This window comes from Rattus norvegicus, assembly GCF_036323735.1.
Source record: "Rattus norvegicus strain BN/NHsdMcwi chromosome Y unlocalized genomic scaffold, GRCr8 chrY_unlocalized_5, whole genome shotgun sequence".
Taxonomy (NCBI): Eukaryota; Metazoa; Chordata; class Mammalia; order Rodentia; family Muridae; genus Rattus; species Rattus norvegicus.
Window position 1 is genome coordinate 1,341,120 of NW_026947408.1, and position 72,089 is coordinate 1,413,208.

Sequence of the window (72,089 nt, forward strand, 5' to 3'; positions counted from 1 at the left end):
ACGTATTGTTTTGCTCTTTTGTTGTTGATGTTTGGGGAGCTATCTTTTTCATTATCCCCAATAGAAAATTAATCTAGTGATGAATTATTGAATAGAAACGAAAATTATGTATGATGATGAGAAGTTCCCCAAAACAGAGTGTACACAAAGTTAAATCTGAAATGTGTGTTGGTAGACATGCACACATGCTCTTGACTCATGTAGCTGACAAGAATTCAACTCCAGATCAACTTAAGTGATTTGGGAAATTAACTTATTTCACATAGAAGCAATCCAATGGGGAATATATTTTTTCTTAGTCGCTTCTTTAAGTGATCTAATGGTGAAATGGGATGTAAACAAATACTGTTACCCTGCATTTTTGTTTATACTAACATTTTAATTCATGTTCAATCTCCATGTGCTCTTTCTCTATTTTGTTTCTCTGTGTCTGTGTTTTGCATGAATATATAGGCACACATGTGTATATGGCATACATGTGAGTGCATGTGCATGTGTATGTGTGTGTGTGTGTGTGTCTTATATGGTATTTGTAAACATAGGTAACATGTGTATATATAATTTGGATATACTGAAACTCACGTTTGATTTGTGGATCAACCATGTGACTGATCTACTCACAAATCTCTGAAATCCCATTATATCAAGTGAATAGAGAGAGAAGCTAATAGGCAGGTGGTATCTCCTATTCTACCCTTGTAAGGAGAAAGTATTTTTTGGCAAGAAAAGCCAAACTTCAGCAAAGACATACACACCCCAAAAAAACAGGTAAGGTTATGTCATTTGAAGAGAAAAGATATCAACTGGGAGAAAAATGAGTTTGACACATCTTCAATGCTTGAGAGACATGAGATTGAACTTCAGAAGATATAATGGGATGGGACCGACAGAATCTCTAAGGAGCCAAAATAAGCTAAACACTGGAAATTCTCATTACATGAGAGCTCACGGATTGGTAAGTATGGTAAAAATAATGATAAGAACTTTGCAGACCATATTCAATATCCATATAAGGCTACAATTTGAACAAGGTGAAATGTAGTCACCACCACAGTGCTAACAACTACTTTATCAGTTACAGTATGAAATACAGAGTTTAACTGTAGACAGAAGAGAAGGATGTTATCTGAAAACAGACAAGGCTGTGCTGGAACTGAACAGTTTTCCATGTAAGTAACCAAGCAAGAATACAGCAGCTGCCTGATGCAAAAGTGAGCAAAGAGGAATGAACTGCATAGATACTATGTGTACAGAAATACAGGCAATTTGGTAGAATTTTAAGATGTTGAGATGAAAGAATAGGAAGAAATTTCTATCAAGCAAGGCTCCATGTCTTGCTCTTACAATACCCACATTTAAGAGACTGAGGGAGAGGAACTAGGAATTTCAGGTTAGCCTGGAATACATATCAAGACACCACCTCTTTTTTCTCTTTTTTTAAATATAAATCAATAGTCTGATTGATAGAATATCATGAACAATATTAAGAAAACAGTAATTTAAAGCCTACGCAATCATACTCTCTCTAAGAAAACATGTTCTATAAAGAGACTGGAGGGGTTGGGCATTTAGCTCAGTGGTAGAGCGCTTGCCTAGGAAGCACAAGGCCCTGGGTTCGGTCCCCAGCTCCAAAAAAAAGAACCAAAAAAAAAAAGAGACTGGAACTATTAAGTTACAGATAACAGCTGCCATATTGAACGATGCATCATGAAGAATTATGGTGTTGTTTGGTTGATCCTTCTTCTCTTTCATGGCTCATTTTACACTTCTTAAGATTTGTTTCTGTCCACATCATTATTGTGCAGACATCTAGATGTTCACTGCCTTTAAATTTATGTATGTAAACCAGTAATTATTTATTTATCCAATGATTATTTGATTTTAATTCATCTTCAAAAATGATGAGTCTTGAGGAAATGATAACTTTATTGTGTGGGTTTGAATATTCATAATGGCAAACAGAGAAAAATCTGGGCCCAACACACACACACACACACACACAAACACACACACACACACACACAAACACACACACACACACAGGGTGGTTGGAGAGACTATACCTGTGGCATCAGGAAAGCATAGAGATGAGTGGGTGGATCAGTTTTTCTGTATAACATTGATAACTAGTTAATGATAAGAATGTGTAAAAATCGAGATACACTCAAGGTTTTCTTTTCCTTCGTTTGAATGATTGCTTATACAGCCTGTGAAACTGAACTTAAACCGAAGGTAAATCTTCCGCCTGAGCATAATTAGTCCAGGACTACATGTTTCCAAATTCTTTTGTAAATATTTGGACACTTGGCTCAATGCTTAGCACACTTTGAAAAATTCCCTGGTGTTAAGAGAGAAAGTATAAGATATGAAATTATATGAGAAAAAAATCTTTTCTAAGCTTTGATTTTTGTAACTGCAGACTGACTTTGACTCTGAAGTAACTGAGGCTTTAAAATACTAAAAAATTAATATCTCTCATCTACAATAATCCTAAAAATTGCTTACTGTTCTGTGTTTCTGGAGATGAGTGTCAATTATGTCAATTGCTCTTTGTGGCAGGAGAAGGGCTTGACTGTCAAATGCTTTGCAAATGCCAAGTTCTCTGAGGTCCCTGGAGAATGCTTCCTTCTGTTCACCCACATTCTTCTCTCATTGCCTTAGCTATCTTCACCAGTCCATCTCTACACACCCACATGTACTTCTTTCTGGTGAACTTATGTATCCTGGAAATTGGTTACATGGGCTTTGTCACACCTAAGGTGTGGAGAGCCTTGTACTTAGGACTCTCTCAGGAGGGATGTACCACACAGATGTTTTTCTTCACACTTTTTGGTATAACTGAGTGATGCATATTGGCACCCATGCCTTTGCCCAGCGTATGGCCCAGCTTCACTATGCAACCCAAATGAGTCGCGGTCTGTGTGTCCATTTGGCAATTATTTCATGGAGAATGGGATGCCCTGTAGGTTTGGGACAAAACTACTTGAGGCCCAAATCTAATCACCCATCAGGAGTTGATAATCTCTTGGTCTATACAGCAGTGACATTCATGATGAACACCATCATCTAAAGCCTAAATAAACAAGAAGTCAAGGCTGCATTGAGAAAAACTCTGGGTCTGAAGAAAGTTGTGATAACAAATAGGTAATTGAGGATCACAAAGTGCTTTTTCAAAAAGGTGCATAGTCTGTGAAAGAAAGAAAACAAAACCACTGTGCTCTTTCTGGCTGTCTTGAAACAAACTTTTAGAAACATAACTTTGTTTTAGAGTGTTCTCTACATTCACCACCATTCTTAATTGCAAACAGTGGTAAAGTACGATTACTATTAAATAAGTTTAGTAGATTAGTCCAGTACTTAAATATTTTGATCTGGGCAGAGTTTAAACCACATGCTAATGTCTCAGGGTCCTTGAAAGTTCTCTGTAACCTTTCTTAGCTATTTGGAGATCTTCCAAGAAATACTTCCAAGTGATCTCAGCTCATTTTGCTACAATTCCATATTCCTCAGTACATGGAAATTCATTTCACTGGACTGGAACTCCTAAGTAGTTCTCAGGGGAGTGAATTGTTAGACTCTGCTTTGTGTACCATTTGGTCAGTCCACATGTCAGATTTGGGCACCCAGCGCCTATGATTTTGGAACAGGAGTAATCATTCTTCCCTTTTATGATTTCTAACAGGGTGTTGGAAAAGAATTTCAGCCAGGTGATTCTCAAAATCAACATCATAGTTTCAGATAAACACAAACACACACACACACACACACACACACACACAAACACATCTGCATGCATGCACACATTATAAAGGAAAATAAGTGAGTTTACAAGTGACAGAAGACTAATATAAAAGGTCAGCTAGTGTTAGAAAATTAGATACTGGTTGTTATTCCCCAATAAAATAAAATTAGAATCTTGGGTCTTTATGTGTGTAATGAAAGAAAAATAGAATTCCATTTTGGTGTGCAGACAATACGGAAGATTTTAAAATATAAATTACAGTGATACTAAAACTAGAGTATTGTTTGAGTCATGAGTCACCCAAACATTAAGACATTGATTATATTTTCCTCAGAAGTCTTGTTTTGAGTCTACTTAGAGGTAGGAAGGGCCATTAAGGCCCAAGTTTTGGAAAAAAAATGACCGAGAAACTGAAAACAAAGCCTAAAATTTTGAAGAGACACACAGTCTTTTCATAGTATTTAAGTAATTCTTCTAAAACTTCTATTACTTTAAAAGGAAATCCAATAGAAAAATACATTAAAATATTTTTTAACTATCAAAGGAAAATAATTTAAAATAATTTCATTGCTCCCTAATGGGGCGATATTAAGATGCCAGGTGTCCACCTAGTGCTGAACTGAGACAAAAAAAGCAGGAAACAATTTTTGGTATCTGCATCAAGTACATACAATCTCAACCTAAAAAAGAAAAAAAAACGCTAGGCAAATCCAAAATCAGAGACATTCTACCAAAGTAATTATTTCTCTTCAAAGGTCTGGTCATAGAAGATAAAAATAGTAATGAATTATCACAGAATAGAATAACGTACAGTATGTAATAATTGAATGTCAATGGATTTCTGGATTGGATATGGGCATAGAATATAGAAAGTGTACAGTAGTACAAACATTGCTTTTATGATTTGGTCAACCTACTGTGGTACTTGTAATATGTTTTTTTTCAATTATCTAATTTTTGAGAATTAGTTATTAGATGGATTATGTAATATAAAATTCAGGAGTGGGGTACGATACAAAAGAGTATTGTTTCCTATCAATTAAATCTGATATTTTTCTGTATATTTTGACTTCTGCTTATTTTTTGTATTTATTCATTTTATTAATTTCTTTATGTCTCAAATGCTGCCCTCCTTCCTATTTTCCCCATCAGAGTCCCTTACCTCAACCCCCATCCCTTTCACATTTCTTCTTTTAAAAAGACAAAACAACAGTAACTAAGGCATGTTTACTCCCTGAATAGCCATTCATTTGAACATGTATTAGAAAGTCTACAACATTGATAGTGCAGATATCAGAAATAGTTCCTAAAATGATCTTCAAAAATTATATATTCTCCAGTTATCAGCTATCAGCTATCAGGTATCAGCTTGACAAAACTGGAAGAAATCCAGAACATGAATATCCTTGTTCATATATACATAGAGAAAAATGATCAGACAACAAGAAAAACAGATAGCAGCATTCCTGGATTCAACAGAAGAGGACCTCAGTTCCTGTAATATATTCTGCATGAGTTTAGAGACTCTATGAGCTAATACTTGAAAATAAACACCTACAATATCCAACAAAAACTAACCACAAACTGAAACCTTTATAAAAGTTAAACAAATATGTGGAAAGTATAATTTTTCAGCTATGTATGAGTATACTAAGGTATATTATATGTATATTAATAAAATTTAAATTTTATTACTGCAAATTTTTATTACAATTTTTTAAATAAATAGATTTAAAGTGACTCAGGTGATTGCTAACTTTTTCTGGCTTTGATTATTATGGATCAATACAATTTTTATTTGACTGTGATTATCACTTTGAATATTCACGTAAATCAAATGATTTCAACAAGGAACAGCTTAGTACTTTTTGTTGTACTTATGTAAGTGTATTACCTGCTTGTCTACATGTGAGACATATGCATGCCTTCTGCCCAGGAGGTTGAAGAGCATGTGAGATTCCGTGATGCTGAAATTACAGCCACCTGTAAGCTGTAACATGGGAGCTGGGGATTGGCCCTGGGTCCTCTGCAAGTACAGATAGTGCTATTAATCACCGAATCATTTCTTCATATTCAGCAAACGCCATTTTTTTTGTAAATATAGTGCCTAAGCTGCCTGTCTTCTGCATAGACCACTGTTGTCTCAAATGTGATAATTTAATATTAAATTCACAGAATTGCTTCTTACCTTCATATATATATATATATATATATATATATATATATATATATATATATATATATATTCTCACACAGACAACACATTCACACACACACACACACAACTGCATCCTTCCTTCAAGTAGACCTAGTTATTTATATAGTTATTTGTTTATTTATGCACTTTACATACTGCACTCTGTCCCCCTCTAGTTCACACTTCTCACAATCTATCTCCCAGCCCTTTCTCCTCTAAGGAGTTTCAGACCCCACAGGGTTATTCTTTCATGATGCATGTCCAGTCTCTGTGATGCTAGTCACATCCTCTGCCACTGAGTCCAGACACATCAGTCTAGATGGATAGGGGTGGGGAGGTTGAGGTCATATACAGAAAGAGGCCTAGACCTGGGGTAAGAATGTTGCCCATGAATCAATGGGTTTTTCCTTACTTGAGACTCACAGCCTCAGTGATATCCACCTGAAGAGCCCTCCTCCTGTAGCCAGAGAGCAACCAAAATGGAGTGATAGAGACACTAACTTTTGACCCAAAATGTATTCTGACCACAGGAAATGCTGGGTCCGTGCATAGAGCAGAGAGTGAGGAATGGTCATCCAATGGTTAGTACAGATTGAGAAGTCCCCCATGGATCAGCACCGATCCTTGACACTATTAATGACACTCTGCTATGCTTGCAGACAGGAGTCTAGTCTCAGAGACTCCACAAATCTGCTCACTCAGTCAGATGCAAAAACCCATTAGTCAAACCACAGTTGGAGCTTGGGGATTCTGATGGAAGAATAGAATGAAAAAGTTTATGGCCTCTAAGGACATAGGCACTCCACAGTCTTTGTCTTCATGTGGATACCTAACAACTAGAATTGGAATTTCCCAAAACATATTGTCTGTTGATGGGATATCTGTTACTTTAAAATTCATTTATTTACTTACTCACTTTACATCCAAAAATCGGTGCTCCGTCTTCATGGGATGGCAACACTCATTTTCGATGGCACCTGTAAAAAGACAAAGCTACACATTTGCTACCTATGTCCTGGGGGCTCAGGTTCTGTCAACTTTCACTCTCTGATTGGTAGTTCAGTCTTTGGCAGATCACAAGAATCACTGTGAGTTGACTCTATTGTTCTTCCTATGGAGTCCCTCATATCATCTGGGCCTCAATTCTTCACCTGTTTTTCTTTGTTTTTTTTTTTTAAGATTTCCCAAGCTCCAGCTAGTGTTTGGTCATGAATCTTTACACTTGTTTCTCTCAGCTGTTGGGTGGAGTCACTCAAAGGACAGTTATGCTAGGAATCTGTCTACAATCACGATAGAGTATCTTTAATAGTGTCAGGGATCGGTGCTTGACCACGAGGTAGTTCTCAATCTATGCTAACCATTGGTTGGACGTTCCTTCCATGTCTGTTGTATCTATATTTGTCTCAGAAGATCTTGTAGGCTGTGTTCATTTTGGTTTGAACGTTTTGTGGGTGTGTTTTCTTCCGTGTCACATCATTGGGAGTCATGCCTGGCTACAGAAATGGCAAATTAAGGTTCTGTATCTCTATTGCTAGACTCACCCCAATAGACACCCTGGGGATTCGCCTTTTACCATTCTCTGGCAATTTCTAGAGATGTGCACCCCACACTTGTGATTTCCATTCCCTTTTCCCTGCAATCACTATACCTAATTCTTCCAAACTCACTATACTTAATTCCTCCAACATACTCCCTTCTCTACCTCCCCTTCTATTCAGTTTCCTCCCTCCCTCCATCCGCCTCAATATCTATTCTGCTGAATGCATTTTAAAGTCAATATTTAGGAAAAAACACTAAGCAAGTATAGGAAGTATTCCATAAGTACTTGTGGTGGAAGTTTAGGCAAGACATGAACATATTTAATTTTATAGAGGCCAAAATTACAACATATATTGTTAGAAGAGACACTGTCTACATTATATTCAACATGAAGGAAAACCATTTATATATTCTTTTAAGTTATACAAGAGAATCTATTAAAAGTGTTACACACATCACACAACTTTATTACTTTGAAAACTCTCTTTATTGCAAATATTTACACAATGAAAAGTACAAAGGTTTAAACTCATGTGAGTATACTTTGTTGTAAAGTTAAAGTTTATATATACGGGTTGATGACAACAGCCATCTCAGATTCACAGGGGATAAATACATCAGGGAGTTCTCTATTACCTTACCTGTATTCTTTCCTTTATTCCTGATGAAGACTCAACTCATCGGCAGCCCCTGCTGTGAGAGATAGATCATAAAATGCCTAACGGTCTACAACCCAGAGTACATCGATAGAAAAGATAAAAGACAACATCTCCAAATAGTATATGCAATCGAAACTTTCTTGTAGTTTTAAAAAAAAAATTCAAAGAACAAACCACATCCGAGGTTATAACCACATATTGGAAACGGTAGCTGTAGGAAGCATTCAGGGGATTTTAAACATCTGCACCTAAGATCGAAACTGCCTCCGTCAACATGAAGGTTTATTCCTTTGGCAAGAAAGTCAGTCTTTCTCTTGACAGTCGTGCAGTCTGTCCTTCACTAGAGTGACGGCCATGCTATATGAATGTGTACAGATAAACACATACCGGTTTTCACATCTTCAAATAATTTCAAGAAGAACCTGAAAGAGAATATATAATGTTCCAGAGAAAAAAATACAGGAATTTAAATTAGCCAGCATTAATATGTTGTTAAAATTTTCTGCCTACAATATTTTAATAATTTTGACTCTTCCTGCTATAAATGAAAAGATGGTTATGTAATGTCTACCAACCCCCAAAACCTGTAATATTGTGAAAACTGTCTTATTTCTGCATAACTTGGGTCTTTGGTCACCAACCTTCTCATTGCCTATCTAAATTCTGTTCCTCAAATAGATCAGAAGACTATGTGAGGGTGTCACTCTCATGTAGAAGACCAAGGAACTTTCTGTACTTGCATGTATTTGCTCTTGGGAACATGTAAATGAAACTTTCAGTTTCAAGAACTAAAACATGGCCGTCGAATGGGACACACATGGAAAATAATCTTCCTGCCATCAGTGAACATTAGCACACTGGTAACAGCACAGACAATAAAATAATGTAATAATCCTGGAATAGTAATAATAATAATAATAATAATAATAATAATAATAATAATAATAATAGAATAATCCCCTCAAGGGATCACAGACTAAGTAAAGTAAATATTGAGACATGTTTTTCAAGGGTTATTTTACCCATGAAAGCTATTTTCACTAGGACAGACTCCTCATACATGAAAATCACTCAACCTTTCATGACTTCACAGAGAGATTTGAGAACAAGGGTGGTCTTTTCTTAGGACAGGAGAAAGATTTGCCAACTTTCCAAAAAGAAAAGCAAACCAGACAGTCTGTGTGAGGATGGTTAGCTTGTGCATGACTAACACACACACACACACACATACACACACACACACACACACACACACACACATAAACACACATATCCACACACACACAGACACACACACATACACACAGACACACCAAGAGAGACACAGACAGACAAACAGACAGATACACACACACAGATACACACACATACACACACATAAACACACATACACACACATACACACAGAGAGACATACACACATACAAACACTCACACGCATAAAAATACACACAGAGAGACACAACACAGGAACACACATACACACACATAAACACACATACACACACATACACAGAGATAGACACACACAGATGCAAACACACACAAACACTCACACACATAAAAATACACACACAGACACACAGACAGACACTTAGATACACAGACAGACACACAGATACACAGACACACACACAGACAAATAGACACACACACACACACACACACACACACACACACACACACAGACATCTCTGATGTATGCTTCTTAGAGTGTCCAGGTGCAAAAGGATGAAGTGGCCTCTGGAACTAGTCGGTCAACAGAATCTTGGTCTGCCTGCAAGTGAGTTGGGGGTTGCTCCAAGGTATTCAGTGTCACAGCTCTGTTAGAAGGTATTCAGGGACGCGCTGTGTGCATATATTTTACTCAGGTTGAACAAGGGCTACACAAACCTTGAAGAGCGGGAAGGGGTTTTCGGGTGGATTTACATCGAAGGAGGCTTAAGGTACCAGAAGGGCTCATTTGCTTGAGCTTTTATAATCTTTTTATAATCTCTGTCCCAGCATCGGTCTGTTATTCAGGGATCTCCATTTGACCTCCTCAGAAACCGACTCCACTGAATGTGCCCCATCCCAAAACCTGAGGTTCCACTTGCTTGATTTCAAAAGATTGAAGGTTCGGACTCTGCGTTCTCTATCAGATTAAATACTCGGGAGGTTGTTCTCTAGACGCCATGAACTAACAAGTGCATCCATTGAGTTTCTGCATTAACCTATATGTCCCCCAGTTCTGGCCGGTTCTCTCTGCACAGCTCTATCCCTCCTTCTTCCCCACCAACCTTCAGCTCCTGTCTCAGTCGTCCGCACTTCAATCACAGAATCTGTTACAGTTTTCCTTTCAGAGAGGTTGATGCTTTCCCTCTCACCGGCCTTCTCCTTTCCTTTGTCCTCTCTCCATTTGTGGATTGTAGATAGAATATGATTTGCCTCACACCTGATACCATCCATAGGTAAACACGCGCCATGTTTGTGTCTCTAGGTCTCAGCTCGCTCTCGGGCTGTTTTTTTTTTTTTTTTTTTTTTTCTAGTTTCAACTATTTTCCATGAAGCTTCATGATAGCATGACCCCATCCCCATGAGGATATGCCCCACTCCCATGATGTCATGCCCCACCTACACGATGTCATGAGCCACACCCATGATGTCACGCCACCATCCCCGTGATGTCATGCCTGTGCCCCTTGCAAGAATGGTTGTATATATTCACCAGGTAACATTCTGAATGCTGCACTGTCACCACACTCCTCCAGGCTCCCACCATTTACAGTCCCTCTTTCTATCCTCTCCCCACCTTCTCTGAGCGAGTGGAGTGCCCTAATGAGTGCACCCTCTCCCCTGGCACATCAAGTCTTTGCAGGGTTAGATTCATCATCTCCCACCAGGTCCTGAAAACGAAGCTCGAGTAGGAGAACAGGATCCAAAGACAGGCGACGGGTTTAGTGAACCCTCGTGAAGACCACTGTGCTCCTCTGCCTCTTTCAGTCCTTTCCTCAGCTCTTTGGTTAGACTCTCTGAGCTCTATCCGATCTTTGGCCGTGCACCTCTGCTTCTGTGTCAGTCGGCTGCTCGGTGGAGCCTTGCAGAGAAAAATAATGCTATTCTCCCGTCTGCAAACATGTCAGTGTTTGAGGTTTGCCCGTAGGATAAGTCTCACATCCGGCTACTTATCCTTTGTCCATTCCCTCATTTCTCTTCCATCTCTGTACCTGTGTCTTTTATAGAGAGGGCAATTTCTGTGTCAAAATTTTGGGGGTGGCTTTGTGTCCTTATCCTTCCACTTTTGGTCCTCTGTGGCTATGGAAAGTGACCATTTCAGTATTTGTATCCCCACTGCTCCGAGTCTCAACTAAAGTCACCCTCATACACGCTAGGGTAGCCTCACCAATCCCAGATTGCAGGCAAATCTTAGAGATAGCACCCACCCTGGACAGTCACTGATTTCTCTTTATTCTCTTGGCCCTCTGTCCCTCTTGCTCGTCTCTCTCAAGAAATGATTCTCAAACCCCATTTCCCGTCCCATCCCCTCAGCCACCCATTCCTTTCCTTCCATCTGCCACCTCTCATTATTTTATTCCTCCTTCTGAGTGAAATTCAATAATTTTTCTTGGGTCTTTCTTCTTGTTTAGCCTCTTTGGTTCCTTAGATCTTAGTGTTTGAATTCTGTACTTTATGGCTAATACCCTCTTTTAAGTGAGTATGTACATGTTATTTTGGGACTCAGTTACCTCATTCAGAACAATACTTTCTCATTCCATCTACTCCACTGCATCTTCACAATGTCCTTATTTTTCATAACTGTGTAGTATTCCATAGTGTAAATGAACCACATTTTCTGTAGCCATTCTTTGGTTGAGGGGCTTCTGGGTTATTTCTATTTTCTGCTCATTATGAAGAAAGCAGTTAGAACATTATGGAGCACATGTCCTTGCGGTATGGCAGAGGTTTTTTCAGATATAAGGCCAGGAGTAGTATAGCTGGGTCTTTAGGAAGAATATTCCCCATTTTCTCAGAATACACTGGATAGATATGCAAAGTCATTATTCGAATTTGATCTTCCCCCAGCAAATGTTATTTGTATCCTGATATTTATCTGCTTCCTCAAAGGAGGTTGCCCCTGACTAGTCCTCTTTCATGGATTAAGGAGATCGCATATGAACCTTCTGTCCCTTTTAACTGTTCTTTAAATGTTAAAGCCTATGACAGTGAGCCAGAGGGGAAAGTTGATACTGGAGTACTGAGGGTGTGGTTAGGTAGAGAGTCAGAAGAGGGTAAGAGAGGTATAGTTTATTACTATATAATAATTTAATATACTAACATAATATATTAGTATCAATTATATTTTATTATGATATAAATATATAATAATATAATGTATTAATAAAATATGACTATATTATTTATTTTAATAATAATATTCTTTAACATGTTAATATAGTATATTATTAATTATATTATTATAATGATTGTACATATCACTTTAATATATTAATTTATTATAATAATATTTTATATATGTGTATATATATATGTATTTATATACAATATAAATATATATGTGTTTATATATATACTGCATGGTATGCAACATCCACAAAGTTAACTCCAGGTGGAGCTCGCACGTTAATGTGAAATGCTGAGGGCAGAATATTTTTTTTTCAGTTCAGTTTGCTTATATAGTGGATCACTTTGATGGGTTTTCATAGATTGATCCACTCCTGCAGCCTCAGGAGGTAGCCTACATGATGGCACTGAATGGCGGTTTTGATATGCCCTTGGATTTTATTTTCGAGCATTTTACCTAGTATTTTTTCCACCAATGTTGGTAAGGGAAATTCTTCTGAAATTCTTTCTTTGTTGTGTCGTTTGTGATTTATGTGTCAGGGCGACACTGGTGTCATGGAATCATTTTGGCGTTTTCCTCCTGTTTCTGTTTTTTTTGGTGTAGGTTGAGAATTCTTTGAAAACCTGGTAGGAGTCTGCACTCAAACAATCTGGCCCTTGGGCTCTTTCAGTAGGGAAACTTAATTACTGTTTGTGTCTCATTAGGTGTTGTAGAGCTATTTACAGAGTTTATCTTACCTAAATTTACCTGTGGTCAGTGCAATCAGTCTACACAATCATCCACTTTAAAGTGAGAACTAATGATTATGTGACTTTCATCATTGTACATTGATACGGCTCCCTGTTCATTTCTGAATTTGTTATTTGGATGCTCTCTCCTCCTATTACATTATCTGTCTGAGGATTTGTCTGTCGGATTGATGTTCCCAAGGAACCAGCTCTTGTTTTTTTGTTTTTTGTTTTTTGTTTTTTTTTTGTTTTTTTGATCTTTGTATTCTCTTTGTTTCTGATGGATCACCCTGAGTCTGATCATTTCTTGCTGTCTCCTCCTTTAATATGTATTTGTTTCTTTTTATTTTAGAGATCTAGGGTGTGCTGGGAAGTTGCTAGTGTGGGGTCTCTCCGGTTTCTTTATAAAAGCACCCTGTGCTGCATATGCAGGTAAGTTTGGAGAAGTTGTGCCTTCATTTTCATTAAATTCTAGGAGCACTTTTTGTTTTTCATCTCTTCCGTGAACTGGTGGATCTTAAGTTGCCAGCTATTGAATTTCAATGAGTTTATACACTTTTTCTTATTGTTGAAGTCCAGTTTTAATCCATGGTGATCTGAGAAGATCCAATGGTTAGTGCAGTATTTCTGTATCCATTGTGGCTTCTTTAGAGTGGGAGAACATGTTCATTTTAGGATAAGGTTCCATGAGGTACTGAAAAGAGAGTGTGTACTTTTGTGTTTGTGTGAACTATTCTGTAGATATCAGTGAGGTCAATTTTATTGAACCCCGTGTTTGTTAAATCATTTATTTATTTATTTTTTTAATTTCTGTCTCAATGGCCTGCCTTTGGTGAGATGGGACATTGATGTCACCCACTATTAATGTGTGAGGTTCGATGTGATATTTACGCTTTAGCAATATTTCTCTCACCAATATTTCTGCTTTTTGTCTTTGGCCTATATACATCCAGAATTGAGATGTCATTTTGGTGGATTTTTCCTCTGATGCATATGAAGTATCCTTCCCCGTCTCTTTTGATTACTTTTGGTAGAAAGTCTGATTTGCTGGATGTTAGAATGGCTACACCATCTTGTTTCTTGTGTCCATTAGGTTGGAAATCTTTTCCAACCCCTTGGTCTGAGGTTGTGTCTATCTTGGTTGCTGGATTGTGTTTCTTGAGTGCAACAGAAGGATAGATCCTGATTTTAAATCCGTTGTGTTAGCCTGTGTCCTTTTACTGTTGAGTAGAGGACATTAATGCTTAAAGGTATTAATGAGATGTTGCGGGAGCAGGGTTTTTTTTTTTTTTTTTTTTTTTTTTTTTTTTTTTTGCTTGCATGTTTTTTTGGTTTTTGTGTTTTCGATTAGGATGTTTCAGTATGTATGTGAGTATTACATCTGTTCAGTAGGGTGCATGATTTTTTTTTGTTTGTATTTTTTTGTGTTTTTGGGGAGCTATTGGAGTATGCATGTGAATGTGAGATCCTTTCTGTAGGTTATGCTGTGTAATTATTAATTTCTAGGGGGAGGCAGAGATGTTTCAATTTCTGAAAATCCATCAATATAATTCACTATATAATGAAACTGAAAGAGAAAAATCACATGATAATCTCATTAGATATTTAAAAAGCTTGCAAAAATATTCCAACCCACCTTCATTTTAAAAGGGTGAGAGCAATCAGGGATACGAGTCCTATGCAGAAACATAATAGAGGCAATGGACAGCAGGCCGGTACCCAGCATCAACCTAAATGGAAAGAAATGTAAAGCAATTCCATTAAAGTCAAGGACAATGTAAGGCTGCACACTCTCCCTAATTAGTATAGTATTTGAAATTATATCTAGGGTAAAAGCATAGTTCAAATTTGGTTCTGAAATGGAGTATTGCCAAGGCCTGTGAAGGAGGAATGGCACAGAGCTTTAGAAATCCTGGGGTATGGCCCACTCTTCAGCACAGTCTCGTTGGACCTTGGTGAGTCATGAACCCCACGAGGATTTCAGGCAGAGTGGTGCTCAGTTATTGCACTCATCCTCTCTTAATCTAAGAAGTGCATGAAAATCCTCATGGAGCTTTCTACCACTCAGAGGGCAGTGCCATTGGCATTTGCAATAAGAGTGATACAGGTCTTTTAGCAATTGCCTCTGGGGTAGATCATTGCTTCTATCATTGCCCGAGGAAATGTAGAATGATTAGCGAGGACCACAACCCATTAAAAGCTTTTGGAAAAATAAAATTGTTTGTGAAGCTGGCTAAGATCTTTTCCCTACTGACTCTGATATAAAAAACAATGTATGGAACAATTTGTAGTTCGGAAAGGCTGGGATCTTTTAAGGTCAGGGATCAAGAACTATGGCGGCACAGGCTAATGGTGTGACTGTCACAAATGCTGGACTGTTGATGACTGCTTTCTGAACCAGTTTTACCCTCAGCTTCCTGATAGGATTTAATAAGGTTTGCCAATCACAGATGTGCATTCTGATCATTTAAAGCAGATATAACATTTTTATACAGATGTTTAGATTTCTGTTTCTAAAAGATTCTTACAAGTATCCTTTTAAGGATAAATAATACAATACTTTACCATTTCTCTGTGAATTCAAATTGCTTACTTATGAAGTTACGTTGACCTTGGGAGCAATTTGTTTTCTTTAGGTGTACTATATAATGTTTGTTCTAATACAGTACTGGGTATCACTTTTTTCATCACTAAGCAAGAGAAGAAAACTAGAATATGATCACATTTGTAATACAATATTCAATAAATTAAAGGTCTATAGGGAAAATACTGCCCGTTGCGAAACAGAGAAAACCTAGAAAATTGAACTGTATGTCACAGGAATAATCCTGGGAGTATAAATATTATCTAGAAGAATCACCTCCACTCCATCTTCCTAAATCTTTTCTACCCGTGACATGCCCCTGACTAACTTTCACCATTCAGAGCATGTAACCACTAATGAAGAAAAGAGAAGTATCTAACTTTATAGAGAGATGGAGTACGTAAATGTTTCCACTGTGACACAAGAGACTCTCCTGGAAAAGGCACTCTTGAAACTGGTCAATGTAAGGAAAGCTGTTCAGCATGTAGGCCATGGGCGTTCTAAGAGACATTATCATTAGGCCCTCTCTGAAAAATCTCTTGTAACCTAGAGAGCCCTAGCTACTTTTGTGAGGTCACAAGTGTTGTCCTGATAGCATCTGCCTCTCAGATATTTCTTCAGTACCCCTAGAGCTTACTAATTGGCCTTTAATTCAGAATAAACAGACATTTTTGAAGGGAGAACAAAGAGGATGAAGAAATCAGAGATGTTCAAAGAAAGCTTCCCTTCTGTTTTGGTATCAAAAAGGAAGAATTACCTGGTCCATTTGAGAGCTCAGTGAGTCCGGGGTAGGTGTTTAGTGGGTTCCCTGAAGAGACAGCCTTCAACTCAGCTTTCCACATATGGGAAAGAGGACATGGGTGCCTCTCAAAATCATCTGGACTTACCTGTTCTTATGGTTCCTGGAAGTCAGAGAGTTTATATCATTCATTTCTTTATTCCAAAAGCCAAGGGATGGAAAGGGCACAGTTGTTTTCCTGAGAGTGCATGGCCTTTATTCTTTTTGACAAGAAGAAAAGGGACTTAAAGAACACAGGAAGGACAAGTTTTATAACCCTAGCTCTGTGTAAACTCCTCCATGCTTTAGATTCCTATAGTGCAGTTTGTGCCTGACCCTGATATCTGGGATAGAGAAGAGCTTCTATTTTAAACATCATCATCTCAGTCCTTCAACTATTATTTCTATGACTGTCATTACCTGATAGTGACTCATTAGATTTCTGAGTCAATAGCTGTAACTAGCTGGTAGTTTTCTTTTCTTTTATTTCTTATATCTTTTATTTTTTACAAATTTTATTTCTTTTTTTAAAATGTATATTTATATATTTATATTTAAAATACTGTTTCCTTTTAGAATTTCCTCCCGTACGATCCCTAACAGGTCCCTCTCCACTTCTTCTATAAACCATCCCATTACTGTCCCTTCACATTCCCTTTAAATGCAAGTCAAACCAAGGGAGGACCAAGGGCTTAACCTTCCTTTGGTGCCCAACAAGGCCATCCTCTACTACAAATGCAGTTGGAGCCTTAGGTCTTTCCATTTTCCACCTTTGAATATTGGTCTCGTACCAGAAAGATCTGGTTCATTGGCATTTTTGTTCTTAAGGGTTGAAAGCCTTTTCACCTCTTATTATCCTTTCTCAGAATCTACCAACTGGAACTCCATTTCCAGTTTACTGGTTTGCCATTGACATTCACATTTGTATTTGACATGCTCTAGCTTTGTATCTCAGGAAATATCTATATCTGTTTCCTGGCAGAATGCATTTCTTAGCTTCATCAATGTTATCCAGTTTTGGTGGTTGAATATATATATATATATATATATATATATATATATATATATATATATATATATATACTTTAGGTGCTTCCTACACCTATTAGGTTAGGTGGAATGATTACATGGATTCTGCACAACTAGGTCAAGAATGTAGAGTTTGCAAATGAGTATATCAAAGAGACTCCCTCCTGTACTTATGAAGGTATTGAGTTGAGGTTTCACTATTCCTCAAGTCTTTCTTCCCCCTGCCCATGCTCCTGTTTCTTATATATGACATTAAGGAAGAATCATGGCAACACATCTAAAACCTTCAAGTCTGGCCATGGGAACACAGGAAGTAGATAGTGTAGTACAGATATCAAATGTGAATAGAGAAAAGAATTGTATACTCCATGTGGTCCTTTGCTTTATTGATGTTGGTAATTTTTGAATAACATAAGGATTTGGGAATTTATAATTGAAGTAGGTACACCATATTTACACTGTTATTCTCAGTCTATAGATGGGCCCACTTTGTTTCCAAAATCATAGCAGAGAATGGAATTTGAAAACAGAATTTTTGAGTACATATTCAGGAATATTTATAATGTCCCCTATGAAGGAATGTACAATAGGAAAGTGAAATACAATATTCATTCAACGAAAGGTGTGTAGGTAAAGTACTGGCCTTTATAAAATTAAGAAAACCTAGAAAATTGAACTGTATGTCACAGGAATTGACCTGGGAATAAAAATATTATCCAGAAGAATCTCCTCCACTCCAAGTTCCTAAATAATTTCTATCCATGCCATGCCCCTGACTCATTTTCTCCATTCAGAAGTCACTAGCTTTAGAGAGATGGAGAACGAAAGTTTCCACTGTGTCACAGGAGACATACCTAAATTGGCACCCTCAAAACTGGTTAATGTAAGGAAAGCTGTTTAGAGTCAGGCCATGGCAGTTCTCAGTGACAATATCATTAGGCTCTCCCTGAAAAATCTCTTGTATCCTTGAGAGCACTAGCTTCTTCTGTGATGTAATAAGTGTTGTCCTGACTGCAAATGCCTCTCAGATATTACTTCAGTACCTATAGGTTTTACTAATTGGCCTCAAATTCAGGGGAAACAGTCATTAGGGAGGGAGAACAAAGACGATGAAGAAATCAGAGATGGGGAGAACGAAGCTGGTCTTCTGTCTTGGTATAAAAGAAGGAAGAAATACATCATCCCTGAGAAATCTCACTGAAGCCTTGGTAGGAGTGGAATATGTAAGTTGAAGAGATAGAATTGATCTGATCCTTCCACACATGGGATCAGGAGCTGGGAGCCTCTCAGAAGAATCTGGACTTCCCTGCTTCTAATGGTTCCTGGAAGTCAGAGAGTTTATATCATTAATTTCTTTCTCCCAAAAGCCAGGTGTTTGGAAGGACACTGTTCTTTTCCTTAGAGCTCATGGATTTTTGTTCTTATTGCCCAGAAGAAAATGGTCCTAAGGAAGAAGTGAAAAATAAGTATACTTTCCTCAGCTCAGAGTAAACTCCTCAATTATTTGGATACTTATAGAGCAGTAAGTGTCTGATACTGGTATTTGGGAGAGAGAAGTGCTCCAAATTTGATCTTCATCATCTCAATCTTTCCACTAGTATTATTCTGACTATAAATCCCTGACAGGAACCCTTTGGATTACTGACTCAATAGGTCTGATTAGCTGCTAATTATCTTTTGTTTTTTTTTCCTTTTTTTTTAGCAAATTTTATACCTTTTTTTTTTTTGGTTCTTTTTTTCGGAGCTGGGGACCGAACCCAGGGCCATGCGCTTCCTAGGTAAGCGCTCTACCACTGATCTAAATCCCCAGCCCCGTATATACCTTTTTTAATTGGATATTTCTATATTTACATTTCAAATGTTATTTCCTTTCCCAGTTTCCTGTCCTTAATATTCCTAGCTGGTCCCCTTATCCTTATCTATAACCTTTACTGTGCTTTGACATTCCCTTTAACTAGGGAGAACCAAGGGCTTCTCCTTCCATTGATTATCAACATCGCCATACTATGCCACATATGCAGTTGGAGCCACAGGTCTGTACATAAACAGTCATGGAATATTGGTTTAATAGCAGAAAGTCCTGGTTAATTGAACTTGTTGTTCTTATGGTGGTTGAAAGCCCATTCAGCTCTTGTAATCCTTTCTCAACATCTACAAACAAGGGGTCTGTATTCAGTTCTCTGGTTTGCCACTAGCAATCACTTCTGTATTTGACATGCTCTAGCTGTGTCTCTCATGAAAGATCTAAAACCATTTATTGGCAGAATGCAATTTTATCTTCATCAATCTTATCTAGTTTTTGTGCCTGATATATATATATATATATATATATATATATATATATATATACATATATATATATATGTATATGTATATATACACACACATATATATATATATATATACATACATACATATATATATGAATACATACATACATATATATATATAAGTGAATACATACACACACATATATACATATATATACATATATATACATATATATACATATATACATTTATATACATACATATACATACATATACATACATATATATATATATATATATATATATATATATATATATATATATATATATACAATTTTGGTGGATCCTACAACTAGGAATTTTGGTTTAATATTTGGATGGATTCTGCATAACAAGGTGAAGACTATAGGATCCACAAGTGACAATTGCAAATAGACTCCCTCCTGTTTTTTATAACCTATTGAATTTGAGGTTTCATTGGACCACAAGCCATTCCTATCACTGCCCATCACTCAGAAACTGATGTGTGGCCTGAAGAAAGAATCATGGTAAAACATCCAAAACCCTCAAGCCTATCCCTGGGAACACAAGAAGGTAGATATTAGAGGACTGATATTTAATAGAACTTCAGAACCACATTCTATACTCCATGTTGTCCTTTGCTTTACTGATGTCTTGTAATTAATGGATAAAATATGGATTTGGGAGTTGATCATTAGAAGTAGGTACACAATATTTCCACTCTTATATTCACTCTATAGCTGAGCCACGTTTGATACCAAATTCATTGCAAAAAATGGAATTTGAAAAATGAAATTTTGAATACACATGCAGGAACATATATAATGTCCCCTGTAAATGAATTTACAATCAGAAAATATAAAACAATATTCACTCAATTAAAGTTCTGTAGGGAAAATACTGGCACCAGCGAAACAGGGAAAACCTAGGGAATTGAACTTTATGTCACAGGATTTGACCGGAGAATAAAATTAATCTCGAGAAGAATATCTTTCCTTCTGTGTTCCTAGATCTTTTCTACCCATGACAAGCCCCTGACTAACTTTCTTCATTCAGAGCATGTAATCACTAATAAAGCAGAGAGAAGGCTCTAGCTGTACAGAGATGTAGCATGTAAATGTTTCTACTGTGTCACAGGAGACACTACTGGAAAGTGCACAACCAAATCTGGTCAATGCAAGGAAGCTCTTGAGCAGGTAGGCTATGGCAGTTCCATCATCATTAGGCCCTCCTTGAAAATTCAATTGTGTCCTGGAGAGCCGTAGCTTCTTCTGTGATATCACAAGTTTTGTTTTGACAGCAACTACCTCCTTCCATATGTCTATGGTTTAGTAATTGGCATCTAATTCAGAGTACAGAGCGATTTGGGAGAGAGAACAAATAGGAAGAAGGGATCAGAGATGGGGATGAGGAAGCTGGCCTCTTGTCTTGGTATAAAAGTAAAGAAGAAATAAGTGGTTTTTGGAAAACACCCTGAGCAGATGGCTTTAGTTCTTTTGTTCTTCTATGGGTTAACCGAGCTCTTGGAGAAGTTGGTGAACATCCTAAAGACCTTTTGGCAGATGGTAAAGTTTCTAGATACCCCTTTTTGTATTTCAATGATCCTAGGGATTGTATGACTAAAGGTAATTGTTTTCTAGGACGAGTGCTAGAGCAAGATAGATTTTTAGGTGCTTTAAAAGACATGGAATTTTTCTGATATACTTGGACTAATGGCACAAGGTCTAAATGATTTTTTTTCGATGTGGACTTTCCCTCAGACCTTTGGTAATATAAAAAAAAAGGTTTTATATGTTTGAAGTCTAATTTGCACAATGACAAACCACTTTGAGCATGGAGAACACTTTCTGGAGCCCTAGAGAGGGGTGAAGAAATTCTCTTAAACCCTAGGGTAGACGGTGAACATGCCTTTTTTGTAGAAGGAGGAGTTACTTGAGCATCTTGGGACAATATGGAATGTCCAGCAAGTCCTTTCAAGGAATGACATCTTTGCAAAATTCCTTAATATTTTTTGGAAATTCCATGGCCCTTTGGACAGATGGAGAAGGTTAGGACTCACCTGAGGAGAAGATGTAGCTTTTGCTGTCTCTTTGGCTGCAGAAGATGGCACAAGATCCCTTTTGGCAGAAGGGGGATGTTTGAAACTATCTTCTTTAGAGGAAATTTCTCAAGACTACATCAGAAGGATCAAATCTTAACCTTTTTTTTATAGAAACTGGATGCCTGTGGTCCCCTTTGGTAGAGGGAGAATGTCGCCTCTTTATCCCCAGAGTGGACATGTTAAATAAATCTACTTAGGTATATGGGGATAGTTCTAAAACATGCTGTTCAGATGCAGTAGATCCTAAGACATCCTTCTCAGATGAGGAAGGTCTTAATGTACCGTGTATACGTGTAGAATCCTTACTGTGATATCAGAATGGAGGGTATGTATTAGAGCTACCTCTGAAAATGTGACCTCTCCCTGAGCATCATAGACATATTCTAGATATTGTTTTGTAACTGTGGACGTTCCAAGAGAATTTTTCTTCTGCTGGAGAAGTGGAAACCGACTTTCCTATAGAAGTGTCAGGTTCCCTAGCCTGCTTGAGAGGCAAAACAGGCTCTAAAGCCCCTTCAGAAGATGAGGTAAAATCCAGAGCTTTTGAGGTATTTGGCAGATGTTCTGGGTCTGCTTGTGGGTATAAAGAAGGAATGGCAATCTTTTTTGAATATTTGGAAGAGTGTGTAGCATCTTCTGTAGTTGGGGAAGATGGCTGATTTTGAGGAGATAAGGAAGTTCCTATAGCCTACTGTGGAATTTGTGGAGGTCGTATTCATTCTTTTACACTAATGGAATACAAGGAATCCCTTTCCTCAGTTGTTGAGGATGCTACAGACTCTGGTGTTCGCATTTCATGGTTCACATATGGTTGGGTCCATAACCTTCTCTACAGATGGAATCTGTCCTAGAATATCTTTTGTATATGTGTCACATCCACAAGACATTTCTAAAGATGTGGCTATGGGTAGACCTCCTTTTGTAGAAGTTTCTTGTCCCACAGTCTCTTTTTGAGATAGAGTAATACTCAGAGAATACTGCTCAGTTTTGGGAAGTTCTAGCATCTCTGATGTATATGTGGAAAATTTTGGAGCCTCTGATTTCAGTAAAGAACGACTTAAAGTCCCCTGAGGAGGTAGGGGATATTTTATCTTCTCTGCACATTGTATAAATATGGAGTCTGCATGGCTCATTGACAGTGTGTTTTGATAAACTTGGCTTTTGTGGGCCTAATGGGATGTCAGGAGGGTCCCTTCAGTGGTAGAGGATATTTGAATAATTCTCTATTATATAGGGACATTTGAAGTACTGGGGGATATGGTGAGGCTGCTAGAACATATTTTTTATGTGCAGAAGGCACAGGAGTTCCATCGGTGGATTCAGAAATTTCTACCACATCTTGCGTGGGTGTGGAACTCTCAAGAGCCCCTTCTGAAACTGTCAATGGTCCTTGATCTAATGGTGTACATGCAGAAAATTTTGTCTCTTCTTGGGCTGGTATGTGTGTTATGAGGTTCACTTGGGTATTTGTAACTGTATTTTGTACGCCTTGGATCATAAGTGATGATTTAAGCGCATTTTTAATAGTGGAGGACTTTGAATGTCCTCTTGGCTTAATAGGGTAGTTCTGCAATCCGCTTTGTCAGCAGAATCAGGTTTCAAACTCATTTTACCCGAAGCAGATTTCATAAGCACGTTGGTGGAGATAGGGCACATCTTTGACTGTCTTTGTGAATGGACAGAGCTCTCTGCCCTGCTTTGGCAGCTGGCAAAGGTATTAAAGTCTCTTCTGGAGAAGGGGCAGGACTTATTCCACTTGTGGAATATGAGAAATCACTGAGATTACCTTTAAGAGAAGAAGATTTCCAGCCCCCCTTTTTTTTTCTGATTGGGCCTGTTGTACCTCCCCTTAACCAGAGGCGTCTTCTCCAACAAAATTTGGAGGAGAACTGGAAAGACTGAGGACCTGTAAGATAGGGAGTGAACATTTGAAATCCTTTGGAAAGTCTGTGGGACAAGAGCTGAACACCCAGAAGAGTGTGCAATACTGAGACCTCAGCGAGGAGACCCTGCTACTTCTTCCCACATGTGCTCAGATCCCTAGCCCAAGAGGAAACTGCATAGTGCCACTGGACACATGAATATAGGAGCAGTCAATCTGCAGGAGCCCTGCAGTCCAAACTGCAGCTGAATCTGAACTTGTCCAAACAGTATTCTACACCCAAATGTCATGAGGGGTGGGGAAGTATTACACTGTCAGAGGGGCAGAAACCCATGAGAACTCTGCTCAAATTCCTGACTCAAGAAAAAAACACCTAGCTCCATCTGGGCCTCCTGTGCATAGGAACCTAGGAGCAGTAGGGTCAAGACACTTCTGGTTGCAGCCCTTATGGAAAGCTGAAAGTCAGCCCAACAAGTGAGTTCAGGCCTAAGAGAAGAGGTGATTCCAACTTTTCTGCTTGAAGCGAGCTCACTGGTTGACTCAGGACATGCAAAGGCAGAACTCCTCTGGGATCAGGCATTTCCAGTTTCTAGCTGGCTCCTGAACCTTGCTGATTCCAGCACAAAGCTCCCTTCTCCTAGAAACTGTTGGAGAGAGAGCTGATCACCCAGGAGTGTGGGCAATACTGAGCATACAATGCACACAGACTACCACTTCTGCCCACAATTGCCCACATCTCTGGCCCAAGACAAAATTGCATAGTGACTCTGGAATAGAGGAGGAGTAATCTACTGAAGCACCATGTTCCAGACTGTGCCTGGATCGGAACTGACCTTGTCAAACAGCTCCCTGTACCCAAATCATGATGGTGGGGTAACTAGAGCCTCAGAGAAGCAGACACTCCTGGGAAATCAGAGGAGACTACTCTCTGCCCAGATTACTGACTCAAAAGGAAAACACCTTGTACCATCTGTGCCCCCTCCCCCCACAGAGGGACCTAGGAGAAGTATGGGAAGTTCCTTCTGGTTCCCGCCCACAGGGACAGCTGAAAGTAAGTGGACAGGAGCAACTACGTGCCTGAGAGCAGAATACTCTGTTCCCTTAACTGGGTAAAAGAAAACAGGAAAACAGGTCTACAGCAGCCCTGACACACGAGCCTACAGGACGGTCAAGCCACTGTCAGAAAGAGCAAGACAAGCTAATTCCAGAGACCACCTGATGGCCACAAGAAAGCACAGGAACACAAACAACAGAAACCAAGACTACTTGGGCTCAACAGAACCCAATTCTCCCATCAAAACAAACACTGGATATCTAAACACACCAGAAAAGGAAGATCTAAATTTAATTTCACATTTATCATGACGATGGAGGATGTTAAGAATAATAAATCCCTTAAGAAAATGCAGGACAATAGAAAAAACTGAAGTAAACAAATATAATGCAAGAAAGAGGGAACACAAAACTACCTTAAAGAACTACTTGAAAAACAGCATAACAGGAGAAGGAAATAAACAAAACCACCCAGGAGTTAAAAATGGAAATAGAAACAATAAAGTAAGCACAAGGAAGATAACCCTGGAAATGGAAAACCTAGGACAGAGACCAGGAGTCATAGAAGTGAGAATCACCAACAGGATAAAAGACATAGAAGACATAATCTAAGGAGCAGAAGAATCACACAACTGTCAAACATAATGTAAAACAGAAAAGACCTAGCTCAAAACATAAAGGATATCCAGGACACAATGAGAAGATCAAACCTAGTCTTAACAGGTATAGAAGAAAGTGAAGACTGTCAACATCAAGGGACAGTAATATCTTCAACAAAATTATAGAGTAAAACTTCCCTAATCTAAAGAAAGAGATGCCCATAAACATACACAAAGCCTACAGAACTCCAAATAGATTGGACCAGAAAAGGATATCCTCCCATCACATAATAGTCAAAACACCAAATGCACAAAACAAATAAAAATGTTAAAAACTGTAAGGAAAAATGTCAAGTAATATATAAAGACAAAGCTATCATAATTAAATCAGAATTCTTTCCAGATACTATGAAAGTCAGAAGATCATAGACAGATGTCATACAGACACTAAGAGAATAAAAACACCATCCCAGGGTACTGTATCCATCAAAACTCTCAATTAACAAAGACGGAGAATCCAAGATATCCCATGACAAAACGAAATTTACACAATACCTTTCTACATATCTAGTCTTACAAAGGACACTAACTGGCAAGACCGAACACAAGGATTAAAGTAAAACCATAGATAAAGCAAGAAATTAATCTTTTCACAACAACAAATAGAGAAGAGAAGCACACAAACATAAACTAACCTCCAATTATGAAAATAACAGAATGTGACCATCACTATTCCTTAATATCTCCAACATCAATAGACTCATTCCTCACTAAAAATACACAGATTGACACACAATATGTAATGAGGACCCAGCATTTTGCACTACAGGAAACACACTTCAGAGACAAAGACAGACACTACCTCAGAGTAAAAGGCTGGAAAACAATTTTCCAAGCAAATGGTCTGAAGAATATATAAAATCGACTTTCAACCAAAAGTCATCAAAAAGCATAAGGAAGGACACTTCATATTCGTCAAGGGAAAAATCCACCAAGATGAACTCAAAATCATAAATGTCTATGCTCCAATTACAAGGGCTCCTACATACACATAAGAAACCTTACTAAAGATCAAAGCACATATTGCACCGCAAAAAAAATAATAGTATAAGATTACAACACCCCATTCTCATCACTGGACAGATCACAGAATCAGAAATTAAACAGAGATATAGACAGACTAGCAGAAGGTATAAACCAAATGGACTTAACAGATATTTACAGAACATTCTATCCTAAAACAGAAAGATAAACCTTCTTCTCACAGCCTCCTGGCACTTTCTCCAACATTAATCATATAATCAGTCAAAAAGCAGGCCTCAAAGCATACAGAAAGATAGAAATAATCCAACGCATCCTATCATACCACCATGGGCTAAGGCTGTTCTTCAATACAAATTAGGAAAGAACGCCCACATATACATGGAAGTTGAACAATTTTTTTACTCAATGATAACTTGGTCAAGGAAGAAATAAAGGAAGAAATTAAAGACTTCTTAGAATTCACTGAAAATGAAGGTACAACACACCCAAACTCTTGGAACACAATGAAAGCTGTGCTAAGAGGAAAACTCATAGCTCTGAGTGCCTGCAGAAAGAAACAGGAGAGAGCATACATCAGCAGCTTGACAGCACACCTAAAAGCTCTAGAACAAAAAGAAGCAAATACATGCAGGAGTAGTAGAAGGCAGAAAATAATCAAATTCAGGGCTGTAATCAACCAAGTAGAAAAAAAGGGACCATACAAAGAATCAACAGAACCAATACCTGATTCTCTGAAAAAATCAACAGGATATATTAACCCAAAGCTAGACTAAGCAGAGGATACAGAGAGTGTGTCCAAATTAACAAAATCAAATATTAAAAAGGGAGACAGAACAGCAGAATCAGAGGAAATTAAAAAAAATTGCTGTACTACAAAAGTCTAGGTTCAAAAAACTTGAAAATCTGGAAAAAAAAAGACAATTTTCCAGACAAATACAAGATACCAAACCTAAATCAGGAAAAGATAAACCATTTAAACAACCCATAACTCCCAAAGGAATACAAGCAATCATCAAAACTCTCCCACCCAAAAAGAGTCCAGGATTAGATGGGTTTAGTGCAGAAATCCATCCAAAATTCATTGAAAAATTCATAACTATACTGTCCAAACTATTCCATAAAATTGAAACAGATGGAGTACTACCAAATTGCTTTCATGAAGTCACAATTACTCTTATAACTAAAACAAAGAAAGACTCAACAAAGAAAGATAACTCAGACCAATTTCTCTTATCAATATCAACACAAAAATACTCAATGAAATTCTTGCAAACCTATTCATACAACACATTAAACAATCATCTACTATGTTTAAGTAGGATTCATCCCAGGCTTGCAGGGATACTTTAATATACAGAAAACAAACACCATAATTCACTATATAAACTCCAAGATAAAAACCACATGATCCTTTCATTAGATGCTGAGAAAGATTTTGACAAAATTCAACATCACTTCATGAAAAAAGTCCTGGAAAGCACAGGAATTTAAGGCCCACACCTAAACATATACAGCAAATCCGTAACTAACATTAAACTAAGTGGAGAGAAACTTAAAGCAATCACACTGAAATCAGGGACTGAACAAGGGTGCCCACTCTCTCACAACTTATTCAATATAGTTCTAGACATCTTAGTCAGAGCAAGCAGACACTGAAGGAGGTCAAAGGGATATAGATTGGAAAAGAAGAAGTTAAAATAGCACTGTTTGTAGTTGATATGATTGTATACTTAGTGACCTCAAACATTCCACAAGAGAATTACTAAGCCTGATAAACATTTCAGCAAAGTGGCTGAGTATAAAAATAACTCTGCACAAAGCTAAACAAGCAGAGAAAGAAAGTAGGGATATGACACCGTTCACAATAGCCCCAAATAATATAAAATGTCTTGGGGTGACATTATCCAAGTAAGTAAAAAATATGAGCATATGAGCAGAACCTCAAGTCTCTGAAGAAAGTGAAGGAGATTTCAGAAGATGGAAAGATCTCCCATGTTCATGGACTGGCAGGATTAATACAGTAAAAATGGCCATTATATTAAACGCAACCTACATATTCATTCCAATCCCCATCAAAATTCCAATCCAATTCGTCAAAGATTTAGACAGAACATTCATTAATTCATCTGTAATAAAAAAAAACACAGAATAGCTAAAACTGTCCTCAACAATAAAAGGACTTCCATGGGAATCACTATCCCTAAACTCAAGCAGTATTACAGGGCAACAGTGATAAAAAAAAAAAACAAAAAAAAACAAAACTGTATGGCGTTGTGACAGAGGCAGGCAAATAAACCAGTCGAATAGAATTGAAGACCCAGAAATGAACCCCTACAACCATGGTCACTTAATTTTTGAGAAAGAAGTCAAAACCATCCAATGGAAAAAAAGACAGCATTTTCAGCATGTGGTGCTGGTTCAACTGTGGGTCAGTATGTAAAAGATTGCAGATCAATCCATTCTTACTGCCCTGTAGAAAGCATAAGTACAACTGGATCAAGGACCTCCACTTCAAACCAGATACACTCCAACAAATAGAAGACAAAGTGTGGAAACATGTCAAACACATGGGCACTGGAGAAAATTTTCTGAACAAAACACCAAAGGCTCATGTTCTAAGATGAAGAATCAACAAATGTGATCTTAAAAAAACTGAAAAACTTCTGTAAGGTCCAGGACACTGTTGTTAGGATAAAATGGAAACCAATAGATTGGAAAAAGATCTTTACCAATCCTACAACTGATAGACAGCTTATATCCAAAATATACAAAGAACACATGAAGTGAGACTACAGGGAGACAAATAACCATTTGAAAAATGGGGTTCAAAGCAAAACAGAGAATTCACAGCTGAAGAATATCAATTGGCAGAGAAATACCTAAAGAAATATTCAACAACTATAGTATAAGGGAAATGCAAATCAAAACAACCCTGATATTCCACCTCACACCAGTGAGAATGTCTAAGATCAAAAACTCAGGTGAGAGCAAATGCTGGAGAGGATGTGGAGAAAGAGGAACACTCCTCCATTGTTGGTGGGATTGCAGACTGATATAACCATTCTGGAAATCAGTGTAGAGGTTCCTCAGAAAATTGGACATTGAGTTATCTGAAGACACAGCTACACCTATCTTGCGCATATACCCAAAAGATGCCCCAATATATAACAAAGACATGAGCACCACTATGTTCATAGTAGCCTTATTTATAATAGCCAGAAGCTGAAAGAACCCAGATGATCTTCCACAGAGGAATGAATACAGGAAATATGGCACATCTAACCAATGGAATGTCATTAAGAGATACATTGAAATGCTAGCACTCTATACAACAGGGTTTTAGAGTCCCTTAGTGAGAGAATGGTCTTTTACAGCAAGGTCTTCATTATCAGACTTTGATTTAACCCATCTACCAATGAAGTGAAATTATCCCAGACATAAAATAGTGCCTCTCCAGAAACAGCTTTTATCCACAAATACGCATCTACTTCTATTTCATAATTGTCATGTTTATATGGGTTTAGGATACAAAATGTTCTGATTTATTAATGATATTTAAGTATTATTTGGGGTAATTTTGAAATTTTCAAAGGAACAAACCTATTTTATGATTGTATTCCATACTACTTGTAATTTGATCTTGAAGAATTTCATGAAAACTGAAGTATCGAAAATGTATATCTTCCCATTGAAAATTTGTAACATCAATCATGTGAAACTCCCGCTGAACCTCAGTGTATTGATTTCTCTGAAAGCATTTATAGACTCTCCTACTGCATTATTGCAACTCTACAGAAGCTTCACTCCCATAGTGGCAGTTCCAGATCAGATGTAAACAAACAATTTTCTTTGCCTTGGAAAAGATTTAAAATATTTTCATTAACTTTTTATATGAAACTAGTAAGGATTTTGAGAAAAGGGGGCAGACAGGCCCCAGAAAGTATGTTTTTAAAATTCTTTTCTTAAAATTAGACTTTTTCATGCAATATATTTGAATTATGATTACTCTACCCTCTATTCCCCCCTTCTATTCCTCTCCTATCATCTGTATCTACATCCTTCTGACTCTCAAAACAAACCATCATCTAAGGGATAAAAATAAAATGAAAGTTAATGAATTGGAGTAGAACAAAACAAGCATATAGAAAAGAGCCAAAACAAGGGTCAAGAATCAGATACAGACACGGAGACCCAGACTTCCATTCACACACTCTGGAATTCCATGGAAACATAAAACCAGGAAAAATATATACACAAAACATACAGAGAAAAAATTAATAGATAAATAAACATAAAACAAAATGAAAAAGACATTCTGAAGAAAAAGTCCTGACCCATTATGAGACAAGGATCCTCCAAAGATGATGTTCAGTTCCCTTAGTGCTTTATACGCAGTCTACCCTTAAAATTAGTTTGTGTACCCAGTGATATTCCCTTGGAGAAAACTAAGTTTTCATTTTCACATGATTATCCAATGGAGATAACTTCCAAATTAGAGATAAGGTCATATGCAGGCCTTGGGTTCTTTCAAGGGCGTATTAATAGGTAAGGAGATCTGTGAGGTGCTGTCCACTGAGCATGATACAATTGTGGCCCTCCAGAACTCAAAATACTTACATCTATCTGAACAGACCCTATATAATATTGACACTGCCTATTCAAAAGAACTAAGTGAAGTGCTGGAGAAGAGAGAATGATGTAGCCATGGGTGTCTTACTTCATGAAAAAAGATTTTAAGAGACTAAAATTTACTATGAGTTGGTGTCTCAAAGTAACACCAGAAATTACATTGTTAACGTCTCACTAACACAACTGCCTAAACAACAGCTGAGGAAGAGAGGGAATGGGGAAGAATGGAAGTTTAGTTCTCTTTCTGTTTAAATTCCTTCTTCCTCTTCTTCTTCTTCTTCTTCTTCTTCTTCTTCTTCTTCTTCTTCTTCTTCTTCTTCTTCTTCTTCTTCTTCTTCTTCTTCTTCTTCTCCTCCTCCTTCTTCTTCATCTTCATCTCCTTTTCCTCCGTCTCCTCCTCCTTGTCTTCCTCCTGTTCCTCCTTCTTCTTCTTCCTCTTCTGCTTCTTCCTGCTCTTCTTCCTCCTCCTCAATCTCTTCTTCTTCCTGTTCTCCTTCCTCCTCCTCCTCCTCCTCCTCCTCCTCCTCCTCCTCCTCCTCCTCCTCCTCCTCCTCCTCCTCCTCCTCCTCCTCCTCCTCCTTCTTCTTCTTCTTCTTCTTCTTCTTCTTCTTCTTCTTCTTCTTCTTCTTCTTCTTCTTCTCCTTCTCCTCTCCCTCTGGTTTGATGTGTAGGTCCTTGATTCACTTTGACTTAGGCTTTGTACATGGTCATAAATGAGATAATTTGCATTCTTCTTCATGCTGATTTCCAGTTGAACCAGAAATATTTTTGGAAAATGCTATGTTTCTGCCTTTGAATGGTTTTTATCTACTTTTCCAAATATCAAATGATAGGTGTGTGGGTTCATTTCTGTGTCTTCACTTCTATTCCACTGGTCTATCCATCTGTGTCTTTACCAATACCATGCAGTATTTATCACTATTGCTCTGTAATACTGCTTGAGTTCAAGGGTGATGATTCCCCAAGAAGTTCTTTTCTTGTGGAGGATAGTTTAAGCTCTTCTAGTTTTTTCTTATTCTAAATAAATTTGGAAATTTCTCTTTTTATCTCTATTAAAGAAGTGAGTAGGAATTTTGATGGAGATTGCATTGAATGTGTAAAATTAAATTGATTGGCAAAATGGTCATCTTTACTATATTAATCCTGTCTATCCATGAGCATGTAAGCTCTTTCTATCTTCTGAGATAGTATTCAATTTCTTTCTTCAGATACTTGATCTTTTGTCATACAGATCATTCACTTGCTTGAATAAACTTAAACCAAGATATTTTATATTATTTGGGACTATTGTGAAGTGTGTGATTTCAATATTTTCTTTCTCAGCCTGTTTATCCATTGAGGAGAGGAAGGCTACTGGTATGTTTGAGTTAATTTTATACCCTGACACTTTGATGAAGTTATTTATCAGGTTAAGAAGTTCTCTGGTGGTACTTTTGGGTCACTTAAGTATATACTATCATATCATCTGCAAATGGTGATATTTTGATATCTTCCCTTCCAATTTGTGTCAGTTTGACCCCCTTGTGGTCTGGTTTCTCTGACTATAACATGGAGTCCTGTTTTGAATGAGTAGGGAGAGAGTGGGCAGCCTTGTCTAGTCCCTGATTTTAGTGGGATTGCTTCAAGTTTCTTTCCATTTAGTTTGATGTTAGCTACAGGTTTCCTGTATATTTCTTACACTATATTTTGATATGAGCCTTCAGTTCGTGATTTTGCCAGGACTTTTATTCACATGGGTTGTTGAATTTTGTCAAATGCTTTCTCACCATCTAATGAAATGACCTTGCGCTCCTTATCTTTGAGTTTGTTTACATGATGGATTACATTTATGAATTTTCCTATATTAAACCATCCTTCCATCCCTTGGTTCAAGTCTACTTGATCATGATGGATGATTTTTTTTGATGTGTTGTAATATTCGGATTGCAAGAATTTTATTGAGAATTTTTTCATCAATATCCCTAAGGGAAATTGGTCTGAAGTCCTCTTTCTGTGCTGAGTCTTTGTGTGGGCTAGGTATAAGAGTAATTGTGGATTCATATAAGGAATGTGGTTGTGCTCCATCTGTTTCAATTTTGTGGAAGAGTTTGGACAGTATTAGTATGAGGTTATCTTCCATTCTCATTTCCCTGCTTTCCCTATACCTAATTCCTGCAAAGGCCACTCCCTTCCCAATCTCCCCTCTCATTCAGTTTCCTCTCTCCTGCCATTCTCCTCAATATCAATTCTGCTAACTGCATTTTAAAGTCAATATTTAGGAAAAAACACTGAGAAAGTATAGGAAGTATCCCATAAGCAATTGTGGTTGATGTTTTGTCAAGATATGAACATATTTAATTTAATAGTTGTCAAAATTACTACATATACTGTTAGAAGAGACACTGTCTTCATTACCTTCAACATGAAGGAAAACCATTTATATATTCTTTTAAGTTATACAAGGGCATCTGTTAAATGAGTAACACACATCACACAACTTTATTACTTTGAAAGCTCTCTTTATTGCATATATTTACACAATGAAAAGTACAAAGGCTTAAACTCATGTGAGTGTACTTTGTTTCAAATTAACGTTTAGATATACAGGTTGATGACAACAGCCATCTCAGACTCAGAGGGGTTAAATACATAAGGGCATCATCTATTACCTTACCTTTCTTCTTTCCTTTATTCCTGATTAAGACTCATCTCATTTGCAGCCCCTGCTGTGAGAGATGGATCAGAAAATGCCTGAGAGTCCACAAACCAGAATCCATCTATAGGAAAGAAAAAAGACTACATCTACAAATAGTACACGCACTCAAAACTTGTTTGTAGATCTTAACACTTGAAATAAAATGCAAAAAGAAACCCATTTTCTAGGATATTACAATATACAGGAAATGGTACCTGTAGGAAGCATTCTCAGGGGATTTTAAACTTCTGCACCTAAGAATGAAACTGCCTCCATGAAGGTGAAGATTTTTTTCTTTGGCAAGAAAGTCAGTCTGTCTCTTGACAGTTGTGCAGTCTGTTCATCACTAGAGCAACGGTGATGCTTTATGAATGTGAATAGATAAACACATACCAGTTTTCACTTCTTCAAATAATTTCAAGAAGAACCTGAAAGAGAATATATAATGTTCCACAGATGAAATATGGGAATTTAAATTAGCCAGCATAAATATGTTGTTAAAATTTCTGCCTTTATTAATTTTGACTATTTCTGCTATGAATAATAAGATGGTTATGTAATGTCTACCAATCCCCAAAGCCTGAAACATTGTGGAAAACTGTCTTATTTCTCCCCAACTTGGTTTTTGATCACCCTACTTTTCATTGCCCATCTAAATTCTCTGTTTCTCATGTAGATCTGAGGACTATGTGAGGATGTCACTCTCATGTAGAAGACCAAGGAACTTTCTGTACTTGCATGTATTTACTCATGGGAGCATGCAAATAAATCTTTCAGTTTCAAGAACAAAATCGTGGCTGTCCAAGACCCACATGAAACAATATCTTTCTTTGTGCCATCAATGAACTTTAGCACACTGGTAACAACACAGATAACAATATAATGGAATAGTCCTGTAATAATAATAATAGTGATGATGATGATGATGATGATGATGATGGAAAAATCCCCTCGAGGGATCACGTTATAAGGAAAATAAATGTTGAGATGTGTTTTTTTAAGTGATATTGTATCCAGGAAAGCAATTTTCAATAGGACAGACTCCTCTCACATGAAAATCACTCAAACTGTCATGGCTTCACAGAGAGAGTTGAGAACCAGAGTGGTCTTTTAGGACAAGAGAAAGATTCGCCAACATTCTATAAAGAAAAGCAATCCAGATATTCTGTGTGAGGATGGTTAGCTTATGCATGGCTAACACACACAACATATACACAAACACACAAACACACACACCGACACATATGTATGTACACACACACAGATACACAGAGACACACAGAAAGAGACATAGACAGTTAGACAAACAGACATTCACACAGAGAGACTGACAGTAACAGACAAACACACAGACACAGACACACATAAACAGACACAAACACACAGACACACACACATATTCAGAAGCACAGACACAGAGACGATAACCAATATACAGATACACACACAGACACAGACAGACACACACACACACAAACACACTTATGTACACACACACACACATACACACACACACACACACACACACACACTCATCTCTTGTCTCCTACCTAGAGTGTCCAGGTGCATAAAACGTGTGAAAGGATGAAGTGGACCCAGGAAACAGTTAGTCAGCAGAATATTGGTCTGCGTGCAAGTGAATTTTGGTGTCTTCCAAGGATTTCAGTGTCACAGCTCTGTTAGAAGGTATTCAGGGACACGCTATGGTTGTGTGCATATAATTTACTCAGGGTCAAAAGGGCTAAACGAACCTTGGAGAGCAGGAAGGGATTTTTGTGTGCACTTACATCAGTTGCAGGCTTAAGGTACCAGGAAGTCCTCTATTGCTATATCTTTATAATCTCTGACCCAGCATCGGTCTGTTGTTCAGTGATCTCCATTTTACCTACTCAGAAATCGACTCCACTGAATGTGCCCCATACCCAACCCTGAGGTCCTACTTGCTCGATTTCAAAGGATTGCAGGTTCATGTTCTGCATTCTCTGTCAGAATAAATCCTCAGGAACGTGGCCCTCTAGACATCATGAATTAACCAGTGCTTCCATCGAGTTTCTGCATTAACCCGTATGTCCTCTATTTCTGGCCGGTTCTCTCTACACCCCGCTATCCCTCCATCTTCCCCTCTGAACTTCTGCTCCTGTCCTCAGTCGCACTCACTCACTCACAGAACCTGTTCCAGTTTTTCCTTTCAGATAGGTCGATGCTTTTCTTCTCAAGGTGCCTTCTCCTTTCCTTTGTCCTCTCTGCATTTGTGGATTGTAGATGGAATATGATTTATCTCACAGCCGATACCATTCATAGGTAAACGCCTGCCATGTTTGTGTCTCTAGGTCTCATTTCCCTCTTGGGCTGATTTTTTTTTCTAGTTTCATCTATTTTCTCTTTGGCTTCAGGATATCATGCCTCGACCACTATGATGTCATTCCCCCACCCCTATGATGTCATGCCCCACCCCCATGATGTCATGCCTTGGCCCCTTGTTAGAATGGTTGTATATATTCACCAGGTAACATTCTGAATTCTGCCCTGTCACCAGACTCCTCCAGGCACCCACCATTTACAGTTCTTCCTCCTATCCTCTCCCCTTCTACTCTTATTGAGTAGAGGACCCCTCTGGGTACACCCCGTCTCCTGGCACATAAAGTCTCTGCAGGACTAGACTCATCGTCTCCCACTAGGTCCTGAAAACGCAGCCCGGGTAGGAGAACAGGATCCACAGACAGGCGACGGGTTTACTGAACTCATGTGAGAACCATTGTGCTCCTCTACCTCTCTCAGTCCTTCCCTCAGCTCTTTAGTGAGACTCACTGAGCACTGTCTGATATCAAGCCCTGTGCCTGTGCATCTGTATCAGTCGGCTGCTCGTTGGAGCCTTGCAGAGGACAATAATGCTACACTGCCGTCTGCAAACATAAGAAAGGACCATTAATAATGTCAGTGTTTGCCGTCTGCCCATAGGATAAGTCTCACATCCGGCCACTTTTCCTTTGGCCATTTCCTCATTTCCTCTTCCATCTCTCTCCGTGTGTCTCTTATAGAGGGGGCAATTTCTGGGTCAAAATTTTGGGGATGTGTTTGGTTCCTTATCCTTCCACCTTGGGTCCTCTGTGGCTACAGAAATTGACCATTTCGGTGTCCGTATCCCCACTGTTATGAGTCTCAGCTAAAGTCACCCTCATGGACGCCAGGGTATCCTCACCCATTCCAGATTGCTGGCAAATCATAGAGATAGTACCAACTCTGGACAGTCACTGATTTCAGTTTATTCTCTTGGCGCTCTGTCCCTCTTGCTCATCTCTCCCAAGAAATGATTCTCAAACCCTATTTACCTTCCCATCCCCTCAGTCACCCAATCCTTTCCTTCCAACTGCCTCTTCTCATTACTTTGTTCCTCCTTCTGAGTGAAATTCAAACATTTTTCTTGGCCCTTTCTTATTGTTTATCCTCTGTGGTTCCATAGAACTTAGTGTGTGAATTCTGTACTTAATGGCTAATACCCTCTTTTAATGAATATATACATGTTATTTTGGGTCTCAATTACTTCATTCAGGACAATACTTTCTCACTCCATCTTCTTGACCGCAGCTTCTCAATGTCCTTATTTTTCTTTCTTTTTTTTTCTTTTTTTCAGAGCTGGGGTCCTTATTTTTCATATGTGTATAGTATTTCATAGTGTAAATGAACTAAATTATCTGTAGCCACTGTTTGGTTGAGGGGCATCTGGCTTATTTCTATTTTCTGTTCATTATGAAGAAATCCACTAGGAACATGATGGAGCACATGTACTCTCTGCATGGCAGAGGTCTTTTCAGATATAAGACCAGGTGTAGTATAGCTGGGTCTTTAGGAAGAATATTCCCCATTTTCTCACAATCCACTGGACAGATATTGATAGCATTATACAGATTTGCTCTTCCCAAGCAAATGCAATTTGTATCCTGATATTTATTTGCTTCCTCAAAGGAGGTCTCCCCCCACCAACTAGCCCTCTATCATGGACACTGGTGATCACATATGAAACTTCTTCCCATTTTAACCGGTCAGTAAATGCTAGAGCCTATTACAGATAGCCGGAGGGGAAAGTTGGTACCGAAGGTATGACAGTGGGGTTTGGTAGAGAGGCAGAAGAGGGTAAGAGGGGAAGGGAGAGGACTGAAGAAAAAGAGGAGGAAGTAATGATGGAAACAATCCATGTGGCCTGAAGAATGCACATGTAGCAGGGGTTTTATGGTTGGAGTATAAGTTATGATAACGTTGGATCTACCCAATACACGTTTATAGATTATAATTATAATAACCAAATTGTGTGTTTTCTTTATGGGTCATTGGGTTTGGAAATTCCAACAAGCTTTCCTCAACAGTATTTCTGAATCAAATTTTCTGTTAATAGAGATCACCCCTTGTAGGGGCTCTAACTATTGCTCCATAGTCCAGTAGATACAGCTGTTTCTTCCTCAGTCATGTCTCTTGTATTTTCTGTGGATATCTGTTTCTTCAGTGATCCATGCCCAGTGTTCCTTTTTCTCAAGGTTTTCAATGATCTCACCCAGAGGAGTTTCAGGTTTCTCAACTTGTTCCACTTAGTTAACTGCAGCTTCACAATGTCCTTATTGCTCATACCTGCATATTATTCCACTTTAAAAATTTTCTGATAACAGTGAACCGTCATGAGTAGGCTAAAATTTCACAAGAAAACATTAAACATTCAGTCTCTAAATCTAGATCTCCTCATCCCATTATGCTTGCTTGGCCTGACTGGCCATGGCATGAGCAGTTTTTTCTTAGGGACATCAAAGCCATTTCCTTCTCCAGTAATGGCTGCCATCCCTCTGTCACAGGTTTTTACCCTGGTTATTTTTGGTGATTGATGTGATTTAGAAATTGTAACACCATCTGCATGGTAGAAAGCCAGAGATGTTTCAGGTTGACCCTGCTTCCACAGCCAATGATGTCACATGTGCACAATGAGCAACCATATGACACCCAAACAGCAAGATGATGTCATCTTTGACTCCATATGTGACTGCAAGATTGCCTCTTCTCCTGCATGCACCTTGGCAACCATGTCATCCTGACTGCAAGATAGGAACTTTGAATCTACACCCAAAACTAAGATGGCCTCTTTAACTCTCTTAATCCTACCCGTCTGTGAGCATGGGAGGTCTTTCTGTCTTCTGCTACCTTCCTCAGTGTCTCTTTTCAGAGACTTGGAGTTCACACCAGAAATGCTTCTGATGTGCTAGGTTAGAGTTAATTTATATTTCATAATATATATATATATATATATATATATATATATATATATATATCCATTGTGATTGGCATGTCTTCCATAATTTCTTCTCAGCCTCTCTGTCATTTGCATGGCATATTATTTTCATTTAATTTTTCATCCATCCACTTGGCTGAAGGTGTTTTTCATATGTAGGTCATTTCTGGTAAAACTTTTGGATCACATATGTTCACTATTATATGATGTGTGAATGGTGATACACTGAGTTCTCCTTTTGCGATATCATCCCCTTGACCTCCTTTGGTTGTCTTATTGCTCTAGCTGGGAATTTAAGGACTTTACTGAAAGGATGCTGCGAGGTGTGCAGTCTGTTCTCATTCTCCAATTTAGTAGAATTGCCTTTTGCTTCCCTACCCCTTATTTAGATATTAACTGTTGGCTTGCTATATTGCATTTTATGTAATATTTTTTGTATTTATTTTAGTATTTTATTACATTAGGTATGTGCCTGACATCCCTGGTCTCCCTGAGACCTTAAATGTGGAACGACGATGGATTTTGTCAAAAGCATTTTCAGCATTTAAGAGATAGTCTTGCATTTTTTCCTTCTTTCTTTAATTCTGCTCCTTCACACCATTGAGTAATAGTGAATATTAATAAATCATATTAAATATGTTAATAATTAATATATTATTTTTGATATATTAATGTAATATATCAGTTACATTATTATATCAATATATATTAATTTAATATAGTAACAAAATATATTAATATTAATTATATTTACCTTATTAATATAATAATTTAATGTATAAATACATGTTAATATTAACATAGTATATTAATATTAGTTATATATTATGATGTTAGGATATAACAATTTAATGTTACTTTATTAAAATATATATGTATTTTATTAAAAAAATATATATTATGATATGCAACTACCAAAAAGTTAAATCCAAGGGGAGCTCCCACGTTAATTTGAAGTGCAGAGGGCACAATTTTTTTTCAGTTAAGTTTGTTAATATGGTGAATCACTTTAATGGGTTTTCATAGATTGATCCACTCCTGCATCCTCAGGAGAAAGCTTACATGATTGCACTGAATGGCAGTTTGAAATGCTTTTCATTTTGTTTTTGAGCATTTTACCTAGTATTTTTTCCACCATTGTCTGTAAAGAAAATTCGTCTGAAATTCTTTCTTTGTTGAGTCATTTTGTGATTTCGGTGTCAAGGCGACAGTGGTGTCGTGGAATCTGTTTGGTGATTTTCCTTCTGTTTCTGTGTTTTGGAGTAGGTTGAGAATTCTTTGAAAATCTGGTAGAAGTCTGCGCTCAATGAAACTGGCCCTGAGAATTTTTCAGTGGTTAAACTTTCAATTACTGTTTGTGTCTTTTTAGGGGTTGTACAGCTATTTACATAGTTTATCTTACCTTAGTTTACCTGTGGTCAGTGTTATCCATCTACACAAACATCCATTTAATTCAGAGATTCTAATTTTGTAGAAAGCAGGTTTTTGAAGTGAGACCTAAGGATTCTGTGACTTTCATCTTTGTCTATCGATGTGTCTCCCTGTTCATTTCTGATTTTGTTATTTGGATGCTGTCTTACCTCGTATTACATTATCTATTTAAGGGTTTTTCTGTCTGGTTGATTTTCCCAAGGAACTAGCTCTTGTTTTTGTTAATATTAGTATTCTTTTTGTTTCTGGTGGATCACTCTCACCCTGAGTCTGATCATTTCTTTCTATCCCCTCCTTTAATATGTGTTTGCTTCTTTTTATTCTAGAGATTTCATGTGTGCTGGGAAGCTGCTAGTATGGGGTCTCTCCAGTTTCTTTATAAAATTGCTCTGTGCTGCATGTGCACGTTCCTCTTACACTGCTTTCCTTATGTACCTTAAGTTTGGAGACAATATGCCATCATTATCATTGAATTCTAGGAACTTTTTTTTTCAAGTCTTCTCTGAACTTGTGGTTCTTCAGTTGCAAGCTATTGAATATCCATGAGTTTATAGACTTTTTGTTATTGTTGAAGTCCAGTTTAAATCCATGGTGATCTGAGAAGATCCAATGGTTAGCACAGTCTTTCTGTGTCTGTTGTGACTTGTTTATTGAGGGTGAACATGATCAGTTCAGGATAATGTTCCATGAGGTACAGAAAAGAAAGTGTGTACTTTTGTGTTCATGTGAAATATTCTGTAGATATGAATGAGGTCAGATTAATTGAAACCCCTGGCAGTTATATATTCTATTTTTATTGTTTTATTTTTAGTTTCTGTCTCAATGGCCTGCCCTTGGTGAGATGGGACATTGATATCCCCCACTATTAATGTGTGAGGTTCGATGTGATATTTGAGCTTCAGCAATATTTCTCTCACCAATGTTGCTACTTTTGTCTTTGGGATATAGACATCCAGAATTGAGATGCCATTTTGGTGGGTTTTTCCTCTAATAAATATGAAGTGTCCTTCCCCTTCTCTTTTGATTACTTTTGTTTGGAAGTCTGATTGCTGGATGTTAGAGTGGCTACACCATCTTGTTTCTTGTTTTATTTCTTGGAAAATATGTTCCAACACCTTAGTCTAAGGTTATGTCTATCTCAATTGCTGGAGTGTGCTTCTTGAATGCAACAGAATGACAGATCCTGTTTTTACATCCATTATTTTAACCTCTGTCCTTTTGTTGTTGAATAGAGGCCACTAATGCTTAACGGTATTAATGACCAGTGATATTAACTTCATGCTATTTTGATGTTGTGGGTGCAGGGTTTTCTTGCTTGCATGTATTTTGGTTTTTTGTTTTTTTTGGGTGGGATGTTTGAGTGTGTATGTTAGTATAAAATCTGTTCTGTAGGGTGAATGATTTTTTTTTGTTTGCATGTTGTTTTTGTTTTTTTCGGGGGGGGGGTTGTTAGAGCATGCAGGCGAGTACTTCCGTAGGTTATGCTGTGTAATTTTTAATTTCTAGTCGGAGGTTGGGATGGTTCAAATTCTGAAAATCCATCACTATAATCTACTATAAGTGAAACTGAAGGAAAAATTACATGATAATCTCATTAGATGCAGAAAAAGCAATTCCAGCCCCACTTCATGATAAAAGACGGTGAGTGATAAGGGAGACAAGTCCTATGGAGAAACATAGTAAAAGCAAGGGAGAGGAAACCTGTAATGACCGTCAAGCTAAATATAAAGAAACTTAAAACAATTCATTAAAGTGAAGGACAAGGTAAGGCTGCCCACTCTCCCTATTCAGTATAGTATTTGAAATTCTATCCAGGGTAAAAGCATGGTTCAAATTTGGTTCTGACATGGAGTATTGCCAAGTGCTGTGAAGGAGGAATGGCACAACATTTTAAAAATCCTGGGGTATGGCCCACTCTTTAGAACAGCCTCATTGCTCTTTGGTGAGTCATAGCCCCAAGGACCAACTGTACTGAGAACTTCATGCAGCGTTTCGCTCGGTTGTTCCCCTCATATCTCTCTAATTCTAAGAAGTACATAAAAATCCTCCTGGAGCTTACCACCACTCAGGGAGCAACATCATTGGCATTTGCAATAATAGTGGTCGAGGTCTTTTAGGAATTTCCTCTGTGGAAGACCAGTGCTTCCACCATCACCAAAGGAAATGTAGAATAATTAGTGACGACCAGCACCCTTAAAAAGCATTTGGAAAAATAAAATTGTTTGTTAAGCTGGCTAACATGTTTTAACTACTGCCTCTGATGTAAAAAAAAAATTAGGGAACAATTTGAAGTTCGAAAAGACAGGGACTTTTTAAGGCCAGGGATCAAGAACAATGGTGGCACAGGCTAATGGTGTGACTGTCACACATGCTGGACTGTTGAGGACTGATTTCTGTCCCAGTTGTACCCTCAGCTCTCTGATAGGATTTAATAAGGATTGACAATCACAGGTGTGCATTCTGATCATTTAAAGTAGATATGACATTTTTATACACATATTTAGATTTGTGCTTTTTAAAAGATTCTTATTAGAGTACTTTTAAAGATAAATGATACAATATCAACCATTTCTCTGTAAATTCAAAATGCTGCCTACAGTGAAGGGAAACCGAATGAGAAAACTACTTTGCTTACTCTTTGTTACTCTATAACAAATTGCTTACTTATGAGCCTTGTTGGCCTTGGGAGTAATTTGTTTATTTTACGTGTACTATGTAATATTTCTTCTCATACACTATCACTCTTTTCAGCATCAAGCATGAGAAGAAACTAGAACATTATCACATTTGCAGTTTTACTTGGCTTGAAAGATTTCACTAGGATATCAAAGCTATTTGCTGTGGTTTGCCCTGAAGTTATCTGTATTTTGATGCTAATTCCACTGCCCCAAGGACAGCTGCCTACTCATGTACTCAGAACTCAGGTGACTTCACCAAAATCACCTCCCTATTGAATTTGTAAAGTACAGGTGTGGGGCAGGTACATGATAGAAGGATGCTTTGGGAGTAATTTGTTTTCTTTACTTGTACTATGTAAAGAACTTTTCTTTACCATGTAAAGAAGGAGGTCATTGGAGGAGAAGGAAGAATGGGTGAGAGAGATGTTTGAAGAAAGAGGAGGAGACTGGAGGAAAAAGGGGAGATAGGAAGAGGAGAGGGTGAGAAGTCATGGCAGGTGAGGTTACAATTATGGTCTGTGTATTTACAGGTTATTATTAATGTTCCTAAGGGATGGATGGTAAAGGGCTTTGTATATTTAAGTGCGCAATTATATCTTAGCAATTGGGTCAAAATTTTTGTGATGTGTGTTTTCTATGTGAGGGATTGAGTATAGGAAATTGTGTGGCAGCAAGGGACACTGGGCTGACAGGGAATAGGGATGTGTTTTCACCAAGATATCTACCTATTATATTAGGACACTATGGTGCTAGTGATAGCATGGTAAAAGACAAGTTTTCTTTTTTTTTTACAACAACAGATGGCAAAACAAGGTGATGGGCAAGAATCCACTAGTAATCAAAAAGTTGAGAGAACCTTTTTATTTTCTAAGTAAGAGGACACCTGTGCCATATTAATTCTTGATAACTTAAGAGCAGAATATAAAACAAAAATGGGGAAGAAGCAAGGGCTGACAGGCTGTTGGTCCCCTGCTGTGTGATAAGTAATGGCAGTTCAGAGAGTTAAGAGATTAAAGCTGCTTTTTAATGAGAGTTGTTTAGTAAGTCTTTCAGGATACACATTTTCTTTTTAACACAGGCTCCACAGGGGAATTTTGTGTGGAAATCCTAGTTACACAAGATACTTCTTCTATTAAGGTATTATTAACAAGTGATTAAGTTTTATTTAAGAAAGAAGAGAGTATTTCAACACCCCACTCTCATCAATGGACAGATCATGGAAACAGAAATTAAACAGAGATGTAGACAGACCAAGAGAAGTCATGAGCCAAATGGACTTAACGGATATTTATAGAACATTCTATCCTAAAGCAAAAGGATATACTTTCTTCTCAGCTCCTCATGGTACTTTCTCCAAAATTGACCATATAATTGGTCAAAAAACGGGCCTCAACAGGTACAGAAAGATAGAAATAATCCCATGCGTGCTATCGGACCACCACGGCCTAAAGCTGGTCTTCAATAACAATAAGGGAAGAATGCCCACATATACGTGGAAATTGAACAATGCTCTACTCAATGATAACCTGGTCAAGGAAGAAATAAAGAAAGAAATTAAAAACTTTTTAGAATTTAATGAAAATGAAGGTACAACATACCCAAACTTATGGGACACAATGAAAGCTGTGCTAAGAGGAAAACTCATAGCGCTGAGTGCCTGCAGAAAGAAACAGGAAAGAGCATATGTCAGCAGCTTGACAGCACACCTAAAAGCTCTAGAACAAAAAGAAGCAAATACACCCAGGAGGAGTAGAAGGCAGGAAATAATCAAACTCAGAGCTGAAATCAACCAAGTAGAAACAAAAAGGACCATAGAAAGAATCAACAGAACCAAAAGTTGGTTCTTTGAGAAAATCAACAAGATAGACAAACCCTTAGCCAGACTAACGAGAGGACACAGAGAGTGCGTCCAAATTAACAAAATCAGAAATGAAAAGGGAGACATAACTACAGATTCAGAGGAAATTCAAAAAATCATCAGATCTTACTATAAAAACCTATATTCAACAAAACTTGAAAATCTTCAGGAAATGGACAATTTCCTAGACAGATACCAGGTATCGAAGTTAAATCAGGAACAGAAAAACCAGTTAAACAACCCCATAACTCCTAAGGAAATAGAAGCAGTCATTAAAGGTCTCCCAACCAAAAAGAGCCCAGGTCCAGACGGGTTTAGTGCAGAATTCTATCAAACCTTCATAGAAGACCTTATACCAACATTATCCAAACTATTCCACAAAATTGAAACAGACGGAGCCCTACCGAATTCCTTCTATGAAGCCACAATTACTCTTATACCTAAACCACACAAAGACCCAACAAAGAAAGAGAACTTCAGACCAATTTCCCTTATGAATATCGACGCAAAAATACTCAATAAAATTCTGGCAAACAGAATTCAAGAGCACATCAAAACAATCATCCACCATGATCAAGTAGGCTTCATCCCAGGCATGCAGGGATGGTTTAATATAAGGAAAACCATCAACGTGATCCATCATATAAACAAACTGAAAGAACAGAACCACATGATCATTTCATTAGATGCTGAGAAAGCATTTGACAAAATTCAACACCCCTTCATGATAAAAGTCCTGGAAAGAATAGGTATTCAAGGCCCATACCTAAACATAGTAAAAGCCATATACAGCAAACCAGTTGCTAACATTAAACTAAATGGAGAGAAACTTGAAGCAATCCCACTAAAATCAGGGACTAGACAAGGCTGCCCACTCTCTCCCTACTTATTCAATATAGTTCTTGAAGTTCTAGCCAGAGCAATCAGACAACAAAAGGAGATCAAGGGGACACAGATCGGAAAAGAAGAGGTCAAAATATCACTATTTGCAGACGACATGATAGTATATTTAAGTGATCCCAAAAGTTCCACCATAGAACTACTAAAGCTGATAAACAACTTCAGCAAAGTGGCTGGGTATAAAATTAACTCAAATAAATCAGTTGCCTTCATCTATACAAAAGAGAAACAAGTCGAGAAAGAAATTAGGGAAACGACACCCTTCATAATAGACCCAAATAATATAAAGTACCTCGCTGTGACTTTAACCAAGCAAGTAAAAGATCTGTACAATAAGAACTTCAAGACACTGAGGAAAGAAATTGAAGAAGACCTCAGAAGATGGAAAGATCTCCCATGCTCATGGATTGGCAGGATTAATATAGTAAAAATGGCCATTTTACCAAAAGCAATCTACAGATTCAATGCAATCCCCATAAAAATACCAAACCAATTCTTCAAAGAGTTAGACAGAACAATTTGCAAATTCATCTGGAATAACAAAAAACCCAGGATAGCTAAAGCTATCCTCAACAATAAGAGGACTTCAGGGGGAATCACTATCCCTGAACTCAAGCAGTATTACAGAGCAATAGTGATAAAAACTGCATGGTATTGGTACAGAGACAGACAGATAGACCAATGGAATAGAATTGAAGACCCAGAAATGAACCCACACACCTATGGTCACTTGATTTTTGACAAAGGAGCCAAAACCATCCAATGGAAAAAAGATAGCATTTTCAGCAAATGGTGCTGGTTCAACTGGAGGGCAACATGTAGAACAATGCAGATCGATCCATGCTTATCACCCTGTACAAAGCTTAAGTCCAAGTGGATCAAGGACCTCCACATCAAACCAGACACACTCAAACTAATAGAAGAAAAACTAGGGAAGCATCTGGAACACATGGGCACTGGAAAAAATTTCCTGAACAAAACACCAATGGCTTATGCTCTAAGATCAAGAATCGACAAATGGGATCTCATAAAACTGCAAAGCTTCTGTAAGGCAAAGGACACTGTGGTTAGGACAAAACGGCAACCAACAGATTGGGAAAAGATCTTTACCAATCCTATAACAGATAGAGGCCTTATATCCAAAATATACAAAGAACTCAAGAAGTTAGACCGCAGGGAAACAAATAACCCTATTAAAAAATGGGGTTCAGAGCTAAACAAAGAATTCACAGCTGAGGAATGCCGAATGGCTGAGAAACACCTAAAGAAATGTTCAACATCTTTAGTCATAAGGGAAATGCAAATCAAAACAACCCTGAGATTTCACCTCACACCAGTGAAAATGGCTAAGATCAAAAACTCAGGTGACAACAGATGCTGGCGAGGATGTGGAGAAAGAGGAACACTCCTCCATTGTTGGTGGGATTGCAGACTGGTAAAACCATTCTGGAAATCAGTCTGGAGGTTCCTCAGAAAATTGGACATTGAACTGCCTGAGGATCCAGCCATACCCCTCTTGGGCATATACCCAAAAGATGCCTCAACATATAAAAGAGACACGTGCTCCACTATGTTCATCGCAGCCTTATTTATAATAGCCAGAAACTGGAAAGAACCCAGATGCCCTTCAACAGAGGAATGGATACAGAAAATGTGGTACATCTACACAATGGAATATTACTCAGCTATCAAAAACAACGAGTTTATGAAATTCGTAGGCAAATGGTTGGAACTGGAAAATATCATCCTGAGTGAGCTAACCCACTCACAGAAAGACATACATGGTATGCACTCATTGATAAGTGGCTATTAGCCCAAATGCTTGAATTACCCTAGATCCCTAGAACAAAGGAAACTCAAGACGGATGATCAAAATGTGAATGCTTCACTCCTTCTTTAAATGAGGAAAAAGAATACCCTTGGCAGGGAAGGGAGAGGCAAAGATTAAAACAGAGACTGAAGGAACACCCATTCAGAGCGTGCCCCACAGGTGGCCCATACATATACAGCCACCCAATTAGACAAGATGGATGAAGCAAAGAAGTGCAGACCAACAGGAGCCGGATGTAGATCGCTCCTGAGAGACACAGCCAGAATACAGCAAATACAGAGGCGAATGCCAGCAGCAAACCACTGAACTGAGACTAGGTCCCCCGTTGAAGGAATCAGAGAAAGAACTGGAAGAGCTTGAAGGTGCTCGAGACCCCAAAAGTACAACAATGTCAAGCAACCAGAGCTCCCAGGGACTAAGCCACTACCTAAAGACTATACATGGACTGACCCTGGACTCTGTCCCCATAGGTAGCAATGAATATCCTAGTAAGAGCACCAGTGGAAGGGGAAGCCCTGGGTCCTGCTAAGACTGAACCCCCAGTGAACTAGACTATGCGGGGAGGGTGGCAATTGGGGGAGGTTTGGGAGGGGAACACCCATAAGGAAGGGGAGGGGGGAGGGTGATGTTTGTCCGGAAACCGGGAAAGGGAATAACACTTGAAATGTATATAAGAAATACTCAAGTTAATAAAAAAAAAAAAAAAGAAAGAAGAGAGTAGAGAGATTACCTGAATCAGGTGGGGATTTTCATCTACTGCTCAGAACTTAGGGAAAAATTAGGCACTACCAAGTAGAGAGTTTTGATGAAATGTCTGTAACAACAGGGAAAGTGAATGCAGACATATATTGTAGAAGTTATTAATGATAAAGAAAAATCTGTGGCTTCAGGTAGAGAGCTTAACAGACTGAGATATTTTGGGCAAAAGTCCTGGTTTGAAGTTTTCTTATTGATATTAGAATTGATAGACGGTATTCGATTAGTTTTATGAATTATCCCACTATATGGCTCGTTGATGACGCTTAGCGATGATTTGTGGTTACTTTTGATATTTACGACAATAGCAAGTTCAAATTCTCTTAACGTGGGCTCCATGGGAACTTTGGGTTTATTTTCTGATATCACCAAGTACTGAGTTATATCAGGCTCATTTTATACATAAATTCCTTTTTTAAAAAATTGTTTAATCTTCAGGATGGGTGTGACTTTGAGTTTTATGCTTATATTATTACTCTGGGAGAGAGTGCAAGATACAAGCTTCTCTGGTTTCAGATTAAGAAACAGAGTATTTTGGAAGAAAGATTTTGTCCTTGTGTTTTTAAAAATTGTGATTAGGATTCTGGAAACCTCACAGAGTCATACTGATCAGGTTTGATATCAGTAGACGGCTATCAAATATATATTCGGGAGAATCAAACAAAAGATATATCGATTCTTAACCTTTTTCCTGAGAGTTGTATTTTGTAGAGTGTACCTACTTGGAATCCTGGTTTCAGTGAATTTCAGCTGGGTCCAGTCAGGACATATCGGCTATCGCATTTGTTTCATTTTTCCTAACCCCTACACCTAAGGATATCTCAACGCCCATGTACAACTTGAAGAAGTTATGGTGGATCCATTGTCTCAATTACCTGGAATTTGTGGGGTGGGGCTGGAAGTGGTTATTCTAAAGATGTTTTTATAAAGATTTGAAAATTGGTTGAAATTTAGCAGGGAGGAATAAGCTAGATTTAGTTATACAGTCATAATCGTATTTGGTAACTAAGCTTAATCTTATCTTTGTTTGGGTATAGAAATAATTGGAAAAAAATTTAAAATTACAAGAGCCAGTTCTATTATTTTTGTCATTACACACTTCTGAGTTGATTAAACCTGTGAGTCAAGATTGAAATATTAAAGTCATGCATCTGACTTTGTAAGAGTACTATCAAGAAAAAATTAAGATATAAAGACAACAGTCCAGATTGTCTTAGATAGATAGATGCTTTTCAAAAATGTAAGAAATCCACAAAATTTGAGATTTAAAGTTATTACGTATCTTTTGTTGAGTCATATCTTCTCCTAACTGTTCCCCTTTGGCAAATTTAATGAAGAATTTGAACATCTCTACCTCCAAATGAGGCAATACTTTGTGGTTAGGCAGTCACTGGAAAAAATGCCTGTTTCATATGCAGATTAATACTATCCAGAAAAGGACAAATTATGCAGAGGATTTGAGGGTTAAACCCTGCCAATACAGGGTAATCAGCCCTTCCAAGTCTGCCTTTCAATAGGCTGTCAGTTGATCTTGTGTCAGGAGGCTGAAGACTTAAGCTCACATGTTGCTAACAGGGGATTGTGCTATTGGAGATTTGTCTCTACAACCTCTCAGTTCTAGAAGCCCTCTAAGACATCCTATGTGTATAGATATTTTGTCACTCTCAGATTTCTGACGGAGTAGGAGACGGATTATAGCCTCATTGCTTATCAGGCTGTATAACTCTGAATATACATATTTTACTGGATAGTTATCAGATAGTATACAAGCTAGCCAAGACATAATATAGATTTTAAGCCTTTCTGAAGCTGGAATGAAGAACTAAATGCTCTTTCTAACTGATATAGTGACAGACTGGGTTTTGAGTATATCAAATGCTTTATAAATTGTAGAATAGTAATAATCTTACTCAATTGATATATATAAATGAAATGTCTGTTTAACTGGACAAAAAGGGGGAAACGTTGTTTACACTAAAGTTATCTGTATTTTGATGCTAATCCACTGCTCCAAGGACAGCTGCCTTGTCCTGTACTCAGAACTCAGGTGAATTCTACAGAACAGCTTTCACATTAAATTTGTGAAGTACAGGTGAGGGGCAGGTACAGGATAGAAGCAGGCCTATCATTGGAAGAGAAGGAAGTATGGGCAGGAATGAAGTTTGAAGGAGGTAGAAGAGACTAGAGGAAAAAGGAGAGACAGGAATAGGAGAGGGTGAGAAGCCATGGCAGGTGAATTTAAGATACTGCTCTGTGTATTTACTGGTTGTTATTATTGTCCCTAAGGTATGGATCGTACCAGGCTTTGTATGCTTATGTGGGCTACTATATCTTATCAATTGGGTCAAAGATTATTGTGTTGTGTGTTCTTTCATGTGAGGTTTTGAGTGTAAAAACATGTGTGGCAATAAGAGACACTGGGCAGCTGAGGAGTGGTGATGTATTCAACCAAGATATCTAGCAGAGACTTGGGAAACTACAGTGCCAGAGATAGCGGGATATAAGACAACTTTTTTATTTTTATATTTTTGCAACAACACATTCACTTCTGTATTTGACAAACTCTTTTTGTGTCACTTAGGGAAGATCTATATCTGGTTCCTGACAGAATGTGCTTCTTAGGTTCATCAATCTTATCTAGTTATCTAGTTTTGGTGGCTGATTATATATATATATATCGGTGGTTCCTACAACTATGAGATTACGTGCAATTTTAACATGGATTCTGAGCAGGTATGTCAAGAAGGTAGAATCCACAAACGGCAATGCCAAATAGACTCGCTCCTATTCTTATGACCCTAATGAAGTTGAGGTTTCATTGGACCTCTAGTTCTTCCCTCCCTGCCAATCCTCCTGTATCTTATCTTTGGCGTGAAGAAAGAATCATTTTATAACATCCAAAACCCTGAAATCTCACCCTTGGAACACGACAAGGTTGATATTACAGAGATCATATCTAATGGGACTACATAGTCCACATTGTCCTTTGATTTACTCAGGCAGTTATTTCTTTGCACAAAATAAAAATTTGGGAGTTTATCATTTTAAGTAGGTACACAATATTTACACTGTTAAATTCACTTCATAGCTTAGCCACGTTTGTTGCCAAAATCATTGCCAAAAAACTGGAATTTGAAAACAGAATACTTGAGTACACATTCAGGAATATCTATAAAGACCCCTTTCAAGGAATGAACAATTAGAAAATGAAATACAATATTCACTCAATTAAACATCTGTAAAGAAAAAATGGCCTGTGGGAAACAGGGAAAAAATAGGAAATTGATCTGTTTGTCAGAGGAATGGAACTGGGAATAGAATTATTATCCAAAAGAATCTCCTACATCCCATGTTCCTAGATCTTTTCTACTCAATACAAGCCCCTAACTGAGTTTCTCCATGTAGAGCCTGTAACCACTGATGAAGCAAAGTGAAGTTTCCAGCTGTAGAGAGATGTAGTACATAAATGTTACCAATGTGTCACAGTAGACATTCCTGGAAAATGCAAACTCGAATCTGGTCAATGTAAGGAAAGCTATTTAGGAGGTAGGCCATGGCAGTTCTCACTGACATCATCATTTGACCCTCCCTGAAAAATTTCTTGTACCCAGGAGAGCCCTAATTTTGTGATGTCACAAAAAACTGCATCACATATATTCCTGCAGTACCTCTAGGGATTACTAAGTGGCCTCTATTTCAGTGCAAACAGCCATTTGGAAAAGAGAACAAAGAGGATGTATATAACAAAAATGAGTAGAAGAAAGTTGGCTTTCTGTTTTAGTTTGAAAAAAATGAAAAAAATATGTGGTACATGGGAAAGTGCAGTGAGTGCTGTGTAGGGTTTGTGAGGGTTCACTGAACACATGAGCCTTCCACATATGGGATTCAGGAAGTGGGAGCCTCTTAGTAGCAACTGGATTTCCTTGCTCGTTATGGTTCCTGAAAGTCAGAGGTTTTTTTTTTTTTTATCATTAATTTCATTATTCCAAAAGTCAGGTGTTGGGATGGGTACAGCTTTTTTTTTTTTTTTTTTTTTTTTTGAGAGCACATGGCTTCTATTTTTTCTTCCAGAAGGAAAACGTCCTGAGGAGGAAGGGAAAGACAAGTATTGTATCCTCAGCTCAGAGTAAACTCCTTCGTGTACATGATTTCTACACTGTAGTTTGTGTCTGACACTGATATCTGGGAGGGAGAAATGCTTCTAGTTCAGACTTAATCATATCAGTCTTTCCACTAGTGTTATGCTGACTACCATTCCCTAACAGTGTCCCTCTAGATTTCTGAATCAATATGTCTGATTACCTTGCAGTTTTATTTACTTTTATCTCTTTCATAATTTTTTTTTAATTTAAGCTAATTTTAATATTTTTTGGATATTTCTATATCTACATTTAAATGTTATTTCCTTTCCCAGTTACCTCTCCATAAGAGACCTAAATGTTTCCATTCCTTGACATTTAAACCACCCTTACTCTCCCTTGACATATCCTTGAACTGGGAGTCAAACCTAGGGAGGACCTTCCTTTGGTGTCCACCAATGCCATCCTCTGCTACATATGCAGTTGGAGCAATAGGCCTGTCCATGTACAGTCTTTGATTATCTGTATAGTACCAGAAAGTTCTTGTTCATTGTTCTGATGGGGTTGATAGCCTCTTCAGCTCTTGTAATCCTTTCTGAAAATTTATCAACAAGAGGTCCGTTTACAATTCTCTGGTTTGCCACTAGCATTCACTTCGGTAACTGACATGCTCTAGTTGTGTCTCTCAGGGAAGATCTATAAACTGTTACTGGCAGCATGCACTTCTTAGCTTTATTAATCTGAATCGTATCTAGTTTTGGTGTCTGATCTATTTATTTATCTATCCATCTATCTATCTATCTATCTATCTATCTATCTATCTATCTATGCATATATTTATCTATCTATCTCTGCCTCTGTCTCTAGCTCTATCTCTTTTCTATCTCTATATATCTATATCTATTTATCTATATCTATTTTTATATATATGTACATATATTTGATGGCTTATACATCTATGAAATTAGTTGAAATTTTAACATGGATTCTGAGGTCCTAGGTCAAGAATGGAGAATCCACAAATGCCAATACCAAATATACTCCCTCCTGTTCTTATGCGCCTATCGAAGTTGAACTTTTACTGGGCCTCAAGGCATTCCTCTCCCTTCCCATCATCCTGTATCTTTTGTATGGCCTGAATAAAGAATCATGGTAAAATATCTAAAAGCCTGAAGTCTCAGCCTTGGAACACAGGAAGGTAGATTTTCCAGAAATGATACCTAATGGGACTACAGAACCGCATGCTATAGTCCATGCTGTCCTTTGATTTACTGATGTCTGGTAATTTTTGCATAAAATAAAAATTTGGGAGTTTATCACTTGAAGTAGGAACACAATATTTACACTATTACATTCACTCTTTAGCTTGAGCAGCTTTGTTGCGAAAATCATTGCAAAAAACTAGAATTGCAAAACTGAATTTTTGAGTACATATTCAGGAATATCTATAATGTGCCCTATCAAGGAATGAACAATTAGAAAATGAAATACAAAATCCACTCAATTAAATATCTGTAGGGAAACAATGGCCTTTGGGAAACAGATAGAACTTAGGAAATTGAACTGTTTGTCACAGGAATGGAACTGGGAATAAAATTATAATCCAGAAGATTGTCCTACATCCCATGTTCCTAGATCTTTTCTACACATGCAAAACCCGTAATAACTTTCTCCATTCAGAGCATGTAACCACTATTAAAGCAAAGAGAACTGTCTAGCTTTAGAGTGATGTTCTACATAAATGTGTCCACTGTGTCAAAGGAGACACACCTGGAAAGGTCACCTTAGAATCTGGTCAATATAAAGAAAGCTCTTTAGCAGGTAGGCCATGGCAGTTCTCAGTGACATCATCATTAGGCTGGCCCTGAAAAATCTCTTGTATACTGGAGATCCCTAGCTTCTCCTGTGATGTCACAGTGTTTTCCAGACTGCAACTGCCTCTCAGACATTCATTCAGTACCTCTAGGGTTTATTAATTGGCCTTTATTTCAGTGTAAACAGCTATTTGTGAGGAAGATCAAAGAAGATGTAGATATCAGAGATGGGGAGAAGGAAGTTGGCCTAGGAAGTTTTAGTTCAAAAAACGAAGAAATATGTGGTACATGGGAAAGCACAAGGAGTGCTGTGTAGGGGTTGTGAGGGTTCACTGAACACATAGCCTTGATCTGAGCCTTCCCAATATGGGATTCAGGAGGTGGGAGCCTCTAGGTAGCATCTGGATTTCATTGCTTGTTATGGTTCCTGGAAGTCAGAGGTTGTTTATCATTAATTTCTTTATTCCAAAAGTCAGGTATTCGGAAGTTTACAGTTGTTTTTCTGAGAGCTAATGGCTTTCATTCTTTTTCCCCAGGAAAAATAGTCCTGAGGAAGGAGGGACAACAAGTATTGTATCGTCATGTCATCTCAAGGTAAACTCCTCCTTGATTTGGATTCCTATAGTGCACTTTGTTTCTGACACAGATATCTGGGACAGAGATGTGCATCTAGTTCAGACATCATCATCTCAGTCTTTCCACTAGTATTTCTCTGATTACCATTCCATGACAGTTACCCTTTAGATTTCTGTATCAATATGTGTGATTCATTGACAGTTTTCTTTTCTTTTAACTCTATCATTTCTTTAGGAATTTTTATTGCGTTTCTAATTGGATACTTCTATATTTACATTTCAAATGTAATTTCCTTTCTCAGTTTCCTGTCCATAAGAGCCCTAACCTGTCCCCCTCCCCTTTTTCAATAACCCCCCTTACTGCCTCTTGACAGTCCATTGAACTGGGAATCAAATCTAGGGAGGACCAAGGGCCTCTTTTTTCATTGGTGTCACGAAGGCCATCTTCTGCTACATTTGCAGTTGGAGACATTGGTCTGCCCATGAGCAGTCTTTGAATATTGATTTAGTACCAGAAAGGTTTCGTGTATTGGCATTGTCCTTGTGGGGATTAAAGCCCCATTCAGATCTTGTAATCCTTTCTCAACATTTACCAACAAGAAGTCCATTTTCAGTTCATGGGTTTGCCACTATCATTTACCTCTGTATTTCACATACTTTAGCAGTGTCTCTCAGGAAATGTCTATATATGATTCCTGGCCGATTGCAGTTCTTAGGCTCATCAATTTTATATCATTTGGTGCCAGATGTGTGTGTGTGTGTATATATATATATATATATATATATATATATATATATATATATATATATATATATATATATACACATACACTTTTGGTGGCTCCTACAGCTAGGTGGTTCGTTGGAATATTAACATAGAATCTGCCAAACTAGGTCAAGAATGTAGAATTCAGAAATGACAATGTCAAATAGACTCCCTCCTGTATTATGAACATATTGAGTTTGAGGTTTGACTGATAAACATGTCATTCTTCTCCCTGCCTATCCTCCTGTATCTAAGGTTGCTACTTAAGGACGAATAATGATAAAACATCCAAAACCCTTAATTCTGGCCATGGGAACACAGGAAGATAGGTAGTGCAGGTTTGATATCGAATGGGACTAGAGAACCGAATTCTGTAGTCCATGTTGCCCTTTGCTTTTCTGATGCCTGGTAATTTTTACATAAAAGAAGCTTTTAGGAGTTTATTAATTGAAGTGAGTACACAGTACTCACACTGTTATGCTCACTCTATAGCTGGGCACACTTTGTTGCCAAAATCACTTTGTTGCAGATAATGGAATAGGAAAAAAGAATTTTTCAGTACACATTCAGGAATATTTATGAAGTCCCCTGTCAAGGAAAGTACAATAAGAAAGTGATATACAATATTCATTTAATTAAAGGTCTGTAGGGAAAATACTGGCCTTTGTGATACATAGATAACCAAGAAAATTGAACTCTATATCTCAGGAATGAACCTGAGAATAAAAATATTATCTAGAAGAATCTTCTACACTAGATGTTCCAAAATCTTTTCTACCCATGCCAAGCCACTGACTACCTTTCTCCATCCCAAGTTTGTAACTGCTAATAAAGCAAAGAGAAGTCTCTAGCTTTAGAGAGATGGAGTACATAATGGTTTCTACTGTGTCACATGAGACATACGTGGAATGGGCACCCTTGAATCTGGTCAATGTAAGGAAAGATGTTTTACAGGTAAGCCATGGCACATCACAATGACATAATCAGTAGGCCCTCCCTGAAACATCTATTGAAACCTGGAGAGGACTAGCTTCTTCTGTGATGTCACAAGTGTTGTCGTGACTGCAACTCCCTTCAGATATCCCCTCAGTACCTCTAGTGTTTACTAATTTAACTCTAATCGAGAGTAAACAGTCATTGTGGAGTGAGAAGGAAGAGGATGATGAGATCAGAGATGGGAAGAAGGAAGGTGGTCTTCTGTCTTGTTATAAAAAAAGGATGAAATACATGGTACTTCGGAAAGCTCAGTGTGTCCTTGTAGGAGTTGAGTAGGATCACTGAAGAGATAGACTTGTTCTGAGCCTTCTGCATATGGGAATCTAGAGCTGCGAGCCTCTCAGCTGGACTTCGCAGTTCTTATGGCTCCTGGAAGTCAGAGTTTTTATATCATTCATTTCTTTATTCCAAATGCCAAGAATTTTGAAGGTAACAGATGTTTTACTGAGAGCTCATTGCATTTATTCTTTTTGTCAATTATAAAAAGGTCCTAAGTAAGAAATAAAAGGCAAGTATTGTGTCCTCTGCTCAGAGTAAACTTCTCCATGCTTTGGATACCAATAGTGCAGTTTCTCTCTTACACTAATACCTTGGAGAGAGAAGCGCTTCTAGTAGAGACTTCATGATCTCAGACTTTCCACTAGTATTTCCACTGACTAACACTTTAGATTTCTGAGTCAATTGGTGAGATATACTTGCCGGATTCCTTTCTTTCATTTCTTCCATTTTTTCTTTATTTTTTTAGAAAAACTCTCAAAACTCATCCTGGCTGACAATGTAGATTAGACGCATCAGATGAAATGAATTGAAAAACTCTCCTGGGAATGAAAGTGGTAAGGAAATCACATTGATGTATCCTAAATGCAGTGCTAAGAGCAATATTCAGACTAGTCTGTGGAGATGCTGCTGTCATCAGAGACCACAGACAATTAGTGGAGAATGATTCAGCATTAAACTGGGAATGGAAGATGATGGTTGATATTGTTCTAGTAGATCTCACTACATTAAAAAGTGTTTCTTCCAGATAACTGAATGATTATTGTAAAGCAAATCCCGGAATGAACTTATGAGACCCACCATCAGCCTGTCAAATAATGTGCGAAAGAAGAAATCTGTGTCTCTCCAGGGACAAATTGTTGCTTTCAAACCAACAGTAAAGTGTCCATTCTATGAATGATACATTGATATATACACATTATAGAAGGATGGATACAGAGTTTCTTCAGGTCCATGAATGAGGTATTCAGCAGTTGACCTGGATCAGAAATGAAGGTAATTTTTGCCAACTCTTCAGACTTGAGCTCCTTCACTAGGATCCCCATGATTGAAGAAAAGAACAAACTTCAGACAACTTGTCTCAGATTTTTATGTAGTTAAGATTTCCTGGTCTTGGTCCTAGGAAGGAAGGATATCTTGCTTTCCAATTCTTGTTTATCCTATAATCCTCTCTGCTGCATTCATGCAAATAGATTACTGTGCATTTCTTTAATAGGTTACAATTGCTATTTTAATTATGTTGCCAAGAACTATAGAAAAAAAGAAGGACTGTATCAAAGCATCATAAGAAAATCCGACTAAGGTAATGTGGCCATTGGAAATTTGTAACTGACCTGAAACTCTTACTAGAGACAAAATGCCATAAAAGGTCTTCTCTAGATATCTGGTGCAGTAGTTGGTGTTCCCCAACAGACAGTAAAGGATGAATCTCTCTGTACAGAGAAATCGGACTAGTCACAATGATCACAGACTATGGAACACATAATTTAACAATGACTGACTATTTTTAAAGTCCTAGAATCCATTAGTTTATTAGTCCAAAAGGCAAGATGTCTTATCTGGTCATTGACATATGGATAAATATTCAGTATGCAGATTCTAATGTCTATGAGGATTTGGTATCACTGTGAGTGCAAAAATGGAAAAGTAAAGGCTTCTTTCTTCCATGTTTTCTACGGGGATTCAAATAGAATGCATGGTTTAGAATACATTGGGTTTGCCATTCTCAAACAGACCAATATCTTCAACTAAACATTCTTTTCTTGGAAGCTGCACCCTGTCAGCATGGCTCACGTGTATGTGAACTGCAAGATCTAGTCTGGGAAGGCGGTCCTGTTCATCGATCCAACCTGCCCCTAATACTGAAATACCCAAGACTTCCTCAATCAACTCCTTTGCAAACATGGTCTTCTGGGATTTGAAGACATTACATCTACTAACAACACCAATGCAATTCAAGATTACTTTCAACAGCTCCCTGGAGTGAGAATTGTTCCTTGGGTCCTTATATGTAGAGAAAGACTGCATAGGCAGACACAGTGATCTAATCTACCTGCAACAGAATGAAGAGATGATGATGTGGCTGAAGCAGATTGGAGCTCTGCATTTATTAAAGGGATGGCAGTAAAAGCCCATGCTGACAGCAGACATTCAGACATGCTGAAGCCATGCTGAGACTTGATGTTTGTCACAGATGATGTCAGTATTTTCTTATGACTGGGATTTTCAACAAAGTGGCTTTCGTTCTATTCCTCATTCCAAAAAAATCTGTTGCTGTAGGCCTCAAACCATGGGGCAGGGAAACTTAAGAGACAACAGAGGATTGATAATCCAGTCTTCATTCACTGACTTGTCTCTACCTCAAAGTCCATGTTTCACAATCCAGTGCATTTAAATCTCCAGGGAATCAGTTATTGTTTCTCTACCATGCTGGTCTGCTGAAGTCATTTTACAGAAGTCCACTTCCAAGTAATTATTAAAGCAATGAATATTTTGAAGTTGTTTATGATCTACACACAGGCTTTTTACGCCCCAAGCATGTACCATCCCACTTCTGCATTTGTAGCTCTCAGCCAGTGTTCTCGACCTATCCATCCAGCAACCCTTAGATTCCACACTTTGTATGAGGATAATATTTGAAAAAACAGAAGAATAGCTGTAGCATAGTTGTTCTTCACTGAAGCCATATTAACACAGATGGCAGAGCATATGATGCATTCATCTCTGTTTGTAGTGTTTAATTCCCCGTAAAGTCCCAAACAATTGAGAGTTGATTCTGTCAGAGTACCAGCAAAGTCAAATAGGAAATGCAAAATTTCAGAATTCTCCTGCCAAAGATGTTTGTGAAAGAAGTTGTTTGCAAAACACTGTCTTAATAAATTTATTCCATTCTCACTTTGATATTTTGCTTTGGTGTCTTGAAGTGACGTTTAATTATCACTGAAATGCAGGTCCCCTCTATAGTCTCCAGTAAGAAGAATTCATTCCTCAAAAGGATGTATCTGCAGATGCCTGAAAAAATAATAGAAAGAATATTTCTTGATAAAGATCTAGGTTAAAGTTGAAACATCCTGCCACAAAGATACATATAAGAAGTTCATTTGACATTGACCTTATATTATGCAGAAATTCTTCACATATTCCCTCTATCGTTGGGGTTTAATTAATCTCCAATGAATAGTTGACAATGAAGAGTAGCCTTTAGAATCATTTTACCCTTTTCAGTAATAGTTTTAAGCAAATGGAACACTAAAAGATCACAAAGAAGAAATGGTTATAATCAAAAGATACATGTGGGACAGTCTAACTCTCATGGTCAAGATGACTTTGCACATGCTCCTTATGGTCATGGATTGCTCTCATAATACTCTGCAGAAGGTTGTTCCTACTGCCTCACTTTAAGCTCCAGGAATTCCAAGCTACAAGAGCTGTTCAAGTTCCCTTACAATGCACTTGAAAGCCACATATGCTTAGGAACTTTTGATGTGCTTTAGCTCTATTGTCAGGTTTTTTTAAGCCTCTACCAAATAGCAAGCTGTCCTTTTTACCCCCTTCTCAACACCTCTAAATCTGCCCTACTCAATTTCTCAATTGACATTAGTCATAGCTCAGCACCCCAAATATGCACTCATCTTACTGTGTTTTTAACATCCTGCCTGCTACACCAATGGCCACTCCATACTAGATCTCACATGACTGGTAACTCTTGCTCCACCCTAAATCCTTTCTCCACCCTTGTGTCTACTAGCCTGTTGGTAGAAATCCACACAACTGATTGGCCAAGAGCATCTTTATTGAACTATAGAGAATCAATTTGGGAACAGGACCTTCAGTGTTCGCAGGATGATTCCCGATCTACGAATCAAAACAATAGCAAACAAGACTCAATCCATGTCTCTGGTTTTGGGAGGGAGATAGAGCACTTTGATTCAGAGTTGAAATTTAAATAATTATAATATATATGTAGTATTAATTATGCCAGGATAAAAGGATCCAAAAAGTGGAAATGGACAACATTAAAGGCAAGAGAAAAATCCCTAGTACAGCAAACAATGTGGACCTGTTAGAAAGACTGGTCTCTTTCCAGCCATCTGAATTTGTACTTGAAATTCTTCTAACCACTCTTGATCTCTGCATGTAGAAAAGAACAAAAAGAAAAAGAAAACAAAATAAAACAAAAAATCACCAAAATGAAACCAAAAGCAAAAGCAATAGCTAATCAACCCAATCCTAAAAGAAGAGGACTGAGTGAAGATTGCTTGAGGTCCTCATTTTTAACTACAACTACAAGTCACCAATAGCTTTCAATGCAAAAGTTTGTCATTATTTTATTTGAAACTTCTCTGTGGGTCAAAGAAACAAGGTTTATAAGCTGCAACAACAGGAAAGAGAAAAAAAAATCATACTGTAGAGCTCAACACTGATATTACTATGGTGACTGTGGGCAATGCAGAGAATATTGGTGTTTGACAATGGGTCTTGTGGTTTTCTATATGCTGGCAATATCTATGACTCTGAAATGAATTAGAGTCATCACCAAATCATCACTAAATGAACTGCTCCTTTCTTTGGAGCACAAGATCTGGCAAACTGTTGACTGACCATGATTTTTAACTTGGATCTAGCCTCTGTGGTAAAGCTAAGGCTTCTGATGCAAAATCCTCCACCAAAATACTGGACTATCAATTGAGCTGCCAGCCAAAAACCAAGTCCTGACTCTACCCTGCAATCCAGAAGAGGTTTCAAAGTGTCAAACATAACAATATTTTAATTGTGGCTTTGTCTTTTTTTCACTTTTTATTTTAAATAAAGTGTGATATCTGGCATAATTCCTTCTAATTTCTTCCTCACATAGAACTTCACTTTGACCTCAAATTCCATTCATGAAGGGGTACTCTTATCTTTCGTTGGCTAAGTTTTCTATTTTGCTTTTATGGCTTGCTGTGATTGCTTATTGTGACTGTCTAAATAATGCATTATTGAGCAACTGACTCCATAACAATGGCTTGCGGGCATCAGTATTTTGCATTTTCTTGATGGTTAGTTTATGTAAGGTGACTTAGCCCACTGTGGATGGTAACAGCACTAGTAAGCTGAGGAGGTTACAGAGAAAAGGTAGCTGAGCAGATTAGTAAGCAGAGTTCCTCTTTATTTTCATGCTGCTGCCTTGTGTTCTTTTCTTGGATTCCATTGATTATGAACTGGAACTTGTGAGGTGAATTAAACCTTCAATTTCCCACACTGGCATTTTTATGTTTACTATAACATAGTTATACTAACTGGAACATTTGGCATTTTCTTGAGATCTGATCTGATAGTCCATCCTCCTGCTGGCATGTAACCTACCCTTTTAAATTAATAAATAAATCCAAGTCACTCCAAACTTTTGACATATTCACTCTGCCAACAAAATCACACTGTGTATGTAACTTACTTTTTTAATCTCATATTTTTCCTCCCACATTTTTCTCTTTAAAATTATCTCCCTAAACATGTTAGCACTTTGTCGTTTTAAGTTATCTTATGTCCCATAGAAATAGTATAGTCAAATTTTTGATTTTCATAAAAGTGGGTGATTTGTAGTAGTAAAATATTCTAATCAATATTTATTGCATTAACTTTATTAATTAATCAAAAATTGACATTATTATACTATCTAGTTTTCCTTAAAACTATAAAAGATTTGATTCATGCAAGGCTTTAAGGTCCTTCAGAACATCAGCTGGAACGTTCTTATGTATAATCTGGATGTATCATGGTTACTTCATATGTCTTCTAACTCACTGTGTTCTTTCTAACAATGCGAATTCAGGGTATTTGATATATATTTTAAGAGTGTTTAAGTGGAATATTTCCCTGATGACTCGCCCATAGTTTGAAATTGGAAAACAAAAAGATAACGTGTTTTGAGTGTTCACTTTGAATTCTACTATTTCATGAATGCATTTTCAGCTTTAAGAAACTTAATCTTTTAAAGAAAAATTGTCTCTATTCAGGATCACGTCTAGCTAATTCATAGTGCTCTTTGCATTTTAAATACTTTCGTCCACAATATTTTGTTTTGTATTTTCAGAGTATTGTGAGGGAAATTTCACCCATATTTCCTCACAGTATGGTTTGGATTGGCATAAAGGAGGCTAAGGAATGTTGTGTGTTCGTATGATATTCTGCTATTATGACTGTATTTTTCAGTCTTAAGAGACTGACATATTTTTAGAGTTTTTAAAATGGTATCATGACATCTGCAAATGAGAACACTTTCATTTCTTCATTTTTCATTTTATTCCCTGGATCTTCTTCGGTTGTCATATTGCTCTAGCTAAAATTACACATACTGTAATACATAGTTGTGAAACCAGTGTTTATTCTTGTCTTCTTCCTGCTTGTAGTGGAACTGCTTTGAATTTTTCTCTCTTTAGCACGATGCTTGTGCTGGGCTTCTTGTACCTTGCCTTTATATGTTGAACTATATCCTCCATATCTACAGCTTCCCCAGGACGAATCAAACTTTTATGTTGGGATTTGAAGAAAGCTTATCTGGTAGAAGATTATTTTTAATGTTGACTTGAATCTGTTCACAAGTATTTTATTGAGAATATGTGTGTATATGTGTAAATTAGTGTGTAATTCTCTCTCTTCCTCTCTTTGTGTCAGTCGTTTGTAACTCTTTCTCCCTCTCTCATAACCTTCCCTTTTGCCTCATTGTCCCCATGTCTCATTCTCTCTCCTCATTTTGTCTGTCATTGTTAGATAATACCAGATTCAAAATACAATTTTAATGTATTCAATCCTTTTGTCTACTTTATTGAATAGTCTTAGACACTTTAAATGCTATTTAAATGTATATTCATTTCTTTTCAACTGAATACATGTGGTCCTATGATATTTCAGGTGGGAGAAATTAAAAACCTGATTCTTTGTAATTGTTTAGTATAGAGCTTTTTAAATTATGCAAAATGAGCTGATTTAATATTGGTATATAAATACATCTAGTATTTACTGTCACTTCCAACCCCGACCAGCAGGAAAGGAGAGACACCACACATTCTTCTCAAAGCAGTTTTTTCAGGAACCCTTTTGTCTGCAAGCAGGAACAATGCCTCCATCCAGCCCCCGAGCCCACTCCCTTGTATCCTCCCTCAATCACCTCAACCGTCCAGTCTGCGTGACCTCCATTCCTAGGTCCACGTCACATGGTCTGATATATCGTCATGGTGCGCCTGCGCAGCTCTCACGATGGGGAATGGCTTAATTTCAGGTGCTATTAATGAGACGCGGCAGCAGTCCCGGGCTCCATTTTGGGATTGCCGCTATACCCGCTCCCCACAGTAAATCCGAATGCTTTAAAAAAATTCTAGATTTTGGACTGTAAATATAAATAATCTGTGTTTTCTCCATGTTTCCGATTTTCTCTTTCATTTTATTAATTCAAACCTTTCATTACCTAACATGGCCAGAGGTTATGACGATCCTGTTAATACTTTCCAAGAGTGACCCCTTCCTTTCATTCATTATATTGTCTACATTTGTCTACATTTTATTGATTTCAGCCATGATGAGTTGGATATACATGCTATACCCCTTCCCCAAGGCTAAAAAGCCATCCTGAAACAAGATGCAAAGAGACTATAGGTCCCCAAAATTGTGGATGGGATCAGACATAAAGCGTCTTCTTGATACAAGAGGTGCTGCCCTCATGTCACATAGCAGCTGTGGTTTCCTGCAAAGCTTCAAGCCAGTCAACAGTCACGAATGCAGTGAAAAGGCCTAAAAACTGCTGTACATAAAAAATTATTTGTAAGGGTTTATAATAGAGTTATTAAACAGTACTTTAATGTAGAAGATATACAAATTTAGGATTCAAAGAAATAGAGTGAGTGGGTAAAATAAATTGAAAGATTATCATCAAAATTCATTGGCGGAAATTCTCAAAGAATAAAATATATGAACTCTATTCCTCAATGTTATGTACATAGAAAATATTTTATTATATAGGGATACTTCATGAAGCGACCTTATGATTTCGCTTGGTTAAAACAGATCTGCCAATTCTGTGAGTTGAATATGTGCATTATGTAATTTGATCTTAATAAGTTTAAAGTGGCTATTTTCAAAAATAGTAAGCATTATTTCCATGTACATGTTCAAAAACGGGCTTCTATAAATAATAATAATAGAAAAAACTAAAACACTATATATCAAGAAAACATAATTAAATTTGGCTACATGTCTAAGCAAAATATTCAAAAGTGAAGAAACTCAAGTGACTAAGAATCGAAAGTGAAATATTTATCATCCTTATACAATACAGAAATGCAAATCAAAATTATTCTGATATTTTTTTCCTCCCTTTCAGAAATTTTAGTTTTATAACACATGAGTCAACTTATGTTTGCTGTGTTATGGGGAGAGGGGAACAATGATATTCTTCTGGTGGGAATGCAAACTTCAACAGCAACTTTGGAAATCAGTATGATGTTTCTTCAGGAACATGGAAATGTATGCACCTAAAGATATAACAAGAGGAAAATATATCCAAATGTTGATTCATGCTAGTATAGAGACTCTTGAATATTTAGAAATATTCACGTTGTTTTTTAACAAATGAATGCATAAAGAAAATGTGGTGCTTTTACAGATTGGAAAAGGAAAGCATGTAATTTTCAGGATAATGAATGGATCATGTGAAAGTCATCATAGATGAGATAATCCGGACCTAAGAGAAAAATGGGATATATTTTCACTTTAATCTGAATATTAATTCTCCACACTGTATCAGTTTGATTAGTTTAGTGTAAAAGTCAAGGGATGTGGTCCAGACTATCCTCACTTTGTGATGTACAAATGTACTTATGGATTGCAGAGGAACACTGTCAGGTACAGGAATGTCAAATGTGAAAAGAGTGGGAAGAGTATGACAATGGAGGGAATGCAGAGATGTACAGTTAAATTGGGAGACGTTTGAGGCATTGAATGAAAACCATATGCAACAGAAATAAAAACTATTTTTTTATTTAATTATGTTTTTTGTCAAACTAAAGATTTAAAGCTATAAGGACAGAAGATAAAACATTGATTGGGTGTTTCTATGTGAAATTTCAATAATAAGAAACTCACAGTACTTATGGATTTCAACTATCAATAAAGCTATAGTACAGATAATGCAATATACAGTCCTTAAGGAGACAGATGGGAATATCTCTGCTGTTAAAAAATATTAATTATATACATTATATATGTAAAATAATCTATTTATTTGCTTACATTTCAAATGTCATTTCCCAAACTGGTCTTTCTTTCTTGAATCCCCTAAGCTATTCTGTTCCTCATTTTTCTAATATGGTGCTCCCCATCTACATGCGCACTTCCGCTTTAGTCCTCTAACATCCCCCTTCTCTGGGATATGAAGTCTCCACAGGACCAATTGCCTCCCTTCACACATATGGCAGATGAGGCAGTTGTCTTCACCATATACTCTGCTATTTGTGTAGCAGAAGTCTTCGACTGGGCAAAGCATACTCTAGGATGTGGAAAATTTCCTGAGGCTCTGAAGGTTATATTTAGTTGATACTGTTATTCTTCAAATTGGGTTGCAATCCCCTCCAGATACTTAAGGCATTCCCCTAACTCTTCTTTTGTGGCTGTCAGGTGCTCTCAAATGCTTAGGTGTTTCTGCATCTGTCACAGTCAGGTGATGGCAGAGCCCCTCAGAGGGCAAACATATTAGGGTCTTATCTGTAAGCACATTTGAAATCAGGAATAGGGCCAGGATTTAGAGTCTGTGGAAGAAATGTTTCTTATGGTGGTGTGTTTCTGAAGGGCCTTTCCTTCAGTTTTTGCTCTGTTTTTGTATTTGTCTTTTTTTAGACCTTGGATGTATATAGGATAAAGATTTTGAATTGTGTGGGAAGCACCATTCCTTCACTGGTGGGCACGACTAGCTACAGGAGGCAGTCTCTAATGGTTCTATCTCTTTGCTGCTTGGTATTTCAACTACCATCATCCCATTAGGTTTATCAGAACCTCTTGCATCCCTGGCACCTGGGACTTTCCTGGGGAAACCCAAGTTCACCACCAACCACTGATGTTTATTGTCATTTATTACACTTTTCCTCTGGAATTCTCTCCTGTCTCTTTTCATTGTTGCAACTCCCCCCACTTTGTCCATCATTCTCTACCTCTAAATAAGTCCCTCCGTCCCTCTGCCTTCCATGATTATTTTGTTCTCCTTTCTAAGTTGTTTGCAAGGATTTGCAATCTGGCCTCCTAACATGTTACCTTTCATGTGATAAATGCTCTCAATAATGGGAGTTCTGAGCTTTATGGCTAACATCCATTTGTCACTAAGTTCATCCCATGTTATGTCCTTTTTGATCTCTGTTACTTCACTAATTTCCAGCACCATCCCTTTGCCTACAAAGTTCTTGGTGTCCTCATTTTTAATACCTTAGTAGTGTTCCTTTGTTTAAATATAGCACACTTTCTCTATTTATTCCTCAGTGGAGTTGAGGTAAATCACGCTTGTGCCCAGCATTCGACTATTGTAAGTAAGGCTGTTGTGAACCTGTTCAACCTCATGTCCTTTTTGTATGTGGATCAAGGTTGAGTATATGTGTTGAAGTGAGTGGTAAAGCTGGGTCTTCAGGTAAAGCTATTTGCAATTTTCTCTGAACGTCCATATTGCTATCCAAAGTGGCTCTACAGGTACTAATAACACCAGCAGTGAGGGAGTGTTCCATTTGTCTACATCCTAGCTTACTCTGCTACTGCATCAGTTTTTTATCTTAGTCATTGAGATTGGTGTAATGTAGAATCTCTGGTTCATTTTGATTTGCCTTTTTCAGATAAGTATGGATGCTGAACATTTCTTGATGTTTTTCTCAGCTATTGAGGTACCTCAGTTGAGAATTCTTGGTTTAGCACTCTAACCAATTTTAAAAGTTTGGATATTTATTTGTCTGGGACATTAAGTAAGGGGATATCAATGTGGAGGGGACAATCACTATAAAAGGTGAGGGGTAGAGGTTAGCGGTGATGGACAGGAAAGTAGACAATATCATCTGTGATCTTTAATCAGTGTAAATATGCATGTATGTATGTATGTATGTATGTATGTATGAATGTATGTATGTATGTATGTATGTATCTATCTATCTATCACTCTGATCTATCACATATTGCAGTACTTTGATATATTTTCTCCCTCACATAGGTCTAGTATTATCTTCTAATTATATCACATGCTGGAAAAGCTAATTAGTTATGTTTCATGCTAAAAGGTATACAGTCACATAACTAAAGTAAATATTTATGTTTTTATGAAATAGTTGAGAAATTTGATAGCATAAAAATTAATTATCTTTATTGAATCTGTTTTCTGAACTGAAATTTAACCTGAATCAAAATTTATAAAGCAGCTTTAAAATTCTTGGGTACTAATGTATACATCAGAATTGTTTCATAAAATTAGAAAATAGAGTGCATTTGTATGTTACATATATACACATACAGACACACACATATATATATATATATATATATATATATATGTACACACATATATAAACATATATACACACACACACACACACACACACATATATACATGTGGCCACATACACATATATACAAATATATACATATATACATATACAAATATAAATATATGTACAATATATAAACATATGTCCTTATGTACTCATACACATATAGACATACACATACATACATACATACATACATACATACATACATACATGCATACATACATACATACATGCTTTTAAAAAGCAAAATCCTTGCTTTAAAAGAATTTCCCTAGGCATGATGTATATGGTTTAGCCAAATAAGAGAAAAATGATGTTATTGCTAAATGGCTCTGTCTTAGTACTCATTTCTGCTTGTTTAACATGATGATGGTTCTACCAATCCGACTTCTATGTACTTGGGGATTGAAATGATGTCCTTTACTTCTCTAACTCACTCATACACTTTCTCCAAAAATAAGTGATTCCTTATCCCTACAACTAGATGCCATGTGCCTTTAGCCAAACATAATAGGAATAATAAAATAGGAGCTTCACATCTTGCAAACATTAGTTTATAAACTTGCTTGAAATCATAGTTTTGATAATTATCATTTTGATCAAAGGCACCATCAGGCTTACACATTCAAAAACACCTTGTTTTCACCTTTTTTAACTAACTTTATTTTATTACATACAAGGGTAAGAATAAGTAACTGCTATTGAGGTGGTTTTAAGAGTTTGCAGTACCATTAAAGCTCACAGGTTTTTAAACTTCTTATTTTGGAAACATGGTCAAAGCATCTCCTCTGATCACATATTGGATTACCCATTTCACCATTAGCGGCAATAGCTCTAAAGGATTGGATTAGTCTCTATACCTCTGAGGAGAAAATGTTGTACAGGATTACTCAGCAACAGTAATATATTTGTAGCAGCAAACGTTTCAAACACCTTATATATTTCCAAGGGAAATCTGGCAATATAGACTATGACAAACAAATAAAGCAGCAGGAACAATGTTTTGCATCTTGAGTCTCTGTTGATCTTCAATTCCCTGAGAGAACCACAACATAGAATGTCTCTCTGTCCAGGTTACTGACAGAAGCCTGGCTGTTATACTAGATTGTGCCACTGCTGCTCTTTCCTGTTTGTTATGACAAGTCTACAGACCAGAACTACTAGTGTATTCATGAAATGTTTGCTAATGGAACAAGCTGCCTATTCCAACTTGAGAACTGAAATTCTGGTTTCCAGAGAACACAGATGGGAGTTGCTCCAATGAACCTTTCTAAAGAGGGACACCACCCCCACTCCACAATGCCCCCATCCTTTCTTTTACCGCTGGTGCCTGGAGGGCTAGAGGGAGGTTAAAGATTTTAAGAGTCATCAACAAATAGTGATATTTGGAAAAAATAAAGTTTTAGTTTGTAGAGTTATCAGCTTTAGGCTCTCCTTGGGGTGTAATATCACTCAGGCATTTGACATATGCTGCATGGAAGGAGCCTGAGGATGCCAAGTTAATAGCAAAAAAGACAGGTATTTTCTGGTCCTGCATATGTCAGTGTATATAAAGTATTTATCAACAGTGGTAAGAAGCAGGAGATTTGGGGTCTGGGAGGAGAGAGAAGGAAGATGGTTACTATGTGTAAAATGCATGGCATCTCAGCTCCATAAATTCAAAAAGATCTGGGTCAGAGAGGGTGTGACAGGCACACACCAGAGATGCTGAGTACTGTACAAAAATGATAGAGTGCTAAGTTTTGTGCTCTATATATATTGATACAAAACCAAACCAAAGAAAACAAAAAACATATAAAGAACCATGTGTGTGTGTAAAGATCTGCTGGAAGAAATTTGTCTGAGGCTCTCAATATTCAACACTAAATAAATAATCTCAAATAAATGATGACCCACTCACTCATGGAGATGGCCACCAAGTAATACTGGCAATAGTATTTTGAAACAGCATTGAACCCCACGGCAAGTGTTCATTACACAACATTTGGAAAATATTTGCATGCTTTTTTTTAGTGGGAACCAAGCTCTGGTTACATGTGTTCATGCATTTGTCTGAACATTCAGCTTATTGAGGTCCAGGATCACTGACCATTGTTTTCCCTACTGCAAGGACAGCACTGACAGCAGTGAATCATAATAAGCTTTTGTCCAGTGAATGAAGAAGGAAGTGAGGGATTAAATACCAATCAAAGAGTACACATGGAGGTATCCATGGCTTCAGCCTCATATATAGAAGAGCATGGCATTTTCTGGAATGAATAGGATGAAAGGACTTGGTCCTATGAAGTCTGGTTTCTCTAGTGTAGGGAATGCCAGAGTGTTGAGGTGTGAGTGGGCAGGCAGTAATCGTAGAAAACTCACAGAAACATGGAAAGGGTCGATGGGAGAGAGGGGAAACAGGAAAGGGTATAACATTTGAAATGTAAATACACACAATTTCCAATAAGAAAAGAAGGAAATGAGTGAGAAAGGAGCAGGAGGCTTACCTCAAAGAAATGAGAGAGTTTCTAGATGCTGGTTTAACTTAAAAGATTCAAGAATCTTTGTTATATATGAAAGGCAAGGGTCAGCAGACTGTAGTATTTCATGTTTTTAAAGAAATGCAATTGAAATAATAGTTCCATTTTCTTATATGAACACACAGAATCATTGGAAAGAAAAATAGACAGCTGTTTTTATTACATTTATTGGTTGAAGAATCATTGGCATATTTTTCAACATAGCTTGATATACTCTCAAAAAGGTTTTTATGGGATAAGACAGCAATAGAGAGTATTGGGTCAGTGTTGGGATACAGGTATCTTCCATGTATTTTCAGACACATAGAAACATCCTTTTAAACTGTGAAAATATAAAGTTATTAATTGATTGAATGCAATACTATGAATATAATTCTTTATATGAAGCAGTACTATCTGTGTGTATGACTTTCACACTTAGTATAAAATTAGGAAATGAATTCATTTAAAAATTGTTAAACGTGCTGTGGTATAGTGGAGGGATGGAATCCAGGCTCTCCACTCTCTAATCATAAAGCAAACAAGAATGTAAAGAGACAAGTGCCTCTAAGAAAAGACTCACTATAAAACTTAAAATAACCTTATACATTCAAAAGAATAATATAAATATTTTAGATATTCTAATAGGATATAAGGATTATCATTTTAGAACGGGTTCATATTTCCATACAATATATTTTACTTAAAATTTAAAGCTCATACGTGTGCAGTTTTGTTGGTCCGTACTGTTTACCAGCTAGCATGCATTGATCTTCTTCATTATTTACCCCTTTAATTCTAATTGACTGGTTTTTATTGCAACCTTCTTAGTTGCCAACATTTTTGTCTGTTCTGTGATAACGACAACCATTTTTGTGAGGCTGAATCTGTCAAACATGTAGAGCCAGAATAAATCTGATGTATCATGGTGAATGGAATTGCGAA

At 37.4% G+C, this 72,089-nt stretch overlaps 1 long non-coding RNA gene across 5 annotated transcripts; it reads left to right on the forward strand.

The window, feature by feature from the left end:
- The first annotated feature begins 17,807 nt into the window (after positions 1 to 17,807).
- On the forward strand, positions 17,808 to 57,999 carry LOC134484769 (uncharacterized). Of its 5 annotated transcripts, XR_010062537.1 has the most exons (3): positions 17,808 to 18,821; positions 55,024 to 55,081; positions 57,570 to 57,999. It is a non-coding gene; the product is annotated as an uncharacterized LOC134484769 (long non-coding RNA). The 5 variants fall into 5 exon arrangements; XR_010062538.1 differs by lacking the exons at positions 17,808 to 18,821; positions 55,024 to 55,081 and adding an exon at positions 56,803 to 57,253; XR_010062539.1 differs by lacking the exons at positions 17,808 to 18,821; positions 55,024 to 55,081 and adding an exon at positions 56,803 to 57,075.
- Positions 58,000 to 72,089: the final 14,090 nt, after the last annotated feature.